General features: G+C 34.4%; 1 pseudogene; it reads left to right on the top strand.

Moving 5' to 3' along the window:
* Positions 1-6,981: 6,981 nt before the first annotated feature.
* Positions 6,982-31,825, top strand: LOC149552189 (ABC transporter G family member 35-like; annotated as a pseudogene).
* Positions 31,826-65,448: the final 33,623 nt, after the last annotated feature.

Below are 65,448 nucleotides of genomic sequence, written 5' to 3'. Positions count from 1 at the left end.
TCCTTCAATTGCGCTACAGCCAAATCTACCATAATAAGAAGATAGGCCCCACAAACCATACCTCCTACAAGGAAGGAGCCACAGAAGGAGGCCACCCCATCCCCTGCCAAAACTCAATCAAGGAGGAAGCATGGCCACAAGGGCCTACCCAAACTCTCCACCAGAAATGCCAAAGTTGCAGGGTGAAAGAGCACTGAAAAAACAAATGGGAAGAGTCCTCCTCATTAGCCCCACACATAACACAAATAGAAGAGCCATGTTATCCTCTTTTCCTAATATTATCCCAAGTTAAACATTTATCCCAAGTCAACATCCAAATAAAACAATTGCACTTTGGCCAAGATAGTTTATTCCAAACCTTCCTCCACCATTGCACTTCAGGCAGAACCATCTTATGAGACACCAATCTGTTGTACCCAGAGGCAACCATATAGGTCCTCTTACGATTGGGAGATTAGGCTAGCACATCATCCTCCCAAAGAGAACAACATCTACTGGAAAGGATATTTTGCAGCATAGCACACTCCTATAAATCAGCAACTGGCCATTCATTTGGAGACTTCCATTTAGCTATTTCTAGCTGACCACAGGGGAAAAAAGACTTAAAATCACTCACCCTTGACCAACCAGCCTCCAAAAATCGCTGACACAAAATCCCTAAGTTAGGAAACTAAGAAATTATTGGGGGAAATCCATCCCAAGAGTCTGACTAGAATTGAGCCTCCACCCCCCTCTTGCAAATCCAAAATAATCCATCCTTAATAAGCTTAGCCCCTTTCTTTAAAGTATCCCAAATCATAGATCCCTTCACCCCAAATGGATACCTGGAAATATCAAGATGAGAAATCCCTAGGAGATACTTCTACAAAAGAACCATCGCCCAACTCTTATCCTGCTCATTACACCACTGCCAGTAGAGTTTAGCAGCCAAAGCCTCACCTAACAATGTTGACTACCTCAAACCAAGACCCCCGTAATGCTTTGGACTACACACCACTTCCCATTTAACCAAACTCCATTTGGAAGCCTCCAAGTAGCCCACCCATAAGAATTGGTGCATCACAAAATCTAGATCCTTAAGGAAGCCTGTAGGAGCAACTTGGAGCATGCATCTATAAATGGGAAAAGCTTGTACAACTAACTTAATCAACTTGACATGACCAGCAAAGGATAACCAACGGTGCATCCAATGATTAACTTTCACCCTAAATTTGTCCAAAATAGCCTGCCAAGACTCCTTGGGGAGCCTACTCATGGAGATGGGAATGCCAAGATACTTCAATGGAAGATTCCCAATCTGAAACCTCAAACTGTGGGCAATCCTTTGTTGAATAGGGCCTGGAGTATTGAAGAAGTATATAGATGACTTTCCCTCATTAATCTGTTGTCCTGAGGTAGCCAGGTACACATCCAAGACTCTACGAAGATTAGATGCCTCCCTCATTATAGCCATCCCCATCAAAGTAGTATCATCTACAAATTGCAGGTGAGTCTGCAGAGGTAAAGTTCCACCCCATCTCCAACCTTGTATAAATCCAGACCCCACATTCTGTTTAATCCATCTCCCAAACCTTTTGCCAAAAGAATAAACAAATAAGGGGAGAGAGGGTCTCCCTGACAAAGCCCCCTTGAGGCCCCAAAAAGCTCAGAATGACTCCCATTAATAAGCACCGAGAAAGAGACTGATGTAACACAACTCCAAACCCATTGAGTCCAATCTTCTGCAAAGCCAAAGGCACTAAGAACCCTCCACAAGAAAGACCACCTTACTCTGTCATAAGCCTTCTCCATATCTAATTTGATAAACATCGCTTTTTCTTTTGATTTGTCCATAGAATGGATGACCTCAGTAGCAATAACAATCCCATCTAGAATTTGCCTACCTGCCACAAAACCACTTTGCTCCTTGGAAATCAAATCAGCAAGCCCCTTCTTTAACCTATCTACCATAAGCTTGGAAATAATTTTGTAAATAACATTGCATAAAGAGATGGGCCGAAATTGGCTCAACCTATCAGCCCCTTCCTGCTTGGGGATAAGAGCAAGAAAAGTAGCATTTAGAGCCCTTAACATCTGCTTATTGTGTTGAGACTCCTGAACCACAGCCAGGAGGTCAAATTTGATGATATCCCAGAACTCTTGATAAAACTCAATGGGGAAGCCATCAGGTCCTGGTGCCTTTCCTTTTTTCATATTAAAAACAACCCCTTCGAGCTCCTCAATCGAGATATCCCTCATGAGCTGCTGATTCATATCTTCAGTCACAAGGGCAAGAATATAGGAAAGAACATGCGCTTCCTCAGGAGACCCCCCTTGCGAGTCCTCTCTAAAGAGAGATTCAAAGTACTGTAATGCCTCCCTAAACATTTCTGGAAAAGAAGAAAGATGCTCTCCCCTCTCATTCACCAACTCTAAGATAGAGTTACCATGCCTCCTAGCCTTTACCGAGTTGAAGAAGAAAGCTATATTTCGTCCCCTTCCTGAAGCCACTCGATCTGTGCCTTTTGTTTCCAACACATTTCCTTTCACATTTCCCATTCTTCAAGAAATCTCACAGCCCAAGCCTTGTCCTGAAGCAATTCAATTATTACCCCTTCCTCTCTTATGCTTCTTGTAATATTATCCAAATCTGCTTGAGCCCAAGCCTTTTCATGGAATAGATTCACATAGTGTAACCAATTCCATCGTTTAAGCTCAAACTTAACATATTGAAGGAGCTTAGAAAAAATATACATAGAAGTACCATAGGCTGGTCTACCTTTCTTCCACCAATCAGATACTAAATCATACAAAGATGAGTCTCAAAGCCACATAAGTTGGAACCTAAAAGAAGGCTTCTGAAGCACCCAAGTTGAAACTATAGAAAGTTTAATAAGCCAATGATCTTATGCTCTCCAATCCAAGATCTTAGAGCAAGATGACTACAACCCCCCAATCCAGTAACAAGAAACCAGGAACCGATCTAACCTTTCTGCAATATAAAACTCTCCACTCCGAAAATTGTTCCAAGTGAACTAACCATTGATAGGTTTAATATCCACAAGGTTCAAGGAATTAATATTGTCTTGAAGTAGCAATGCAGAAGGCTCCAGTCTTCCATTACCACCCCGCTTCTCAACGAGCTCACAAATAGCATTGAAATCTCCAACCAAAATCCAAGGGTGAAAGGGAAACATGCTATGAATCAGCCTAATATGGGACCAAAAAACTTGTTTACCCTGTAAATTAGTAGGAGCATAAATGTTGGAAAATAATTATATAACTTCCCCTATCTCTAAGCAAGTAGCAATCATGGATAGAGAGGATTTAGAGGAAATCCACCAAAGAGGTTGGATTTTTCTAGGATTCCATAAATAGTCCAAACTCTCAGAAGCATCATGAGCTCCAATGAATTGGCATTCTCGATTACTCCACAACCTAGTTTTTAGACCTTGCATACTCTCCATAGATAACTTAGTTTCCTACAAAAAAAGAACATCTAGACTATGTCTTCTAACTAACTCATGAACAGCTTTTTATCTAGGGCCATTGTTCAAACCCCTCACATTTCATGATAAAATAATCATTTTAAGGGGCATGAGAAAATAGAATCCAGAGGCTTAACTGCCCCCGACTCCACCAAATTTTCACCAGCTAATTTAATCTTTTCTACATCCTTTTTTCGGCCAGGTTTCACCAATTTCTCTACACCACCCTTCTGATATCCTTCTGCATAATACCCAATTTGGGAGGAGGCTTAATCTTTGCTACTGAGCTTGAACCAATGTGCTGCCCAACAATCAGAGAATCCATACTTGCTGTTGAAACAATGGCCAAGGGTTCCTGCACCTCTGAATTTCCCTTTTGTTGATCAAAATCTAATTGCCTACACTCATCCCCTATGGGATCCATAATAGACTCAATAACAAGATCCTCCTGAACTAAGTCCATAAGTCCATTATCCAAATTGGTCAAACCCAGGTTCACCTCCTGTTGGCAAAGCTCATTCAACACCTCAAACCTATTAAATGTATCATCATGTCTTTCTTTAAAAGACCTCTTTTGACCCCCGGAACAAAACCATAAGAAGCCCCTATCTCATCAAGAGATATGTTCTTCCCTTTATCTGTCTCAGGAGGCTTGCTCACAGGCTGTGACTGAAGGGATTCTCGAGGTCTTTTCCTTGGGCATCTTCACTGCAGATGCCCATATTCTCGGCACAAGCGAGAACAAAAATGAAGAGTTTCATAATACAATTGTTGCACCCAAGAATAAGAACCCTCACACATTTCTATTGCATCTGGTAGAGGCCTACTAAGATCAATTTCAACACAAATGCGAGCAAAAGTCATTACCTTTTTCCCCAAGGTCTGCGATGAGGTCCCTACAGGAATTCCAAGCACTAAAGCCAAAAGATGTAACACATCCTCTCGACAGCATTCCACCAAAAATTGTGGCAAATGAACCCATATTGGGACATGGTTAGTTAGCTCCTCTGCGGGGTTGAATCCAGCATGCCATGGTTTGATAAACAACCCAACCTTATTGTGGAAATACGAACCTCCTTCAAACACCCTATTGTGATCAACAATACAATTGAAAGTAACCATGAAATAGTTGTTTTCCAGCAACATTATCTCCATTTCCCCTTCCGGCTCCCAAGTCCTCCGAGTCCAAACCTCCAAAAATTGCGAGGAAACTCTCATTCCTAAGAACTTACTATAGAGGGAGTGATTCGAATAATATTCAACATCATTTGCAATGATTTCAACCAGCACAACCAGTTTTGGCCTCTCCTTGCACCTCTCAAGACAACCATTGGTCTTCATAATCCTTGTGCCATTAGATGGCCCCACATCAACTATCTCAAAATTTTGAGCGAACAAGTTATTGTCAAAAGTCTTCATCCCTTGATTTAACACTTTAGGGCCTAAAGCCGCTCGAAAATCCATGCTTGAGCTCTTCATTGCAATCTCCCCCTTAGCTTCAACCATTAACAAACACCACCGATTCAAAAAGGGAGATCCCCCCTCCCTTAATCCAATCCCTTCAACTTTAAACCTACAACTATACACCCCCATCCTCCACAAAATAGCACAAACCAAGGCTATGGGTAAACAAGTACCCAACAACAACCCCCACTGCCCACACATGATGCAGGACAACATGAGGCACAAAATGACTCCCATGTGCATCAAAAGACGTCTCCTCTAGAACTCGGCCCAATCTGTAGCCTAGCAAGACAATGCACCCAATCCACAGCCCTTCAAACACCAAATTCCTTGCTGCAGCGCTCAGAAAACATAAAAATGAGCTAGGGCACGAGTGCCCTAGCTCCAGACGTAGGCAAAAAACTTGGCGGCTCTCATCGCACCCACAACCTCCAATTTCCACCAAGTATTAATAATTAGGGATTAGAATACATTAAAATTTACTCAATTGATGAAAATTAATGAAAAGGGACAAATTAAAAAACTATTTATTTTTTCTTAGAAGAAAAAGTAAGATAAAAGGAATAAATAATTAAAATTATTGAATAAAAGAGAGAACAACATGCCATCAAACAAACAATAAAAAATCAATCCACCAATGTAAGGGAGTTGTTTGTAAAAAGCGTCGGTGCAGACCTTTGCCAATTTTTAGTGCTCGATATTAGAAATGATTAGAGAAAGAAGGAAAATAGGCTTTTGACTTTTCTTTGAAGATCAATTTCTAATTTTTTTCAATTTTTGTGAGAGGATTTTTCATATTCAATTCTCTAAATTGGTCACAATATGACACTAGTTTCATTGCTTATGATATCAAGCCTACCAAATTTGATCTTAATAGACTTATTAAAGAATTCAATCAAAAGCCTATTAGACAACTTACATTTTAATCTTAAGAAACGGAAGTAGAAAAAATATATACAATAAATAGAAGAAAGAGAATTGTTTTATTTTTATTTTTAAAAAAACTGTAATTACAATGAAAATATATCAATTATAATAAAAGAAAGATTGCACATAAAAAACAACTACAACTTAAAAATCACATAACAAAATCCTAACTATACCTCTTTCCAAACATATGTATCTTGGAGATATAAAAACCACATTGTCAACAGTTGGTAAAATACAAAATGACAAATAATCCAATTAAAACAGAATTCCACGTCTAAATGAGTCCAAAGAAAACACCGAAGGTAACGCCGACATAAGAATCAATGCATTGTATTGAAGTTAGAGAGAAATAATAAGCGAATGACACGTAGCTGCGGTGCTTATTATGGCAGTCGTTATTTTCGTAACTGCAGCTTCATCTGGTTCTGGATTCGGAGAGAAAGCGGGTCGTAAGGAGGAACATGGCAATATATAATCCTCAAATTCAACGCTGCCGATCTGGAGTGAGTTGCATGTTGCCTGTGAATTCGATCGACATGTAGAAAATGATCTAAAAATACATCCGATGCTTCGACTTCGTACGAAAATTGAATAATATGAAGAAAAACATGCATCTGACGTTTACGAACTCAAGTCTCATTGGAAAGAAGTTGCTGCATTAATTGCCTCTAAATCAGGCAAAATATTTCGTATAAAGCGATCGGATTTTAGCTTTCGGAAGTTGTGGCAGAACTTCTGAACTCATTGCCTCTGAATCGGAGTGAAGTTTTCCATTTAAAGGTTACGGGACACTTTTCTTTGCGAAATTTCGTGAAATTTTTTGAAGTCATCAGCTTTAAATCGGGGGCGCGAAAGCTTTTCATGTGAAGCGACCGGAAGTGAAATTTCTAGAGGAATTTCAGGAGATTTTCGATTTAAGGTGACCGGAAATTAGATGTACGATAATTCTACGAAATTTTCTTTAATTAGTGACTTAGGGTGAAAGTTTCCATTAAAAAGCATCTGAGTTTCGCTTTGCGAAATGTTTTAAAAAAGCTGTAGTTTTTTAGGCTTTGAATTAGGGGGAAATTTTTCATTTAAAAGGAGCGGAGTTTCGCTTTGCGAAATTTTTGGAAGATTTTCTGCATCCATTGGCTCTAAATCAGGGCGAAAATTTTCACTTAAAAGGATCGAAGTTTCGTTTTGCGAAAATTTTGTGAAGAATTTATGTATTCATTGGTTCTAAATCAGGGCGAGAAATCTCAGATACAGCGATCGGTTATTTGCTTTGCGTATTCGCGGAAGAATTTATGTATTCATTGCTTATAAATCAGGGTGCAAATTGTCAGAGAAAGCTACCAGATTTTCGAAGGAAGGAGGAAAAGCGGGTGAAAGATGGCAGTTCCAGTGGATTTAGAAGGCGGATCGTGGAAAGAAGAAGACAATGTGTTGTCCAGATCTTTCCGCTACGGCGAGGCGGCGGCGGAGGAGGAAGCCACCCTCAAATGGGCTGCTCTCGAAAAGCTGCCGACTTATGACCGCCTGCGGAGTTCCCTTCTCCGCCATGTCGGCTCCACCGGTACCCTCCGATATCAGAATGTCGATGTTACCACATTAAACAATAAAACTCGCGGCGAATTCATCCAGAGGCTCTTGCAGATCACTGAGGTCGACAATGAGCAGTTTTTGTTGAAGCTCAAGGAAAGACTTACCAGGTTACAATTTTTTTCTTTTCTATTTTTTTTCTTGCTTTGAATGAAGATTCAGTAGAGTAGATGAATGATAAATAGCTAATATGGATTTTACAGGGTGGGGATTGTGATGCCTACAATAGAAGTTCGGTTTGAGAATTTGAATATCACTGGGGAGGCCTATGTCGGAAAGAGAGCTCTTCCCACGCTTGTCAATTTCACCATTAATACAATCCAGGTATGCCCAAATTCTGTCCTGCCAAGGGTTTTTTCTGCCTTTTTGAGATCGGATTAATAGGTTACAAAGTGTCTGCTTCTAAATTTGGATTAGGGAAAATTTGTTAAGGAGTTATGATAAATTTCAATGCATTTTAAACGGCAGGAATACCAGCCTGCAATAGTTTTTAGTTTTTTTCTTTAGAAATTGAATATGCAAACCCTGATACATATTAGGGCTCATCTGAAGAGTATAGATTAGATATAAAATTAGCAAACTGGGAAGTATTCAATCCGTCTTGGCTGCATATGCACTGGTAATATCTATCTTGTGAAGTTTCATCTAGTAGTTACCACAGAATTTTAGTTAAGCTAAGGAAAATCTTGCTAAGCTGCATAAAAATCTATGAAGTATGAACGAGGAACTCATGTTTACAGCTTACTTGGTTTTCATGGTGGAAACCTTAATGCACCAGTCGAGAACACTCCATTCACTGTGAATATGGAAGAAACGAAGCTTCCATCTTAAGATTTCTTAATTATACATAATTTAGGGCTTAATTATCCTATAGACTACATAAGGATCAGTCTAAAACAAATAAATAAATAGATTAGCGAAACATGCCAAACTCTGAGTATAATGCCCACATTACATAAACATAATAATAATGATAATAATTTAATAAATGTTTAATGCATAGGCATAATTAACCAAAAAGTCGGTGTTAATTTTGGAAAAGTGGGTTTAAAACTAACTAATAAATAATTATATAATTATTAAACATATTGAATATATAAATTATTTAAAGGACATGTTATCTATGATCAATTATATAATACCATTCTAGCTTTGGAGATCTAATGGAAGAAGAGAAGGTAAATAGGAGAATAATGGAGTTAATATAAGCCATAATTTCGAAACAATAATATTATTCCATTTTTATAATAGAAATTTAATTTGTATAATGATATTTTAATGTTGAAATTTATATTAAAGCGATATTTTTGTAATAAGAATGGTATTTATAAATATATTAGCTATAATTAGACATTTTTTTCATTTTGAATAGATACTTTGAAATACAAAATTGTAGAAACATCTATGTAAAAAAGGTACTCTTATTAAAATATTGTTTTATTATAAAATAATGTTTTCATTATAAAATATTGTTTAATTTAAATTTTAAGAATAGTTCAGATATAAGAAAATCATTTCATTCATTTATTATAGTAATAAACATATGGTGATAAGTTAAATAGAGATCACTATTAATGAAAAATATATAGAGCACTCATATTGTTCAAATTTAAACATTTTTAGAGCTATTATTAGAGGCCATATACCTAACTAGCAAATTTAGAACTCTTACTTGCTTTGAACTTGTTTGTCCCTTTTATTTCATTTGGACGATTTATTTTGTAAAAATGTTTACTAGTTCTAATTATGTGAGTTGTATATTTCCATTAGTTATAAGTATGCAACTATTAATTTTTAGTTTTTATGTTCAAACTTTTTACAATTATTCCTAAATTGACACTACAACATATCTATTATAATAATTTGAAACAGATTTTTAAAATTGAGGAAGATTAAAGTGTGAACATCTTTGACAAATTTTTAAATTGAAGTTCAAATTAAGACATATAATGCTTACCAACAAAACTATCATTTAATAAAATGTAAATTAAAATTTTAAGAAGAAAAATATTTAAAAGTAAAGCTTATACCATGAATCTTGAATTTCCATGCCTCTAATCTAAATTTTTAGTGAGGGCTTCTGTTCTTAATAATCTACGGGACATTTAAGGGTAAACTAGCTTGATTGTGAAATGTCATTATTTTAAATATTTTAAAAATGTTAGAAGTGAAATTTATCTATAGTGATCGAAACCCTTAAATTTGTCATGATTTCATATGAATGAAAAGCTATATGAATAGTTTCTTAAGAGGCATTCCACTAGAATAGTTTTAACCAAAAAAAAAAAAAAAGTGTTAAAAGAAAGGAGACTTAATGTCAAATGATGATCCACAATAAGAGGTTATTACTACCATGAGTCATAACAAAACACAATGGAATAAGATCATCATAATATAGAAGAATGTGCATTTAGTAGAATCAATTATTTTTACAGTCAATTATACAACTTTGAAGAATCTAAGTCGTCACTAACGCCCATATTAATTTGAAAGCACAAATGACATTGATATGGGAGTTTTCAACGCGTGTAATATAAATACATGCAAATACTATATTTGGGATGGAGAAAAGGTGAAACTTTTAAATGGTCATCATGTTTTGACAATACCACATTATAGATCTCAAATAGCATGGGGATTGTGTCCATTGACAAATCTGAATAAGAGCCACAATATGAAAAGATTGTTATCAATGTCTCGTGGTAAATATGTAGTGAGTAGGAAAAATGTTTTTATAGTGAAAACGATGATCAATAATTATATATATTGAAAAAAACACAAGAATTCTTAGTCCTCATTAAAAAGCATCAAACATGTTTTTCTTTGTGGAAGCAACACAAAACGAATTTATTATTAGAAAAAAATATTTTAAAGCACATAGCATTGCCCTCTACCTACTATTATGATCGAAGCAAGCAAGTTTTTTAAAGAGCTTGTATAGTGGGTTATGCCTTATATAGGGTTATAGATATACTTCTAATATATAATAGCTGTTAGTAATTAAAATCAAATATAGAAAGTGTAATTATTAATTTGTATATATTAATATATCTAATAAAAAAATTTAAAACTTGTGTTAAGTTTTTAGTTTGTGATTTTTGTGATTGAGATTAATTTTAACTTTTATGATATTTTAATCTCTTTTATTATTTCTCTAATGTATCTAAATTATATTTGTATCTTAAAAAAATGTGAATTTAATTAGAAAATTATATACTAATGTAAAATTTATGATAATGCCTAAAATAGTAACGAACCAATTTTAAACAATACTAGAATGATGTGATTTCTTGTAACATCTATATGTGCATTGTTATTGGATACATGCAACCTTGCTAACACCTTTCCTACATCTCAATGATACATCCATAAGAATTTAATTTTTCTTTTGAATGTGTGAATTTCCTCCATTCAACTATCTTGTCTCTGTAAGTGTTCTACATATAGAATGTTTTCCTTTTGTGACCTCTTCATTATACTTCAAATAATACATCACATTCATTTATTTATCCTTGATCTTATTAATAAAATCCTAAAGTAGAAATAATATTACAAACTAAAGGTGAAAGTGGGCATCTACCAACACAATGCCTCCATTGGCCATGAAAGCTCCCATTAAAAATAACTAACTTTAATTCATCACATCCACCTTTCTCTTTCCCAATGCACCATGCATGTGCCCTAGAGACACAATAGAATTTTAAGAGAAAAAAATCCCTTACCCTATGGCTAGATAGAGATTAGAAACTCATTAATCTTTGTTTGGGCCTACTTGGCTAGGAACTTCCATTTTCACTCATCTCCTTGACATGGTCTACACATAGAGAGGAGCCAATCTAAATATGTAACCACAAAGAAAAGAAAGAAAGAAAAAAATCGTAAGTACAATGGGCTTCACCCTATTAATAAATCCTTTCACACCCATGTATTGGAGGAAATCATTAATAGATGACATTAACAAAGCACTCCATGCAATACAATTGTATCTTCCTGATAACAAAAATAAACTCATCCCTATATGACCATTTATGATTCATTAATTCAATATTGCTTGCAAAAATGAACCAAAAATCATTTCATCTATATCTTGATATGTTTCTTATCTCCCTTGAGCCAAATTAAATCATATGCATGGTCATTGTTAGTAAACAAATTTGTCCTTTGGAAAGAAATACAATATATGACTCAAAACACCCAAACAGAAGAACAAAAAGATACTAGCAGTTGGATGAGTTATCATTGATTGATAACTATCCTTTGAATTGAGAGGTACAACTCCCTCTTATAAAGATTTACAATGAATTAAATGATAGTTTATGTCTTTTACCTGAAGACACGAAGGTTTTCTAACATCCTCTCATCAACATGGAACGAATGTGATTACAAGTTTTAAGATTAGGACAAAGAAGGAAAGTATATGAAATAGCCACATGACCATTTACTAAACCTTTCACATAAAGAAGGTAATGAAAGAGACTAAATGTTTCATTTCTACAAGCTATGAGTAGTAGGACTGCATTTGAAATAGGAAAGAAAAGACCATACAATCTATTTCATCCAAAAAAAAAAGTACCTAGACCTCAAGATTTGGCATGTAAATATATATCTTTTTATTCCAAAACACATAACAAAACAACAATACTATTATTTCATCCCTGCTATTACAATTAGTTTCTAGAAAAGAAAACAACTCTCCCTATTCCCTTTCCAAGTAGAAATGTCTTGTTCCTTACAACCATACGACTTGTGAAAGAGAAGAACCCTTGTTTTGGTGTTTTAATACATATTTATCCTCTTAGCTCTCCGGTCACTTCTTAGTTATCATAATTGATTCTTGGACAAACTCTCATTTGTCTTCCCTCCTCTTTTCAACTTCTTCTCCTTTTCCTCTTTATAAAATACGTCTACCAAAATATGAAATTTGGTGATGATATGTTGTCATTATTTCATAATTGATGTTAACAATTTTGATAGTTCACGCCAATGCTCATCACTTTTAATTTGTAAGTTGTCTAAAAAAACCATTTGGAGATAATTTACAAAATTTTGATTAATAAAACATACCTGAAAATTTATTCAATCTAACAGTTAGATTGAAATCTATGCCCCCTGAAACATGACACATATTTCTATCATCATTTTGTAACTATTATCGATAAGTTTGACAGTGCAGAAGTTAGACATGTGTAAATTTTGATCCGTTGAGAATCTAACAAAACTCTTTGGAGAGGGCTTAAATAATTAGGTTTCTTCAAACATATCCAAAAATAGGATTAATCCAATTGTGGGATTGGGAGATATGGCCCCCGCACTGAGATTGATATTTTCGTCAAAATTTTATAAGTGTCATAGATAATTTTGCCAATGTTATAGTCAAACACATGAAATTTGGTTGTTCAAGGTTCAAGTTCAACATGAACTCCAAGCTATCTGTTTATTTTGATAGGCTCATACTAAAACATCAATATTTCTTACATTTGATAAAATTTTGCCAATCACTCCAGTGAGAAGGTGGAAAATGTGTCTCTTAAGAACACATCCATAATGGAGAAAAATCTAATGGTTGAATTTGGAGATATTGTCCCCACACCAAGACTGACATTTTGAAATTTGAACTTTGAACCTTGAACTTCTACAATTGAACCTAAACTTTGAATATGAACTCTGAACCATGCACCTTACATATCTAAACCTATGAATCTTCCTTTCAAACTTAGAACTTTTGAACGATTAATTTCAAGTTTAAGTTCAACATGTGCATAGGATACTACTTTTGCACAGTTTGAACTTTACAAAGACATCATCAATAAAAAGAAGTAATTAAGGATTCATTTATGGGGTTGATTTTGAAGTCTAAAAATCGAGTGCTAAAAGTATGCTTACAATCATGATTGATGAAATTGTACATTTTTCTCTAAGTTTGACCATGTAATTGAATTGTGGGTATGTTGAGGCATTATAAGTTCATAATAAATTTCAATTACTAATAGGTTCACTACAACATTTGACATTTAGTATTTTTTATATTTTATTTTTATTGTTATTATTTGTTATTTTTAGGTCCTATTCAGAAAGAGGTGATTACAATCTGCCCTTCCAAAATTTATTAATTAATGCTTGGATTGCTTAATTGGATATCATACTACTTGAAACCTTGAAATAAAAATATCGGTTTGAGGTGATAACTAAAAAATATTTACAAATATAAACTTATCAAATCTAAATATTATAATTTTTAATTTAAAATGTTAAGAATAATCCAAAGATTAAACTTATCTTGATGTATGCAGTACTTTTCTTTATTTTTGTTATTTGTTGTCTTATTCTATGATGAGTGTTCATGAATAATCCTAATCCTTAGGGAGAGTTTGTAGTCAAGTTCCAAGATCTTTAGGGAGGGCCTCTTGAGGCTCTAGTTGTATGGCCATTCTAGAATGGTCTTCAATTTATTTCACCATTTCATTATATATTTTTCCTCCCAAAGTCTTATGTGGATATTCTTTAGTCTATTCATCCTTATTTTCTTTGGCAAAGACTTTATCTTATCTCAATCCTTTTTGAAGAGTTAGTGAACATGTTTTCAGCCCTTGTGGGAGGACTTTTTGGGGCTCTATTTATCTCATAATCAACTTAGAATGGTTCTCCAACTATGATATTATCTACTCATGTTTCCTCTCACATTAAGTCCTCGTAGATATCCAATATTGGGCATATCCATTCTTGTAATCCTTAGAGATGCATTTGTTGGTAAGTTGGCAGATATGAAAGTATAAATATTCTCATTTTTGGAAATACTATCAAAAGATAAGGTCACATGAACTTAACAATAGTTTTGCTTCTTCTTTTTTTTGTATGAGAAAATTCCCGAAGTATGATATATAATTATTGTTACCAAAGGTGCATTTTTAGTTAGCAAGCTTCATTGAATTAATATAAATTGCCACAATTTTATATTATAATAGAAAGTAGTGTGTAGATGATGTAATCATGTTTCTAGTCTTAAGATATCAATTGGCTTTGGATTGAAAATACTAAAACATGTCAATATCACAAAGTATAGAGTATAAGGTAGATATCAAACATTTTGGCTGAAGCAATTGAATTGCCTTGTCATATTAATTACTTGGAAATGTAGGGATGACATCATAGATGTTAACCCTTAGTTTGCAAATTTTGATAATAAGTTTTGGATAAGTACTTACATGCTTGGTTTTCAAGGTTAACTGGATAGCATAATAAAAAAGGTATATATGAAGGACATTTGATAATGGAAATTATGTCATTATTATGGTAATGATATATGATCTTTATGTATGATGGTTTATCATTGCTTTGATGATTAGATGTAATTAGTTGTTGTGTGGACATAGTTAGATGTGAGATACACAAAGGACTAATCAGATATTTAAGATATTTGTATAGTCAATTTTGGCATAGTTTATATAACTCTTGTATAGATTGTATATCATTGTATGAGCAATGGGCTCCATTGAAATACAACTCCTAAGAGGGTTGAGACCTTTAACAAGGGCTCATGTGCTAGATGTATGTAATAGAATTCTTAACAAGGTCAACACTCTTAACATGGTGCTTTAAGACTATTGCTTTTCTCGTGGGTATCATCCACACTGGAGTTTTCCTTGGCCAAGTTTTTCCTAGTTAACAATCATGGTGTTGTGTATTTAAATTTTTAGTTTATATTCATTTACGCATGTATATTGTTTAGTGTTGGAAAATTAATTTGCCAAAGACAGGGCAAAAAGAGAATTTGAAAGAGAATAATTTTGTTTTGTTAATCTTGAGAAATTAGCTGATGGATTTGCTAAAAAAGAGATAAGTGTGTGTAGTTGACATGGACAAGACAATCAGTAAAACTTTTGATGCTATCATTATTTTGCAAGGAGAAAAGGACAGAGTTTTGAATTGGTTTGCTTTATTATGATGTCTACTAACATTAGATCTTGAGATGATGCAGAAGCAACTAGAATTATTGACACAGTGCAAGGTAGGAGAATCCCCAAAAAGAGATGTCGAAACCCCCAAAAAAAACCACATAGTAGAATATAAATAGTAACAAAGAGAATTAGATCCACACAATGCCAATTCTCATAATAATCTTTTTATCCAACATGCTTGGTTGTAAGGCCTTCTGGGTTACAACCAAATACATCAACAATTACAATAAGTGTTCAAAAAGATCTCACAAGATCCAAACCACTAGCTAGCCTGTATCTTCAACCTAGCAGAGAACTCCAAGAATAATTTCAACTTGTGCTCTCAAGCCACCAAGAAACCTTCTTGTTTTCCAAGCCACACTTAGCAACTAGCTCTACTCAAACTTCACTCTCTCAACTAGTCATCTTCTCCATGCTGGATGAATGAAAATGAATCTAGACTCCACAAGACCCTCTACTTATACTAAACCAAGCCACAAGTTGGCCTAGCATAATTGACATTAAATAAATACTCACATTAAATACACTTTCAAGCCACAAGTTGGCTTGGATACAAATATTAAATACATAATATAAATTAAATACTTAGGACATGCCTGAAGTTTCTAATGCATAACTAATTCATAAGAAAACATAAGAATACACACAATTAGACATAGGTCCACATGCCAACCAATGATCCAAATCCAAGAGCACTCACACTAACTCCCACAGATCAAAGCTCAAGAATACAATCTCCAAGGTTTGCCAGAAAATTAGGAACACGTGACCAATATTCACCAAAATGGCTCTAACTCCAAGATGATAACTCCAAACTCTAGGCACACTTAGGGAAAGGTTCCCTAATATGCCTTGAATAGATCCCCAATAGCGTAAACCATGAGGTCCACAAAAATCCAAGTTCGATGTTCCTGCATCAGACTCCTTGGGTAGATAGAAAAGTATGTCCCATACTTTGATGCCAAAAAAAAAATTCATAACCAACTTCATCTTCACTAAAGCCATCCAATCTATCGAGGACAAGATAATGAACAAGTCCATCTACCACTTTCTCCTTCATAAATCTACAAACAACCAATCAACATATTCGCCCATAGGAATAAAGTGAACAACATGGTAACCCACAAATAGGGTCTACAACTTATCACCATAATCCATATTAGCAATAGGTTCATCCAACTCTACAACTGTAGCAACATGCACAACAACATGTAGATTCAAAACCAAATCCACATCAGCAGTAGGATGTAATTCCTTTGTAACATATGCCAAACTCCCACCATCCGTGATCTCCTCACCAACAATAACTTGATTATCGATGACCAAGTGATCTAATCACCAACAACAAGCTAATTATCCACAACAAATCTGTATCCCAACATCAAAAAGGTTAGGAACCTCTTCAACAGTAACAACCACAAGTCGCTCTACAAGTTTTGCATTAAACTCCACAAACTAATCAACAAAACCAACCTCCACCTCAGCCTTGACATGCCCTCTTCATTCTCAAACAAGTCTTCTAACTAGCCATACAACTATCTTCTGGATCAATAGACTCCAACTCCAAAAATCTCTATGAAACTCAACTATCCCTTCCTTAAATTGATTGGTCAAACTAGCTTCCAACTGACTAGATGTCTCTGAATTCTTCTTCTCCACTATATCACAAAGATTTGCAATCATCTTAGGGTCCAATATTTTCACAAAAATCCTCCAACATCTTTGCGAACCATTTGCAACAAATCAAGTAGATCCAACCTTCACTCTGATAATCTTCACCCCAAGTCCTAGTACAAACTGTCTTGACTTCAACAATTTGTCCACATGTTAGGGAAACTATTTTCTCTAATACCACTCGATGCAGCACAACACAGGAGAATCCCCAAAGGAGATATCTTGGGCCATAGCAAACAACCACATAGTAGAATATAAACTATAACACAACGATCTAGATCCATACAATGCCAATTCACATAATAAGATTTTCATTCAAAATGCCCAACAGTAAGGCCTTTCAAGTTACGACCAAATACATCAACAATTACAATAAATAATCAGCAAGTGTAGTAACCCCAACTAGTTATAACTTTGTCAAACACCAAATTCTTCTCTAATTCAATTGTTTGACATTTCATCAAACACTTTGCAAGCAAGCTCTGATACCATTGTAATAATCTATGCAATTCTAATTTTTATTTCCAAATTGCTAATCTAAAAATTTTGTCAAATACTTTGCACACAAGGGATATGTGTGTGTGTGTGTGTGTGTGTGTGTGTGTGTGTGTGTGTGTACACACACACACACACACACACACACATATGTATACGTATACACACACACACACACACACACACACACACATATGTATACATATGTATGTATGTATGTATGTATGTATATGTGTATATATATACACATATATATGTATACGTACATATATATGTGTGTGTGTGTGTGTCTATGTCTATGTATATATGTTTGTATATATGTATGTGTGTGTGTGTGTGTAAATGCCAAACTTTAATTGATACCCTTGCAAAATTCCAAACAACCAACAATAAAAAAAATTGTATTTTTTTGAAACATGGAGCATTGACTATAAATGGGAAAATATGCATCTACATCAATAAGACAAAAGGGCAACAAATTCTGATGTAAAACTTTGATATAAATAAGATGACAAATGATTTCTAAATTCTTAACATGCCCTAGAATATTAAAATCTATCCTCCATGTAATACAAATGAAATAGATAGGAACTTAGAAAAGTGCTCAAGGAAATTTGGATTTTTACTATAGCAAGTTCATGTAGCAGCAACGACCCTATAGCTAATTAATATAGTAGATCACTATAGCAACAACACTATAGAAGTGATAATATAGAAATGTTACTCTAACAAGTTATTGTAGTGACGTTACTACAACAAGTTAATGTAGCAATATCTAACTTATTCCTTTAATCTTAGTCCATGAATCTGGCCCTAGGCTACAAATTTGACACAATGAAAAGACTAATTTTTATTCTTCAACAACTACAACCCCTTGAAGGGTCTTTCACCAATATGCTCAAATAGAACACTTGTATGGTGTCCTCCCAATACCAAATTCACTAGGTATTTCACCAACTCAAATGGTTGAGGCACACAAAAGAACACCATTCTCTAGTGGAAAATGTTGAAACTCTTGGCTCCACACAACTCATCAAACATAAATGACAATAATCAGATGATAAGAAAAGAGCCTCTCATGCCCCATTTATTCTTTCCTTGTAGGAGCTCACTTACTTTTCTCCCCAATGTGGGATAAAAGATATTCTTATATTTTCACTTTATTATAATATTATAAAATGAAATTATAATAGTTCACTTTATTATAATAATATAATATAAAATTATGCCCCATCATAAAGTGACAATCCCCAATAAAACCCTCTAACCACCATATTATCTTGTGAGGATCACAATAATAGGCTAATTTCTGAAATTCTTATATTCATAAAAATTGGGACAGATCCAAACCACTAGCTAGCCCATATCCAAAACCTAGTAGAGAACTGCAAGAAGAATCTTAACTCATGCTGGAAAGCCACCAAGGAACCTTCTTGTTTCCCAAGCCACACTTATCTACTAGCTCTGCTCAAACTTTTCTCTCTCAGCTACTCATCTTCTCCATGTTGGATGAATGACAATGACTCTAGACTCCACAAGACCGTCTACTTATAGTAAACCAGGCCACAAGTCAACCTAGCATAATTGACATTAAATAAATACTCACATTAAATACACCCTCAAGCCAGAAGTTGGCTTGGATACAAATATTAAATACATAACATAGATTAAATACTTAGGATAGGCCCCAAGTTTACAATGCATAACTAATTTATAAGACCACAGAAGAATATGTGCATTTAGACATAGGTCCATGTTCCAACCAATGATCCAAATCCAAGAGTGCACACACCAACTCCCATAGATCGAGGCTCACGAATGCAATCTCCAAGGTCCACCAAAAAATTAGGAACATGTGACCAATTGTCACCAAAATGGCTCTAACTCCAATACGATAACTCCAAACTCTATGTGCACTTAGGACAAGGTTCCTCAATATGCCTCGAATAGATCCCCAATCATGCAAACCATAAGGCCCAAAAAAATCCAAGCTCGATGCTCCTACATCAATTATTAGAGTCTTCTAAGAAGACATATGAGGTTTTTAGGCCCAATGATCTTAATGGAGCAAAAATTATGGCATATGCTATTTGGGGCATCATACAATTAGTTGAGAATATGAAGAAAACTTGGGAAATAGAGTTTGAGACATTAAGGAGGAATTTTGTAGAATTTTAAGGTTGGTATGGAGACCTTTTGGAAACTAAGTTGTTGACTTGTACATAGTTTACTCGCATTTTTCATTGATTTCAAAGGGGGAGTTATACTAATGAAAAATATGTATGTAAATATTATAGAGGAAAATTATAATTATGGAGAAAGGGGAAGTATAGTATGATCAAGATCATTAATAAAGATGGAAGTTTTGGTAGGTATAGTTAAGATCATATTTTTCTTATTTATATGGTGTTCCTTCTTTCTCTATTTTGGGTGTTTCTTTTATTCTATGGACTTGACTCTTTCTCCTACACTTGTGTCTTGGCTCTCAAATTTCTCTACATCTAAAACATACCCCTTTCTTCAACATGTCATCTTTTTTTTAGGGATTTCTTACCTTGGCATTAATGTCCTCTACTCCATGGTCCTTTGCATAATAACATTCTTTTTCTATTTGTTTTTGTGGCTCAACATGTTCATATTGTGTCTTAATTGAATGATTTTGGGTTTTTGCTATGAAGTTTTAGTTTCATCCTTATATTTTGTATTGCTTCTCCTAGTGTTTGAGGTTCAAGAGGATCTACAATAATTTTGGGATAGATTAGAGACCAAGACATAAATTTTTTGAAATTCAATGGAAAAATCCTCCATTGTCCCCTGCTACCTAAGTTGCATAAGTTCCTTGAATTATATTCATGATCTTGCATGTTGATTAGACCTAATATTGATTTTTTGAGAGGATTTATGGTAAAAAGATATATACTGGTGGCTTAGGGAGGACAACCCTATTGTGTCACCATTCATGTGTTATCCCTTCTAAATGGAGTATGGCAAATTGGAGCATATCCTCTCCAATAATTGGGATGTATTTCCAAATGCATACTGCAACACTTTCACTTCATTTGCCCACATATTCAATCTCCAATTCATATTATCACTAAGACAAATTATTTTTATGAGTAATGGAGAAATGCCTTGAGTAGACCTATTAATGAGTTTTGGAGAGGATTCTTGGTAAAAGGGTATAGTTTGGTGGCTTATGGAGGAGAAGCCCATTGTGCACCATTCATTTGGTATTCCTTCTAAATGGAATATGAAAAATTGGAGCATGTCCTCCATGATCATTGAGGTATATATCTTCAAATCCATTCTACAACACTTTCATTTCCTTTGCCCACATATTTAACATCTAATTCATACTATCACTAAGACAAATTATTTTAATAATTATTAGAGAAACACCTTCTACAATCTTATATTATTTTACACAAAAAGTTGTCTACATACTAGTAATATCAACCTTCACATGTGATTTTTTCCAACAGGAGGAATTCATGCTCTATGTAAATTATTTTTAAAATGTTAGACCGTAATTTTTATGTTACATCATCTATATTACACCCTAAATTTTTTAAATGCTATCATTTTTTGAAAATATTATCATATATAAGATATTATACTTTACATCAAACAGTGAAATTTATATTAGAAATAAATTATGTAATTTTTTAGTTAAATTTAGTGATCCATAATTCATGTCATGAAAATACATCATTTGTATAAATGATTAATCCACTTAACACTTATTTCATTTAAGGTAATTGCTAATAAGAATAAATCATTGAGGATTTTTAAGGATGAAATATAGTAATTCAAAGCAAGATAACTACTTGAATTCTAACACACTTAACCCAAGAGATTCCTGTGAGACCAATCTCACTCAACTTGTTAGGGAAAAGTCCATGATTTGAGTTGCAATAATAGGATGCTTAAAGTTTCAATGGTTCAATTCTATGAATAGCATCCAAACACAACAATTGCTATGTGCACCTTTATTCTCATAAAAGATAGATATATGTTCACACTACTCATAAAATATAAATATAATCTTGACTGTAATTATAAAAATGAAATTGTAATATAATTATGCAAATCCCACAAGAATATAAAATCGTTATATTAATAATAATAATAACAAATATTCTTAAAATTTACAATTATATTACTTTCAAAATTAAATATTATTACAAATCAATATTATCTATATGATTAATATTAATTTAATAATTCCATATAATAAACTTCTCTTTATTTTAAAGAAAGCTTTATTGTATTGTTTGTTTTATTGTATTATTTGTTATTTTACAATTATTTTTTCTTTCTTTTTATTAACTCATTTTGATGTTAGCTCTTTTTATTGTTGGTTAATTAATTATAAAAAATTATGTTTATTATTCTTGAAAATATTTATTTTATAATTCCTTATTTAATTAATAACGATAATATATTCATCAAACTAGTGCTTTCTATGAGTTCTATGGGCATTCCCTTCAAAATTTAATACTAGTTGATGTTTAAATCTCGTCAAACTTCTACACCAGAATAACTTGGAGAAAATTGGGACTGCTTAGCTCACCTTTTACCCCTTAGACCATTGATCTCCAAACACGATTAAAAATTTTCATTTCATTTCCACTATTTGAAGTGTTATAAGTTTATAATGGACTAGACTCGTGCCTATAAATATGGGCCAGCTTTTCAAAGAAAATCAGTTAGATAAGACCGCAAATTTTATCATTAAAATACACCGAGGAAGGGAAAAAGGATTACAGCTAGATTAGGCTAGTTGTTAGCAGACACGGCTATCCTCCCTACAAATTGTATGATTGACCAATTTTCAAAAAATCGAAAACATCATGGATTTTTTTGAAAATTTCAGCATTCGATCTTCATGATGTGCATAATTCGTAGTCGAAAACAACAAAAAAATTGGTAAAAAAGCACTACATTTTCATGATAGAGAAAAAAAAAGTTTGACTTTGTTTTGTCTTTAGTGCATTTTGTTTTGAGATTAGTCAGTCCCATTGTAGGCAAGGCCGATAGACTGCTTGAGCCTCGTAGACATTATTAAAATCCTTCATTCATTCATTGATTTAGATACAAAGAATAAATTCCTATGCAAGACAAAATTTAAAATATTATGCAAGATTAATGTGGTATGACTGAAAATTGCGACTCTGAGAAGTTACTACAAGAAAAATGCTAAATTTGGATATTTTAAAATTAAAAAAATAAAACAATAAAGCTTACAATACGAAGAAGAAAACGTTAAGAATCTTGTTGAGTTTCAATAACAGACCTGATTGAAACTGCAGTATGACATGGAAAGATTGCATATCCAGACGACAAGACAGTGAAAGGCAGGCGGTCAAGTAATATGAATTTATAAATAAAATTCGACACAACTTTTTCTGAAGTGGAATGCAAAACATTGTTTCAGCAACTGCAGACGTCCACCCCAAAGAGCGTGTCACGGTGTTTCGAAAACTTTTCAATTAATCCGGTCGTTCTATATTGTATGTTCGTGAAGTACGCCATCTTGTGGATATTTTGTTTGGCTATTTACATTCGTTGCTTTTAGTGGGTAAATATTTGTTAAATTTGATTTTAACAATTGACATACATCAAATGTTCCTTATTAGGATCAGAATTCTATTGCACGAATAAGAAGCAGTAATGGAAAAACCCAAAAACGGTAAATGAATAAGTTTATACTCAATGTCGTTAGATTTGAGAAAATCCCCAACATAATTGAAAAGGAAAACTAGAAATGGAGGAAAAATGGTTTGTGGAGATATTTGATAATCATAAGGTTACAGGTTGTGGAAATGTGGGAGCACACAGGGTATGTCTATGCCACACCCTATAACATATAGACTGAAATATCAAACTCAATACCTAAAACATAACATGCCTTGAGGCTGCAGTGGGGTACATAAGTTGCAGGGCTGTGGGGATGCAAGGTTCACGTAGCTAAATTTTTGGTACACTAACATTTTGACTGAAATATCGAACTCAATACGTAAAACATTACTTCTTCATAGACTGAAATATCGAAGTCAAGAATGTTCATATTTTTATATTCAACTGTTTCCTTTCAGGTTTTCATTTTGTCAATAGGTTGCATATAATACTTAGGGTAAATGCATTTTGGATTTTCAGAGGTACGTTACAGTGTACCAAATTTGCCTCGGGTGTGGACTTAAGTGCATTTTGCATAAAGAACATCTTGAATGTGCCTCAACTTGAGTCCAGGCTGTGGGGATGCAAGGTTCACATAGCTAAATTTTTGGTACACTAACATTTTGACCGAACTATCGAACACAATACGTATCATAGACTGAAATCTCGAAGTCAAGAATATTCATATTTTTATATTCAACTGTTTCCTTCTAGGTTTTCATTTTGTCTATAGGTCTTCCAGGTTTTCATTTTGTCTATAGGTTGCATATAATACATAGGGTAAATGCATTTTGGATTTTCAGAGGTGCGTTATAGTGTACCAAATTTGCCTCGGGTGTGGACTTAAGAGCATTTTGCATTAAGAACATCTTTGATGTGCCTCAACTTGAGTCCGGTATGCATACCCTAACAACCGTAACCAATATACTGTGATGTTTTAATAGATTGCAAGTTTTGCAAGGAGTCTCATAAAAATCACAGTTAAATCAACATTTTTGGTTAACTGGCAGTGCTTTTTAACCTATGTTGGTCTTTTCCATTGTTATTCTGGACTTGAGATTGAGGATGGTTGATTTTGATTTGTTCGGCTTCTAACCTGTCAAATATTACATTTTCCAGGTAGGTTGAAACCTTTTTCTTCTATTACAATTGTCTGCCTTTGTTGCAGGTATAAGTAATAAATACTTGTTAGCGTGAAAAAACAGACTTCTTTAATATTTTATTTAAGCTTGACAAATTATATTTGATTTCTTTACACTAGATTCTGAGGAACAAAGGGGAATGGGACCTGTATCTGATGGTAGCTTGTCTGGTTAGAGGACTTCGTGTACATCCTCTTGCAAGAGGATTATAATGTAATAGAATTTAAGGTATTCTCAATTAACTACATTGCAGTCGATATTGTTGTGCAGGGTGTTCTCGACTATCTATGCATATTTCATTCGAAAAGGATAACTTTAACTATTCTTCATGATGTAAGTGGCATCATAAAGCCTTCATGGTGAGTTCATCGTCTTTGAAATTGAGGATGTCCAAAGTGTAGAATCGTGACACTTTTTTATCTCTTATAACCTTTCATTGATCTCTTCAGGATGACACTTCTTCTGGGTCCACCTGGTGCTGGTAAAACTACGTTGCTAACTACTTTGGCTGGAGAACCTGACCGCAGTTGCAAAGTAAAGTAAATTTCTATATATTTATATAGGTCAGAGAAAGGATTTGCTCTATAGAGGGATGGTTGTGAATTTCTGTCAGTATGTGTGGATGCATTTGTTGTCAGTAATTAGTCCTCCCCACCTAAGTCAGTATTGGTCAACCACGAAATATCTTCTAAAGCAAATATTAAGGAGATTGCATGTATTTTCAGATATTTATAACACTAGCTTTCTCTTTACAGATTGGTGGCAATGTTACCTACAATGGACACTCGTTGACAGAATTCGTGCCGCAAAGAAGTTCTGTTTACATTAGCCAGCATGATTTGCATTTTGCAGAAATGACTGTGAGGGAAACACTTGATTTTTCTGGCTAGTGCCAAGGAGTTGGGTCAAGATATGGTGAGTGCTTCTACAGAAATTACTCACAATTGTATTGTCTTATCATTTCTGTACCCATATTGAATATACATGGTTCTCACAGATCTCCTGTAAGAACTTTCTAGACATGAGAAGCAGGCAAACATCAAACCAAATCTAGATGTTGACATCTTTATGAAGGTAGATGTTGGTACCAAACATATACTTTTGATTAAGAGTTCCTAATGAACTGATCTGCTCTCTAATTTGTGCCAAGTTTGATATTTGATCTGTGTAACGGTTACAGGAAACTGCAATTGAAGGCCAGAAGACCAACCTTGTCACAAATTATGTGTTAAAGGTTGGATTTCAGTAGTCACATGTTAGGTAGTACAAATGCTTAATAAGATTCAGATTTTAAAGATTATAATAGTACCCTTGATTTGTTTCAGCTTCCAGGGCTGGACATCTACGCTGATATAATAGTGGGAGATCTAATGCGCCATGGAATCTCTAGAGGTCAGAAGAAGAGAGTCACCACAGGTGTGTTTTACAAGGAAAGTTCCTTAGAAGTTTTGAAACATCTAAAGTTGAAATTATATCACTAAAAGATGCAATTTTTGTGGTTGTTATTAAACATTTACAAGGGAAATGCTAGTTGCTCGTCCCAAAGCTTTGTTTATGGATGAAATTTCAACAGGACTGGACAGTGCTACAACATACCAAATTATCAAGTGTCTGCGCCAACTTGTCCATGTTCTTGATGGCACAATGTTGATTTCTCTATTGCAGCCTGCTCCTGAAACATATGAACTATTTGATGACATCATCTTATTATCTGAAGGAGAGATTGTTTATCAAGGACCTCGAGAACGTGTGCTTGATTTTTTCGATTCCATGGGTTTCAAATGCCCCAACAGGAAAGGAATAGCTGATTTCTTGCAAGAAGTAAGTGTGGGCTCCTTCATTTAGTAGAGCCTGCTGAATTTTAGGCACCAATTGATTTCACATCACAAAGATTCAGTCCATTTGCTCACATGATATATCCATTTCAGGTGCCAATTGGTACCAAAGTGATCAAGTACTATGTACGATGCAACTGCTAACGAATGAAATTTTTAATAGTATCAAATTTATTAACCATGCTTTTGGTTTTACTTGAACAGGTAACCTCAAGAAAGGACCAAAGGCAATATTGGGCCCATACAAATCAACCGTATCGCTACATACCTGTCAAGGAATTTGCAAAGGCCTTCTGCTCATTTCATGTTTTAACTACAACAGCAACTACTCTCAAATCATGGGTTTGCTTACACTTTAAACTACATTCCTGGTGTGAAATCAAGACAACAACCCCTCCCCGTAAGAAAATTCTCTAATTTATATATGAAATTTAATTTCTTTCTTCTTTCACAGAATTTATAAACAATGAATGCTAGATTGTTCATTTCTACCCATAATGCAAACACTCTTCGTTCTAGATAAAATATTGAAAGTTGGCTGCACATTATCTAGTATTTTCAATGTTGTTTTACAATGATAAATAGATCTAGTAAACGACTCTTTACTTGTGCTAGATATCCTGTAAACTAGTTCGCAAACAATCATTTCTAGAAATTTTGATCAAATCATATTCTAAAGAAGCCACATTTTATAACGTGCTGATGCGTTGAGCTTATCTAATGTTACTTTTCCTTTGTGACAAATGGCCTTAAATGTCAGAAATTTGACCAGTATACTTTGTAGTGTATAATCTGACCGATATACTTTGCTGTGTAAGGGACAAAATAATAATCACAGAAGCATTGCAACAGGCTGTGCTAATTTTGAGAGATGCTTTCTTTTGTTCGTAGATGCTTTAAGCAAGTCTTTCTCCTCTTTTGGTTGCATCAAATGGGAATGGGACTTTTCAAGTTCGTGGGATCATTGGGTCGAAACATGATTGTTTCACAAACTTTTGGAGCATTTGCTAATCTTGTCGTGTTCCTCCTTGGAGGATTTGTGGTTTCCCAAGGTATATAGTCTCCTGATTTCTACAAACCTTATTATTTACATTGAAGGAAATAACTTTCATGAACATTTTAGTTATGATAGCAAATTTTGAAATGAGGATTTATTATGTTGAAACAGTCGACGTACCTAGCTGGTGGATTTGGGCATATTGGTGTTCTCCATTGTCTTACAGCCAAAATGCCCTTGCTGTCAATGAATTTCTAGCTCCCAGATGGAACAAAGTTAGTGAATTTGCCTTTATTTAGAAGGATCATTGTATATCAAGAGTGGACAATCATACTAAACATTTTATTTCATCTCATATATATTACTTGTATGTAGCCAAGCAGTACTACCTCAAACAAGACATTGGGACATGAAATAATAGAAGCTCGTGGATTAATTGCCGAAGCTAGATTATATTGGATTGGTGTTGGAGCACTAATTGGGTTCTGTATAATCTTTAATATTTTATTTACCTTGGCTCTAGCATACCTCAATCGTGAGTCTTGGATTTTATTAAGATTTAATTATCTTTTTCTTATTTCCCTTTTAATTTAGATTTACAGCGGGCTCTAACTGAATCTTATTAATAAACAGCATTGAGCAAATCACAAGCTGTACTATCTGAGGATATTATTGAAGAGAAATAGGTAAACAGAACTGGAGAAAGAAACGATGGAGAACAACTTAAGTCTGTTGATTTGACATCGGTGGTAAAATCCAGAGGTATGTCATGATCTCCACTCAAAATCTTTACTGCTTGTGAAGTTCTAGTCTGCTCAAAAACAAGTTCCTCGTTTTAGACAGACTTAAAATTAAAATTTAGAAAGGTAACAAGATAAGCTAGAGCTTTCTTGTAAGCCTTTTGCGTACTTATGGATGTGTTAACCTGCCACTGGAAAAGATACGAATGTCTTATTCAACACTTCAAAAGAAACATATATTTCATGTTGAAAATACAATTATCGATTTCGAACATAGCAATTGAAGGTGGTTGAATGTTAAAATATAAATTGTGCGCCTCGTATAAGAGAACATTCTAACTAAAAAGTATTAGAGAGAGGCCAATGAACGTGTGTTAATTTGTGGATGAAAACTTGAAAACTTTCATTTTCTCAAATAAAATTTCTTGAAATTGATTGACAAATAGATCAAAGAGATTGTAACATGTTGAAACTCCACGATCATAAACACTACTTATAATTTCAACTGTTATGATATGAAAAAGTTAGCATTGTTCATTCACAGAATGTAGAATATCTTTCAGGCCATGCAGATTTGTCAGAGAGAAGAGAAAGTCTAACTTCAAGCCATGATATAGAACTGACTGATATTCAGCACTCGGTATTTCAGAAAAAAGGAATGGTCCTTCCTTTCCAACCATTATCAATTGCTTTTGAAAACATCAACTACTATGTTGACATGCCACAGGTGAGTGCAGTTAGACTTTGGTTGATCAAATTTAATTAATTGGCGATAATTTTGTAATTCCCAACTTTTATCAAATTTAATTATGATGGACTTAATAGATGGTACTACGTTAGGAGATGAAAAATGAAGGTGTGGATCAAGACAGGTTACAACTCCTTTCCAACATAAGTGGATCCTTCAGGCCAGGGATGCTTACAGCCTTGGTTGGAGTTAGTGGAGCTGGAAAAACCACATTGATGGATGTCTTGGTAGGAAGAAAAATAGGAGGATACATTGAAGGAAATATATGCATATCTGGGTACCCTAAAAAACAAGAAACGTTCGCTCGCATCTCAGGATACGGTGAACAAAACGACATTCACTCTCCTAATCTCACAATATATGAATCACTCGAGTACTCTGCATGGCTTCGACTTGCACAAGATGTTGATGAGAGAACTAGAACGGTGGGATTTTGAGCTCTACTCTTTGCATATATACTTTCAATAGGTGCTCTTTCTATGATGAAACTAAATGCTTTTCTTGGGGATTTCTCTTTTAATGACTACAGATGTTTGTACAAGAAGTGATGGAACTTGTGGAGCTTACTTCACAAAGGAATGCTCTGGTAGGGCTTCCTGGGCTAACGGGTCTTTCTACAAAACAAAGGAAAAGGCTTACCATAGCAGTGGAACTTGTTGCTAACCCATCCATAATTTTCATGGACGAGCCAACTTCGGGATTGGATGCTCGGGTTGCAGCTATAGTCATGCGGACTGTACGCAACACAGTTGATACTGGTCATACAGTTGTTTGTACTATCCACCAACCTAGCATTGGTATTTTTGAGGCTTTTGATGAGGTAAATTTAAACACTTCTGTGAATTGAGTATTGTGAGTCATATAATTGTGTCATTTTGGATGAAAGAAGCTAAGTACTATTGTGCTTCCAAATTGGGAACAGGGAAGCCCTCACAGATGCTAACCAATGCTTAATGTTAACTTGTTTGGATTTCTGACTTGCAACTTCTGCTCATGAAAAGAGGTGGCCAAGTGATCTACGCAGGACCGTTGGGTTGGCATTCTCATAAACTCATTGAATATTTTGAGGTACTGTTGGTGTTTTTTCACTTCATGGCGTTTGTTCACTTTCTGTTTGTTGCCAACAGAAAGAGTAATAATTTATATTTTTTGTGTGATTAATTAGGCTATTGAAGGTGTTCCACCAATTAAAGAAGGCTATAATCCAGCAACATGGGTGCTTGAGGTAACCTCTATATCTGTTGAGGAAAGTCTTGGGGTAGACTTCACAAATATATATAGACAATCTGCACTCTATGAGTATGTACATAATGTTTGGAAGTTCCTTTAGAAGGAACTTTTCTCACCCATATATCACTAATAAGTCCTCATAAAAAGTGAAAAATTGTCATGTAATTGTTAACATCATTTTCTGTTTTTCAGATTGAATCAATCCCTAATTAAAGAACTAAGCATCCCTACTCCAGACTCGAAGGATCTAAATTTTCCAACAAAGTATGCACAGTCTTTCACGGTTCAATGCATGGCATGCTTATGGAAGCAGTCTATGTCTTATTGGCAAAATCCACACTATGTTGTTGTGAGGTTTTTCTTTAGCACAGTGGTTGCACTGATATTTGGGACCATATTTTGGGACCTCGGGGCAAAGAGGTTGGTTTTTCTCTTGACTGGTATAAAAGATTTGCTTTGCTCAAATAGAGCCCACCTGAGTTGAGTTCTACAAATTTCCAGCAATTTCTTAGTGTTTGCCCCCTAAACTAGAACATGTTCCAAAACAACAGTCACCTGTTATACCAACAAATTACATTAACAAAAAAAAAAAAATTAGATTTTTAAGTTACGCTACAATATTTTCCATGGGAAGTCCTATCTTTGATTCTACTAAAATATAATATTTCTAAAAGCTCTCCAAGGCGTTCTTGAAACTTTATTTTTGTTTTAAGTTCTTATAAATAGTTTATTATTTATTTTGACAGAGGCAATCAACAAGATTTATTTAATATTTTGGGAGCACTTTATTCTTCCGTTCTTTTCATTAGAGTAAGCAATTCATCAAGTGTGCAACCTTTGGTTGATGTCGAACGGACCGTATTCTATAGAGAAAGAGCTGCTGCGATGTACTCGAAATTCCCTTATGCCTTTGGACAGGTACAGTAAAAGATATTGACATAATTTTATTATATTGTGTTTGCTATGCAACCTCAACTTAACCAAATGACAGTCTCATTTATTCATGTAGGTGGCAATAGAGTTTCCCTATGTGCTTATGCAGTCCATAATTTGCGCTCTCTTGGTCTATTCAATGGTCGCATTTGAGTGGACGGCAATCAAGTTTTTCTGGTTCCTCTTCTTCATGTATTTCACGTTTCTATACTTCACCTTCTTTGGGATGGTGACAGTTGCCATGACTCCAAACTTCTCTGTTGCAGCAATCATTTCATCTGCATTTTATTCTACATGGAATCTCTTTTGTGGCTTTCTCATTCCTCGGCCTGTAAGCCTATCTCTTTAAAACTTTGAACAATAAATTTTTTTTTTCGGTTCAAGCAATTTTTACTTATTATCGTTAAAAATCTAAAGCAGTTTCTGATGTTTAATAATGCAACCAAGCCTGTTCTATTTGAAACAGAAAATTCCTGTGTGGTGGAGATGGTAGTACTGGCTCACCCCTATTTCTTGGACACTTTATGGTTTGGTTGGATCTCAGTTGGGTGATGTAGATACAGAGTTTGAGATAGCAGATGGAAAGCTAGCGGTGTCGAAGTTCATAGAAACTTATTTGGAAATCAGACATGACTTTTTTGGAATTGTAGCATTAGTGATTGTGTGCTTCCCTGTTGGCTTTGCCTCACTGTTTGGCTGGGCCATCAAGTATCTTAACTTCCAAAAAAGATAGGGATTCCATACAAGCCTGTGTACATGACAATCATCTAGTTTGTTAGATTATATATCTCAAGAATTTGACGGGATTGTCTCATCCAACCATATGTGGGCAAAAATATTTGCTTCAATTGAGGTCATGTAAAAAAAAAATTGTCGATAGGTCAATATAACTCAGCTTTTTTGTGTCTATGTAACCGTCATTTTATTGTTATACAATATTCAATTTTGTCTATACTTTTTACTTCTTTTATCTGCTTTTCACCCTTTTCCTTTCGTTGTAATTGCAATGGGTGTCATCTTACAATCTTAATTAAGAATTTGAACCCCAAAAATTGCCTGCAGTGCATGACCATCGTCTTAGTCATGGTGGAAGAGGTATATGGGAATTTGGATTGCTGTAGTAACATAAAGGAGTCGACAAGAAAATAAAATGTTCCAACGCATCTGTAGCGCCCCACAAATTCAAGAGAAGACCAGAAGTGTGCGATACTTCTTTGTATCTAGATGGTAGAGGGGAGTACCCAAATCAAAATTCTAATCATTTTCAAAACTTCAGTTTTACAAGCATGCACCCTCAATCCCTATCGATATTTTGGTTTATCTGATGTATGTACACTTAGGCCCCATTTGGTGGGGAAGAGGAATTTGGCCCAAAACCTTTTTATCTCATAATCAGGTTTTCAAAAATCTAATTTTTCATTTTTGGAAGATAGTTGAACTATTTGGTTGCAACAGAAGATGAATATACAAATTCATATTCTTCGTTTCGTTGCCAATTTAGACATTAGAATTGGAATCATTTTCAAAGGCACCCGTCATAAAAAAAAGAGAAACCCCACAGCCGTCGGCTAAGAACAATGCAAACCAAATAATGGTTTAATTGTAAAAATGTCTCAAGAATGACAAAAAAAAATTAGCCTTGCTTATCCGAAGGGATTTGAAGTTGATGATGAGGGAATAAGCCTTGCTCTCCACTAAAAATTTCACTTGCAAGCTGTAAAATTTCCACTGTATTTTGTTCTTCAGGCTGATCCATTGTCTCAATTGGTCTGTATAGTTGTTGTTGGCATTCAGAATCCATTGCTGTTTTCCTTTACAAAGCTATATAGCTGGGTTGTGCAAATTTTAGATACAATTTTGATTTGTTTTTCAATGCCTGTTTCCTCAAATCATCCCGTCACAATTAGAATACAATGTGAAGGAATAAGGGAGATGGATCAAAATATTGCAGAGAAACCCAACCCAAAGCCACAATCATTGTCAAAGAGAAACTCGCCCAACAAGAAACCGCAAAAAATTGCGGAACCGACAGTTTTATTAAAATGCATTCATAAAACACAAAACCTGGTTTTGATTTCGAATTCCACCTTTTTTTTGGAAGATACTTCATCCAATTTTGGCCAAAAAATGGAAGACAAAAGTAAAAACTAGATAATAAATTTAAGCAACCAAATGCCCGTTTTTAGCTCCAAAACCCGATTTTGGCCCTCATCTTCCAGCAACCAAATGGAGCCTTATGAATAGTGTTTTCATGCATTCAGGGGGGTTTTGGAGCACTTTTATCAAGAAGTGGGAAGAAGTGGGAATGTGGATAAACATAATCAAAATAAACAATTTGAAAAAATGGATAATCAATAATGATTTAAAATTGTGGTTTTACAAAAGATAAAATGGTTGAGTATGTAAACATTAAGTTACAAGTGTGTTATAATACTAATGTGGAAATGAAGAAGTATTCTATAGAAATATTCCAGGCTTTTATGTAGACTAATCACATGAATCAAAAGAAGGCTCATTATATCATACTTGTTCAACCCAACCTAGAAACATGGTGATAGAGCTTACCTAGGGGTAGCTATGTAGACTAATCACATGAATCAAAAGAAGGCTCATTATATCATGCTTGTTCAACCCAACCTAGAAACATGGTGATAGAGCTTACCTAGGGGTAGCTATTAAAGAGAAAATCTAGTTGTTAGCATCACAATTGCAAATAGGTTCACATCAGTTCAAATGAAGACATGTAGATGGAAAAGATCTAAAGAAGGGTGGGAAGAGAGGACTTGCATATTTTATATAATGACACTTTTCTCATAGAGTTCACCACATATGAAGACATTCAGACTCTATACAAAATCATCTTAAAGATGGAAAATGTACATAATTTATTTCAGAAAAATAAGATCAACCAAACTGCTTGGTGTGAAACTATAACATAAGCTTAGATATGGAAAGAAATAGAGTTAAAAGATTGTGGCCCCATAGTCCCCTTTCATAAAAATAAAATTCTGCATATAGATTCAATTGTTGATGTTTGATTGAGACATTACATTCTGATTTAGGAATCATAATCACCATGAAATGGGAACATGAGCTTGTGAAAGAAAAAGGTTGTGTTATCTAGTTTAATTGTACTTCTTGTTGCCTTGGAAAGCTCAACCTGGTACCATTGAAATTGTTAAATATGTTTGAGGTAGTTTTCAAGGGAAGGGGCAACTACTCAGAATTGGACATTTGAATATATTCAAGACAAGACATGATGAAGAGAGGCATATTCATGTTCACTCCATTCAAGACCTATTGTTGCACATTTCTCATGTTTGCCAATGGTCATGTTTGCATGCCCATTATCCTCGTGGCTATGAGGGTTTCCCAATCATACAATAAGTCCAAGATGCACAATTGAATAGTCAAAGCGGAAGTTAAAATATATAAAAACTATCTCAGGTAAGTTCAAATAAATTAGGTTTACAATATCTATGATTGGATAAAAGGAAAATGTAAGAAACATTTTGTGCTCATGGCTATTGGAAAAAGGGAAGCAAAAACTAAATTTGATGATGATGTTCTCATAATGGTAAACCATTTTTTGTAGTTCCCATAATTGTCTATCACTTTGTAATAGTGTACAAGCCATTTCATACGATGCTGTGTAAATATTTGGATAAAGTGTTTTTTCTAATAAATATATATTTATATAAGATAAATTGTGATATTATTATTACATTCTATTATATAGGTTTAAGTTATAGTTGTTGATTTTATGAATAGTAGTTTACAAGATTCTTTTATGAAAGTGAATGTCATATAGTTGATGTTCATATAGATGTAACATTGGACCTTAAAAAAGATAGTCTGTCTTAGTACTACAACTAAAATGCACTTGATCATAGGATTTCTTCCAAGGTGTTGTTTCTATTAGATGGGTAGAGTTTTAAATAAGATCTTGTTAATGTACAGAATATTTTGCTAATCTTTAAAAAAAGTTATGCTATTTAGCCAATCCCTTATTCTCCCAATTTTGATATTGATAGCTTAATAAGATATTCACTACAAGTTAGGGTCAGCAATTTCATCCTCTATTTGTCGAGGCTTTCTAATTTTTTAATTAAAAAATTTATGATTGTGAAGATACTTTAACTATAATAGTGTCGATTTAAAAGTTTTTACTCAATGAATTACTTGATGATTGTAATAAAATAAAATTGGAGAAATGGTCAAAATAATGATAAACAAAATAAAATGAATAAATTTATTAGTTAATCAATGAGAAAAAATAATTATGGTTGAGTTCAAAGTTGGATGTAGACTTTAAATATAGATTGAAATATTGAAATAAAATGTATACCTTGATGTCAACAATGAGAAATATAGAAAATGAAAATTTAAAAAAATATTGGTAAAAATGCTAAGAAATTTTGAAATGCCTTGGTGTTTTGATATGTACATTAGTGAACAAACAAGAGAACAAGAAAAGCTAAGATATAGAGTGGCATTATGCAAGTCACATGAAATAAATATGCTTAAGGTGTCAAAATATGTATTTACACACTTGACACACATGCCAATGCATTAGCGTCAGTGACACAAATGGAAATCTTAACTATACTTTGGGACAAGACATAAAGGTCATCATAGAACATGAACCATGGCAAAAATATAGGATTCCCAAAATAATATGCACCTCCTCCAAACCACTTTGCTAAGTCACCCTCCAAATCACACTCAGATATGATAACATAAAGGGTCATGGCTAAAATAACAAGTTAGAGATAGAAATTGGCCATATATATTTGATTTCAACTTTTGATGTGGTTCCAAGTCCATTCTTTTATAACTTTCACCACCAGCTTACAAAACAATAAACACCAACTGGCTTGCAGACCTTAGGTTTTTGTCTGGTCTTGGAATTTGTTTGAAGTCCAAATCCCCCTTTGAATTTGACCTTAAATTTTCATGTAGCCTTAAAACTTGTTTCCAAACCCAAAACTCTATTTATAATTTGTGAAAATATGTGTACACTATAAAGCTCCATTACTCATTCATGGGTTGTAGACTAATATAAAAGTTTGTGAAGGTCTTTGGTTCTAAATACCTACTTTCACTTAGCACCCACAACTTCCCAAACAAACCATCTACTTGTTTTAGTTATGTGGGCCCACCAAGATTTCGTCCAAACAACCATTCAATGTTAACCCAATGAGATTGTGAAGAAATAAGGTAAAAGTACATGATTGTATCACATTTTTATAAAGGAAATGGAAAATACATACAAATTTAAGAGATTTTTGTTTTGAATTTTAAAATGATAAAAATTAGTAAATACAAAGCTCTTTTTCTTGTGGGTGAGAATTTAAACAACATAGTTTAAGAAAGACATAAGCACATGAGTCATAGAACCATAAAAGTTTTTGGATGGCGATAGCTAGCAAAATACCAAGCAAAAGAAGAATCCACACAAGAACTCTACAAAATCAACTAACCTAAAATATAAAATACCAATATAACCAAATGGTTATTATCATTGTCAATGTCCCATAAATATCAAATTGACATCTCTTCATCAATAATTTGAAGAAGCAATTGGTACCACTCTTGATTTATGATGCAGGAGCATCAATAGTACATCAACAATCAACACCAACCAAAAAGATTTACATTTTATGCTTTGTTAGATCTTTTATTTCAGGTAAACAAATTTTTTGTAATAAGCAAAATATTTTCTTAAATATTTTTGCATGACTTATATTAGACCTATGGTTTTAGTTTTGTGTATATTTTTTATATTTAATTTGTTCAATGAAACCAAATTTCATTCAAATTTAAATTATTGGTGATTGTGACTAAGTTTAGGAACCACTACGAGTGATGTGGTCTTATAGGGACAACTAATTTCATCATGTTGTAAGAGGTGTTGTAATAAATCTTAATGAAGATTCTAAATTCAAAGTCAAATTTGAATGGGTTTCTAAAAATGTAATTATATTGCCATTGTTATTGATATTTTCCAAATGTAGATACCAATCTCATATAAATATAAGAGGAGACATGTCTCTATGATTAATCATTGTTAGTTAATATATATTAACAATATAAATCACAATATAACATATGTATTATATATAACATATATATGTATAATATTATATATATAACATATATGTATAATATTATATATATATATATATATATATATATATATATACATACTACACATATATATGTAGTGTATACATCAACATTGAATTTTAAAATTAAATCAATCTGACTATAGCTATAATCTTAAGAGGAGGATTTGTTATGGAACACAATATGCTCTCAAGAATATGGAGATATATCATCTCAAAGTGATATTCCTAGAATGGCATATTTACGGATATCAACATAAATTCATCAACACATACATACACACACACACAAGTAAATTTGGACCTCTTTTTTGATGCACATCTATTGAAAATGCGACTAGAAAATGTCAAAAATGATTGTCACTAAACTGGAGTCACAATTTTGACACACAAGATGGGTGTCAATGTATCGAAAAAAATATCTGTCAAAAATTATTGTCATCATTGTCACATGGTGGTGTCAGACAACTAGTTCGAAACATCAAAATTGCGAAGACCACAAGAGATGCTTCGTCAAGTATTGCACACAATCGACGACGGGCTTCGTCAAACTATCAAAGACTCCGAGATGATAGAATGAGTCAGTTATACTCTCAACGGTTGGATGCATCGAAATAAAAACAACTTCTAGAGATGTTTCTATAAGTTTCTTATATCATCGACATCGGTAAGTGTCAAAATATCCACACTAGTCATAGTTAAAAAAAAGAAAAATCTTACCCTTTGACACTAATTGAATTGATTATCGTTGACAGACCATCAGGGCTCAAGGATTTTTCTATAGAATTTGTTACTCTCAATCTTTAATTGTTTCTTATATGTGTATGGGCACTCTAATTGATACTAAAAAGTTATGGTAGCTCTCAAGTAATTAAGCAGTCATATATGCTAAGAGTTTATTTGTAAATGGTGATATATTTCAACTTCAATGTTGTTTGAAGAGTTTCATATATTGGAATTAGATTTCATAAATTGGTACAAAATAACAAGTTTTACATGGGGTTTATAACATTATTGTAGAAATTGAAAAGAAAAAAATTAATAGCAACAACTAGAAAAGAATTTGATTATAATAAATAATACATACAAGGCACAACAAACAAATCTTTTTTTTGAACAAGGGAGGATCTTTTATTAACAGTTGATACGATACTTAACAAAATACATGTCTTTTATTGAGTCTACCCACTTCAATCATAGATAGCAGATTGAACACATGTCAAAGGTTGTGAATGAATAATCTACGCTAAAGGAACTTGAAGATCACGAATAAAACTGCAGCTAAAACAACCTATGGTGAGTGTAAAAAAATGAATAATGTTTGAACAATAGTTTAACAAATTTTATTAACTAATCAAGTTATGGTGGAACTAAGTCTTAAAATCATGATTCTACAGAGCTTATTGCATGTAAAAATCACATTTTATTAAAACTAAAATAAACCAGAAAATTAGCAGTGAAGTGTTGGAGTTATCAATGCAGTGAAATGGAAAAATTGGAGTCGACATCAATTTTCATACTCCTCCTTGATGCTAAAAGGGTGCACAATCTTATCCCATAGTGTCAAAAATAATCTTATCTCGTAGAGTTTTTTTAAAATAAAAATATTACCCTTTGATTTGCATTAGTGGTCTTTAGTTTGGAAGATGCTTACATCTTCACTTATGTCACTTGTAGCCTCCAATATACCTTTTTAGGATATATTCTATAGAATATAGACTCTTTTATGCACAATAACTCTATATCAAATCAATGGGAGTTCTCAGCATTTTCCTATTAGTCTTTTTGACAAATATCAGTTGTGTGTCTTAAGTTGGCCATCTTAAACTATTTATAGTGATACTTAGTTCATGCTTGAAACATTCTCCATGTCATATCTTTGAATGAGAAACTAAAGTCATAGTTTTGTGCTCAAGGGCCAAATTTATGATTGCATTCTTCAAGTCCAACAGTGGCGAGTTTTGAAAAAAATTCAATGTAGTATGTAAATCATCAATATATGTGATTAATGCACATGCGAGCAATAAACAAGATTGAATTAGAGAACTATGACAACATAAGTCCATTTATGTCAAAGCATATCAAGGAGGTCTTTGAATATGAGAGCGCTTTTAAACAATGAAAGTGGCAAGTTACTTCGTAGGGTCATTCCATGACAAATAATCAAATGTTTTCATGACATACAACACCATTGTGGCAAACAAAAAATAAACATCATTATTTATAATTGCCACTACTAATGACAATAACTACAATAAAGTAATGATGCACACTTTTTGCATACTAACAAAGGCATGTTGTTGTCTTTACAACCTATAGAATTCTTGACCTTTTTTTGGGTAAGTGCACCAAGTTATGGTGCCAAAAGCGGGGTATAAGTAGCCACTTTTTTCTAAAATCAGCAATTTCTGAACTTTGACAAGAGTTTGAAGATAGTTACGCTCAAAATTTTAAGATGTGACAAAAACAAAAGTAGTAGTCCTTTGAATCTAGTTTCTTTACTACTATTTTTTTTCAAAATGGTTTAGTTTTAGGCCCTCAAAAAAGGGGGCCATAGAAAGAGGTACCTTTTTTCCCAGAAAAAACATAACATAGTGCAAAGTGTGACTCCCCTAAAACTTAAACTTTTATTTTGAAATTCTTTAATCGCTCTAGTAAAAAGTTGCCTAACACCGTGTAGTTTATCCCAAAATTTTCGGGTAATTTTATAATGTGTATTATTTTTATGAATTTTGTAAGTGGACACATCCCAAAAATGTGAAATATCTGTGTGCTCCCCCTAGCAATTATTGAAAATTAATCCAAAATAAAAACTTCTTTTTTCAAAGTGTGTAGAATGGAGTCTAGTTTCTAAAGAACTAAATTTTTGCAAAATTCGATGAACGAGCTAAAATCTACACCCTAATTAGTACATGTTGGTTTTTGAGAGAAAATGGACATACATTCAAAAGAAATTATAGTTGAAAGGTTTGAAATAAATTATATGGTTGTATAGCTAATACAAAGATCTATAATACTGTGTAACCTGGTCTTATCGATTCTCAACCATAAGGAAACTTGAAGGAGAGCATAGAAGAAAAAACAAGAATTTTTTGTATGCTTGTTGCAAAACACATCTCAAACCAGTTTAGAGCCTCCAAACCTTTGGGTTGGATCCCCAAGGAAATTCCAAGCCTTAGGCTTGGTGGTATCTAATTCTTTAGATAGTATGTGCACACAATAGTGCATACGCGCTATAATGCATGTGCACTATTTAAAGCATTTTTAAATTCAAAGCTTAAATAGCCCGTATGTGCTATAGTGCATGTTAGATTGTGGTGACTGATCAGGAAAGTACTGTACATACTTCATAAATGGTAGCCGACATGGTAGCCGACATATTATGGCCGACATATGGCCGACATGTTATAACCCTAAAGCGGTTTAATACTTGTATAAAAAGGGCTTAGGGTTGGGTATTTTTATATATGTGGTGATACGAAATTGGTTCTTGCGGCGGTATTGAGCTGTAAGGGATTATGGATTGTAATCAGGTTGTAATCACTGGATTGTAATAAGATCGGACTTGCTATTTGGTGGACGTAGCCCAGGGATTGGGTGAACCACGTTAAATCTTGGTGCCTTGTGTTCATTTCTGTGTGTTCTATTATTTTCTGTAATTTACACTATTTACACCTTCAATTTTAATAGAGAGGATGGATAAGGAGAGAGGGAAGGAGAGAGGTAGAGAGGGAGAGATGGTAAAGAGTGAGAGAGAGAGTAGAGGATGGGGAGAGAGTAGGGGATATGATGTAGAGTGACAAAGAAGAATATAAAGAGAGAAGGGAATAGGGAAGAGCATAGAATAGGAGGGAGGGGAGAGAGAGAGAGAGAGAGAGAGAGAGAGAGAGAGAGAGAGAGAGAGAGAGGATGGAGTAGGGAGAGAGGGAGGGATAAATGGAGAGGGAAGGAGGGAGGGAGCAAGGGAGGGAGAGAAGGAGGGAGAGAGGGGGGGGGGGGAGAGAGAGAGAGAGAGAGAGAGAGAGAGAGAGAGAGAGAGAGAGAGAGAGAGAGAGAGAGAGAGAGGATGGGAGTTCAAAGTGTATGTGGGATAGGATGTGTAGAAAGAGAAAGGGACATAGAGTAGGGGATGGGGGATGGAGAGAGAGAGGGGGGGGACAGAGAGAGGGAGAGGGACAAGGAGATGGAGAGCGAGAGAGAGGGGGGGAGGGAAGGATGGAGAGGGAGAGGGAGCGAGTAGCAAATAGGAGAGAGAGAGAGGGAGAGATTGATAGGGAGTAGAGGATGGGGGTTCAAAGAGTACATGGGATAGGATGCATAGAAATAGACAGAGGGACACAGATCAGAGAGAGAGAGAGAGAGAGAGAGAGAGAGAGAGAGAGTAGGGGATGGGAGTTCAAAGTGTACGCGGGATAGGATGCATAGAAAGAGAGAGGGACATAGAGTAGGGAGAGGGAGAGGGAGTAAAGGAAGGGGGATCAAAGGGTACATGGGATACGATGCATAGAAAGAGAGAGAGGGACACATAGTAGGGGATGTGAAATGGTGGGATTGGGATTAGGATATATATATATATATATATATATATAGAGAGAGAGAGAGAGAGAGAGAGAGAGAGAGAGAGAGAGAGAGAGAGAAATGGTGGTTCAAAGTATACATGGGATAGGATGCATATAAAGAGAGAGAGGGACATTGAGTGTTGGATGATAGAGGGAGAGGGAGGAAGGGAGGGAGAGAGAGGGATAGAGATAGAGAGAGGGACATAGATAGGAATAGGGAGAGGGAGGGAGGGAGGGGGAGAGAGAGAGAGAGGGGGGGGGAGAAGGATGGAGAGGGAGAGAGAGCGAGTAGCGGATAGGAGAGAGAGAGAGAGAGAGAGGGAGGGAGGGAGGGAGAGATTGATAGGGAGTAGATGATGGGGGTTCAAAGAGTACATAGGATAGGATGCATAGAGAGAGAGAGAGAGAGAGAGAGAGAGAGAGAGAGAGAGAGAGAGGAGGGATGAGGGAAAGAGTACAGATAGGATGTAGAGAGAGAGAGAGGGAGTAGTGGATAGGAAAGAGAGGCTGATATTGACAGGGGGTAGAGGATGGGGATTCAAAGAGTACATGGAATAGGATATATAGAAAGAGAGAGAGGGACACAAAGTAGGGGAGGGAAAGAGAGGGTGAGATTGATAAGGAGTAGAGGATGGGGGTTCAAAGAGTACATAGGATGCATAGAAAGAGAGAGAGGAACATAGAGAGATAGAGAGAGGATGAGGGAAAGAGTATGAGATAGGATGCAAATAAAGAGAGAGAGGATGGGGTAGAGAGAGATAGAGATTAGTGCATAGGAAAGAGAGAGGGTGAGATTGATAGGGGTAGAGGATGGGGGTTCAAAGAGTACATGGAATAGGATGCATAGAAAGAGAGAGAGAGAGGGATACAGAGTAGGGGATGGGAGTGGGATAAGGAGAGAGAGAGGGAGAGGGAGGGAGAGAGAGAGAGAGAGAGAGAGGGAGTAGATTATGGGGGATCAAAGGGTACATGGGATACAATCAATAGAAAGAAAGAGAGGGGAACACAGTAGGGGATGTGAGAGGGTGGGAGAGAGGGAGAGAGAGGGATGGCAGTTCAAAGAGTACACAGGATAGGATGAATATAGAGAGAGAGAGAGAGGGACAAAGACTATTGGATGATAGAGGGAGAGGGAGGGAGGGAGAGGGAGAGAGAGGGAGAGGGAGATAGAGAGAGGGAGAGGGAGAGGGAGAGGGAGAGGGAGAGACAAACACACACAGAGAGAGAGAGAGAGAGAGAGAGAGAGAGAGAGAGAGAGAGAGAGAGAGAGAGAGAGAGAAGGATGGAGAGGGAGAGAGAGCAAGTAGCGAATAGGAGAGAGAGGGGTAGATATTGATAGGGAGTAGAGAATGGGGGTTCAAAGATTTCATGGGATAGGATGCATAGAAAGAGAGAGAGGGACACAGATTTGTATGTGAGAGAGAGAGAGAGAGAGAGTATGAGATAGGATGCACAGAGAGAGAGAGAGAGAGAGGATGGGGAGAGAGAGAGAGAGAGAGTAGGGGATGGGAGTTCAAAGTGTACGTGTGATAGGATGCATAGAAAGAGAGAGGGACATAGAGTAGGGGATGGGAGAGGGAGAGGGAGAGGGAGAGGGAGGGAGGGAGGGAGGGAGAGAGAGAGAGGGAGGAAGGGAGGGATGGAGAGAGAGAGAGAGAGAGAGAGAGAGAGAGGGAAGGAGGGAGTAGAGGATGTGGGATCAAAGGGCACATGGGATACAATGCATAGAAAGAGGGAGATGGACACATAGTAGGGGATGTGAGAGGGTGGGATTGGGATTGGGATATAGAGAGAGAGAGGGGAGAGAGAGAGAGAGAGAGAGAGAGAGAGAGGTGGTGGTTCAAAGCGTACATGGAATAGGATGCATATATATATATATATATAGAGAGAGAGAGAGAGGGACATAAAGTATTGGATGAAAAAGGGAGAGGGAGGGAGGTTGTGAGAGAGAGGGGGAGAGAGAGAGATAGAGAGGAGGAGAGAGAGAGAGGGAGAGGGAGAGGAGGAGGGAGAGGGAGAGGGAGAGAGAGACGGAGAGGGAGGAGGGAAAGAGTAATGGGAGGGAGAGATGGAAGGAAAGAGAGAGAGAGAGACAGAGAGGGAGAGGGAGAGAAGGAGGGAGAGGGAGAGGGAGCGAGTAGCAAATAGAAGAGAGAGAGGGAGAGATTGATAGGGTGTAGAGGATGGGGGTTCAAAGAGTACATGGGATAGGGTGCATAGAAAGTGAGAGTGTGACATAGATTAGGGGGTGGGGGAGAGAGAAGGAGAGAGAGAGAGAGAGAGAGAGAGGGAGAGAGACAAGGGGGGATGATGGAAAGAGTACGAGATAGGATGTAAAGAAAGAGAGAGAGGATGGGGTAGAGAGAGGTGGGGGAGAAATGGACGGTAATGGAGACGGAGGGAGGGAGGGAGGGAGGGAGAGGGGGGAGGGAGACAGGGAGGGGGGGGGAGAGAGAGAGAGAGAGAGAGAGAGAGAGAGGGGGGGGGGGGGAATGGGGGTTCAAAGAGTATGTGGGATAGGATGTATATAGAGAGAGAGGGACATAGAGTAGTGGATTATAGATTGAGGGAGAGAGAGAGAGAGTACAGGATAGGATGCACAGAGAGAGAGAGAGAGAGGATGGGGTAGGAAGAGAGGGAGGGAGAAATGGAGAGAGAGGGTGGAGGGAGAGAGCAGGGAGAGCATGCACATGCTATTGAGAATTCCATTTCTCCATAGCACGTACGCACTTTAGCGCACATGCACTATTGAGAATTAAATTTTTCCATAGTGTGTATGCACTATAGCATGCACGTGCTATGGCCTAGGCTCAACAAGCCTATGACTAGGACATAGCGCATACATGCTATAGTGCATGTGCGCTATTGGAAATTTTGAATAATAAAAAAAGTGTCATCTTTTTGGCACCACAACTTGGTGCATTCACCCTTCCCTCAATATAGACATACCTTTTGCTATGATAGACTTTAAGGAGCTTGGAGAGAATAGGGATCTCGAGGTTTCTTTTTTATTTTTTGAAAAATAAGGATGGTAATAAATTAAAACCAATAAGAAACTCTTGGTATCAACTAAATAAACTCTATGGTCTCTAGTTCATAATGCTCTCATACCCCTCAAATCTCAAAGTCATCTTTCATCCTACGATCTACATTCATTCACCTTCATTTGACTTGCATAGATTCATAGCTCATACTTGTAGAGAGTCTCGTAAGATATTGACAATAACAAAGATAGTATAAGAAACTTGAAGCTAGTAAACTTAGAAGATTAATATACCTTAATATTAAAAATCAAATACTTTCTCCTTCTCGGTGGACAAGTGTGATACATAATCTCTTGCGAGAGTAGCTCCATGTCTGCATACAACTTATAGAGAAAGTAGCATGTTGTCCATTTCTATCGAAGAAGAAAATTGGTAATCAACAATAAATCATAATCTACATACAACTTATAGAGAAAGAAACATGTTGTAATTCATAGTACTTATGTTAAGGCCATTTTAAGGCATTCACCTGGAACTTGCTATGTTCACCACTAAAAGTAAGTACCATGTTGGACAATTCAAAGTTCGAGCATCCCCATCTACAATAATGATAATAATGCATGTGAGAGAGACAATTATGACATGATACAAAATAATTTGTAACTAAAATGCTTTTAACAAGTTTAGTTTGAGCTTCACTTGGTTTCAAGAATCCTTTCATATTGTCTACTTAACAAGGCCAACCACGTGAAGGTGGAAGCTCATTTAGCCTCCCCCCTCCATAATCACTCTAAATTCCCCATTAACAACTAATTATTTCATTCATTCATTTTAGAAGTATATTATTGAATCATTATAATCACATAACATACATTGACACAACATACAATTAATCAATATATATAAACATTCATCAATAATTTGTGAACACATCAATCATTATATTCACATAACATTCATTAACATGACATATAATTCATTATACCTATAAAGATTCATCAATAATTCATGAACACGTCAATCATTATAATCACATAACAATATTCAATAACATGACATAAAATTAATCAACATTCATAAAAATCCATCAACATTCATCATCAATAAGCAACATTCATAAAAGTCCTCCAACACATTGATCATCAAATAAGGTGTTTAATATTAATTTCTTCTTTTGTTTTTTGTTTTTTTGAAGATAAAGGCTAATAGGCACATCATGACTATCTTTAGCATCCTATGACTCTTGTGGTTCTTACCTTACGACATGAGGCTTTCTCTTCTTTCTTCAAGGACAAGGTTGATGTGCCCCTACAATAAGAAATAAATAGGTTTAATTCTAAACAATTTTTTTAATGTTATAATTATTTCATTAATCTAAAGAACATATCAAGGATTTTTCTTTACTTGATAGTGCCACATCATCTACTGTCACATTTTGTTCAGCCCCAACCTCAACATGCTCAACACTAACATCACACTCTACATACTTAAAATTTATCACATAAAGGTTCCACCAATTGCAATTTAAGATGTTAAATTTTATTAATAATTACATGATTAATTTTCAAAAGAAATTGAATATGTACCTATATCATTTTGATGCACATTGAGGTCTTCATCATGTGTAGGATCCATGCCTTCATCGTCATGAGTAAGATCTGTGTCAGGAGTAGTAGGGTGCAGTGAAATGCCATAAGCGCATTGTTATCATTGTTTGAAATTAACATCAAATAGATTATTTTTCATGAAGTTCTCAATTATGGTTATTATTCATTTGGCCTATTTACCTTTGTGTCAACCACTACACTAGAATCTTCTACACCTATTTGGCCACTGGAATCCATGTGGTGGTAGGCAACCACTGCTTTATAGCCTTGCTTGAAGCCAATTTGTTTGTCCTCTTCTGTGGGCACTAGATTAAATTCAATGCCCTACATTTTTTGCATAATATCATCAATAATTAATGTATATCTTAATTTTAATTTTATATTAAAATTTTGTTATGAAATTTCATTTACTGCTACTTACAAGGCATGACGAATTTTCATATATCCACTAGAGCCAAGATGGTGTTGGCCAACCTTCTCTTTCCTAGCTTGTGTTGCCTTTGATGTGTCCTACAGCCTATATATGTAAACTTTGAAATATGTTAGAAATATGTTATATTATATAAATCCATAATCACACTGCTAGAAATATGTTAAATTATATAAATCCACAAATGAATTAAACATGTAAATTGAAATAAAAAAGTTGTCAACATTTTTTGCAAAAATGATATGTTTTGGAAGATGGAAAGTCATCCATCTTGGATGGGATCTTAGAGGAATTGAAAGGTCATTTTTTTGTATAAAAAAATGTAATCACATATAGAAGAGAGGAGAGGAGATGTGGAGTTACAAAGATAAGGAGTAGGGTGTAAGAGTTTGTATAATAAATCAGTCATTTTTTTGTGAAATATTGTTGATATATTGGTATTTTTATTGCAGTCTTATTATCTCCTCCTTTCTCTCAAGGTTATGGTGATTATTAAGTTTCTTATATGTGGAAATGAATATCTAGAGATACTATTGATATTATACGTGTTCATAACATCTTTGGGTTATGGCAAAAAGGCCTCACTACTCACTATTAGACAGTAAGTACAATGCAAATTTAGAATGAGGAATACATTGATTGTATGATTCTCATTGTATGGCGATCAGGGAAGGTGTTAATTGTTTCTTTTTCTTCTTCATAGTTATCTTATGGCTTTGAATCATAATCATAATTGTTGTTGCAAGCAAAAATAGTGAATCAACGTTCTTGAAAAAAAATGTGATAGAGGACTAGTTATGGTGTGCATGTGTGTTTTAAGGTTGGTATGCATTCATGAGATGTTGAAGATTCTCTTGGAAGGATGGAACAGATGAGAGACTGAAGCTTATGAGACACATACTTCTTTTTTTTGGGTGGTGGGTTAATTCCTCTATCCCTTAGTCTCTTCTCTTTTGCATCTTTAATGATTTCATTCCACTCTAGCTATTGCACCATAGAAGGATGCTCGTACTTTGGGTTGAGATTTAGAGCCCTTCTATACTAGTCTCCCACAATCTTTAGATCTTTGCAATTTTTTTTTAGAAGTTGGGCTCTATTCAAAATATTTTGACCAAAGAACTCCTCCATAGTTTTTATAAGATCATCTTTTAATTCAGGGGCTTTCTCAATCCAACTTTTAAGCAAAAACAAATTTTTTAGATAAAAAATTAGTTCAAGCTATGTACATTGAATATATTACAACAAATGGATGAATGGAAACATGTAGCAACCAATTATATCAAGCTACGTACCTTTTATGTAATGTGGACCCAAATATCTTCAATGTTAAATCATAAAAAGTTTCATAAAAAATATCGTTTCCTGCAAAATCATCATGACATCATTAGTCGAAAATGAGTCATGAATAAGTAAACTACAATTGCACTCTAAATAATTACAATTTTAAAGTACCTAGAAGCTTAGGCTATTTTAAGGGAATCATGTCTTTCTCGGCCATCAATAATGATGTCTCCAACGATCCAGTACAAGTAATGTGGGTTGCTCCAGGAAAGGCTGGTAAATTATCAACAATATTGGTATTAGTTCTATCACCATGACAAGGTGTACCTATCCCTACACAAAGTTAATCAATGTCATAATATACTCAAATGAATAGGAAAGTACAAATATTATCATATTTAACACAAAAAAATGTAGCAAAACCAAAAATTTAGACCAGCTAGTAAAGACCTTCAAAAAAGGATGGATGGGTTTGATACTAAAGTGGGTAACTTGGAAAAAATGGTTAAGAAATCGGTAGATTATAACTCTAATATATTGAAGACCATGGTTGACAATTTCAACACCCTGTTGAACAAGCTAGAACAGAGCAAAGCCAAGACTCTAATGCTATGAAAGAAGACCAGGGCCTGAGCAAGTGCACAAGGGCTAATTCCAAGAAGAATGAAGGTGCAGAAGCAAAAAAGTATGATGACATGAAAGCATCTATAGATAATATGAACATCCTAGTAGACCAAGCAGCTGACCTTCTGAAGACTTTGTAGCTATCCAGGGGTTGTCTTTTTTCTTTTCTTTTGTTGTCTTTTCATGCATAGTTGTCTTTTGGCCTCTTATTTTTGGCTTGAGTTGTATGTTCTCTTTTGGCTATGAGGCCTTTTGTTGTCTGATCTTCTATGCTCTTGTTTGTATGATACTTTATACAAGGTTTTGGGTCCTTTAAAACCTATTTTTATGTAATCAAAACAAAATGTAGAAAAACAAGGATTTACTAGCTCTAGTTGCGGCAAGTGTGGATATTTGCATGCTCCTCATTGTCAATTCTATAGTCAGCACTCTTGGAGAGCTAGTCAACCTCGTGGAAGTAGGCATATGGAAATCATCAACACCTAAAAAATAATCATATATACGTACAATGTATTTTTCATGTCCCCTATTTTTCTCTAATAGAATTTAATAATAAATAATAATGGCATCACTATCAGGAGAAACTCTCCACCCATGAGTCATTCCAAATAAATATTATCAACTCGAGGGTAAGCATTATACCACTATAAAAGGAACTAGTCCTATAACAATATATCAAGAGCAGCAAATCATCATATCACAATAAGCAATATTTGAAAGATAATTGCATATGTTTAAGGATCAAAATTAGACACAATGATAGCATCATTGAGAACACTTACAAGTTTTTATCAATAGATGAAGAATAGAAAATGCATCACTATGAGTGATAGTAATTGTTGTGAGAGTAAGAATAGATTGTAGCTTACTTACACTATCATATCAGAGATAGCTACCAATTGCATTAGTTGCACAATTAAAATTAAAGATCATCCTTGCATAATTGTTATTAGTCATATCAAAAACAACAAAGATGATCTTAACATTGTTGCATTGCACTAAATGCAGATATATAGACCAAAGTCATCTTACATATACCTAATTGGTGTATCAAAGATAGCAATGGAATTGTTCTCATATATCACATCAATTGTATAACATAAGAACAATCATTTAAAAGTGGTACCATAGACTATTTTTATTACATCAATCATTATCAGTTTTAAGTGTTATTTGAGACTTTAAGGAGAGAAGTCTCTTGCAATTAAGTTTTGTAAGTTATTTGTACCTATTTCCCATGTTTTAATAAAAGGAGACATTACATCAAGGGCATTATCAATGAGGATCTTGTAATGAAAAGGACATTCTTAAATGAATTTATATGGATTTGTAAGTTATTTTGACAATGACAATGAAATCATATCAGAGGCAATGATAGAAAGTTTTAGACTAACTGTTATGTACAACATAGATATCAAAATCATATCATCACAAGCTCATGGACATGGAATTGGTCAAGAGGATATACATTTAAGACTATATCATCATAAAGCTTTAGCCATTATAATTAGAAAAGATATATGATTTTTCCACATACAGCTAAGATAACATATTAGGAATGAGTATCAATTATAGAGTATGAATAATGGATTAGATAAATCTTAAGTATTGAAGAATGAATACAAATGGTTAATAATGTATCAATATCAAGTATATGATGATTGAGAATTAAAATCATAGGACGTACACCGGTACCCTCATCAAGTGGAAGAACTCAGTGTGGTCTCAAAAAATCTTGTAACAAAACATGCATATTGTGGTTCATGATTCATAAATTAATATAAAATATAAAACTTTATTGAACTATTGTCCTAGAAAAAGACTCATTGCTTCTTACTTACAAACACTGTGATGCCACAATTCATTTCTTGTGGCCCCCTTCTCTTATGTTGGATGAGGATCCATCACAAGCCCAAGAATTTTGTAGATTGACATTCTTGAGGGTCTTTTTACATAGGCTAATAGGGTCACTATTATATGCAATGTCATCATCACATAATATTGTGCCTTTTATATCAGAAAGTAATTGTTTTTGTGCAATATGTTCATTTCCCTTTCTCTATGAATCAAATTGTGACAAAAAGTATCAGTAAAACAATCAAAACAAGTCCAAAACCTTCATGAAAGTAACATAATAATCTGACATTTTGCAAAATTACAATTGCATTAATTTTTATATAGAAGGTTTACCTGCATTGGAGAAGGGGTGGGAGCAGCATCCTTACCTCTTTCATCTGATGGATTGGCCATGTCATCTTGTGACAAAGAATATATATAAAAACATTAGCACAATCGAAGGAATAGTCCACTTAGCCAAAAAACTTATTATTAAAATGGTATATTGTATATGGAAGTAATTAGTTTAAATTTTACATATATAGTACTTGCAAGTCCCATGATAGTAACTTTCTTTGTATCTTTGCAATTCAAATTGTAATCTATTATCAACTCTTCCCCTAAACTTATTGATTTTATTGCACATACAAAAACATGATTTCTCTCACGTGCCTAAAAATGCAATTGGGTCACTTATTAGATTACCCAAGATGCATACTATTTATAAAACATGCAATGTTCCCTATTTGTTTTAGCTTTCCATCAATGTGCACAACAATTATTTTACTTTGATCATTTTCTTTTCATTATAGATAATTTGTTGATAGTGCATACCTATGCATACATTTTTTATATTGAACTATCTACATCTAGTTTTTGTAATTGTAACAAGGTCCTACATGTTAGTGTAAATAATTATTATTTACACATTACTTAAGTTTACTTAGGAAAAATGCATTATTTTATTATTTATTAGGTTAGATACCTAGGAGTTTGTGTACTCATATGAGTTGTCATGTTGACAACACAGGAGTAAGCAACTCTAATTTAGCACATGGTGTCTACAATGCTAGAGTTTGCATAATTAACTAGGTTTTTATGTAGACGACATAGTTGTTTGCACTCTTAATTAAGCACATGGTGTCTACAACATAATTTTACATGACATACCTTTGTAGGCTTATCCTCTCATCATCGTACTAACTCTTGTGCTTAATGGAGGATAATCCACTCTTGGTGGACATGTGCTTAGTTGTGAGGCTTATCATATTGCTAACTACTAGACATTCTAGAAGCATTCTAAAGGCTTTTATATTCAGGCACTCCTAGTGTACTTATACATCAATTGAATTTTATATTGTTATTCTAATCATACTCTGTTGGTCTATTTTGTGCTAGTTCTTGAGCTTCTTGGTCTTGAGTGATTTTTCCCTAAATAAAATTCTTACACTACATACTCTATCAATTCAACAATTTTTTTATAACTAACCTTTATGTCATCCATGGAAAATAGGCCCAAACCATGTAATGATGATGGAGCTATTCGATATATCCTCTTGTTAACACAAAAATTAGTGTTAATTGGAGGTAATTCTTTGGGTACCCATTTTTTCTCAAGATGTATGTACATCAAGCGAACCTTGATGTTTCTCTTTGTCTCATCATCATAAGAACATGACCGTGCCTTGAGCAAGGAAAAATTTCATGCATTTATTGAATTTTCTTCTAATCTTTTGCCCTCTAGTTTGTCTCTCTTTAGTAGACCTACTACATGTCTCATTGTACTCTTCTATTCTTGTGTTTCCCTCTCTTGAGGAAGACAAATCTAACAGATACCTATTTGGTGGTACCTGGAGCCCATCAAATGAGAGAAATAATTTTCTATAAAATGAAGGAGAAAAATATTTTTTTATAAAATGAGGCTAACATTGATGAAGTTTGCCTAAAGTTAATGTCAAAGGTAAAGAAAAGGCAAACATGTAATAAACTTATACCTCCTAATCCATGTCACTTTGTACCATCCTTGTTAAAGGGGTATAGTTTCCTGCATATGTAAATGATTTGTCTTAAGTTAGTTACAAATTACATGATACTTATGCTACAAATTATACGTAAAACATAACATGAAAAATATGCATACATCGCAAAAAAACATAAAATTATATAGTTTTTAATTGGTTACCTCTACAAAAAACATATTATAAGTAATCAACACCTAATACATTTCCATTGATCATGTCATTGATCATCTTATTCATCCATCTCATCATCATGAACATCATCATTATCGCCATCATCATCCAAATTTTTAGAATTATCATGGTCAACATAATGATCATCACTATGACCATCATCATCATCATTTTCGTAATCATCATCACCATCACCATCACCACCATCATCATCTTCACCACCATTATCATCATCATCAATGCCATTACCATCATCATCATCTCCTTCTTCATCTTCAGCATCATCATCATCATCATCATCTCCCCCTTCATCTTCACCATCATCATCATCTACTTCGTCTTCCACTTCTTCGATATCTTCTTCTTCAATCACATTATACTTTATTGGTCTTACTCTTGGATTATGTCTAATGAAAAATGACCAATTCATTTTATGTGAAACACCAAAGTAAAACACTTGCTCACATTGGCTTGGAAGAGCATAGGGCTCATTTCCAAATGGCTCAAATGACCTTGTATTGATCATTGTAAATCCATTATCATGTTCAATAATAGTTTAGGATCATTTTGATTCAGTCATATCTTGTACCATTTGACACTGAATAGAACTTGTTTGAAGGAATTAAAGTTACACTCAATTATATCATCCAAAATTCTATGGTAGCTATTTTCAAATTATTGAGGATGCATGTCATTTCTAGACAAAATATTGGTGGCCTCAAACATTGCAGTTATCCTAGAATCATAAGTTCTCTTAGTATCGTCCACCTTTTTTATGCAAAATTTACGACCATTGTAGTACATAAATCTGTAGTGCTTGACTTGTTATTTTTCAAACATGTAAAAATTATGCATCCATCCTTCAGTTGATATTAATCAAATGGGTCATGATAGATTAACTTATATTTAGCTTTCCACCTCTTAAACCATTTGCTAGATCAATTACCATTGGCATAACATTTGGATCTCCATTATGATGAGCTTCTTTAACTAATGAAGCAACACCTTCCCATGTTAATGAGTGACCATTTTTTTGAGATCATTCAATCCATACCATTATCCAATCAAATATTGTTTGCAATATACAAATGAAGTGCATCCCAATCACGAGCAACTATATAAAATAAATAGACTAGTTAGAAACAACTTATATTGATGATGGATAAGAATTAACTAACTACAATAACATCTTATAATTACCTCTCACTTTCCTCAATCTACCTTTCCCCATTGAGTACTCCCCTTTGAATCTGTTCATGGAGTTGGGATCCCAAATGTGATCTACATGGATCTTTGATGCAAATTTGGGAAGATATTCACTAATGTAAACTAGGGTTTGGTAGACCATATATCTCTCGACCATGGAACCCTTCGGATGTGCTCTCTATTGAACCAATCCATTCAAAAATTTCAAGTGCCTCTCAACCATCCACATTGACCTAGTTGGTACAGGTCCACACAACTTGATCTCCTCAACTAGATGTATGAGGTAATGCTCTTATGCACTAAAAAAAGTTGAAGATAGACACTTTTGCATCTCACACAAAAGCTGAGAAATTTTTCTCTTCCATTTCTTTATGTCTTTTGTATCAATTTCTTTAGATGACAACCACCTAGAAGATATTCATCACCCAAAAATATATTAACGAGACTAATAACACTTCTATACAAAAAATCTAACTAATAACACTTCTAACCTCATGTATTTACCAAGATCATATGTAACATGTTTGACACTTATGTTGTTAAAGTTGTGTGGGGGAGATAGAGGTAGAACATATTGCAGTAATAATAAAATGATCTTTTCAATATATTATAAAATAAAACAATCAAAAGTATATGATGTTTTACAAATTTATTTTAAATAGAGAAGAGCATGACTTACCTTTAGAAAGGTATGCCAATCATGCATTTTCAACCCTGACCCAAAATCAGCTTTCTTTGATATGAGATTGCTTATGTTTGTAGCAAATCTTGTGAGAAATTTAGTTTTTTTTATGGCTTCATATATGGCATCAGTTTTTTGTTGCATTAATAACCAAGGAATGATACTTGTATTAATCTGATTTCCATTGCTATTTGATTCAATGAAAAACTTCAATGCATGATTGGATTCATCAATGTCATTGAAAATTTTGACCAATTTTTCTTTGTCACACCTTCCATCCAATATTTTCCAGTGTCTATGTTACATTATTTCCAATATGCACATAATCAAGCAAATGCACAATTGGGAGGTCTCATAGTATGGTAACCTACTAAATTGTCTAGGGTAGCTTTTAAGTCCTTTTGAAATTTTCTCATCGATGCCTTGATGACCTTCATGAACATCAATTATATCATTACTAAACAAAAGACTATATCCAAATTTAAATTTCATAGAAAAACCTCCATCAGATGGAATGACATTACCTTGACAATTCATTCTATTGTATTCCAACTTTCACACGTGAGGTGTCATTCTTCATGGCTTTAATGTTGTCTCTTCCTTCCTATTGAAAAGATATTTTTTGGAAATTTGATACTTATGTTTTTTTGTGGAGAAAGTTTCTATGCTCATCGAACACCTACTTTCCTAGACTTTTTGAATGGTGAGATTTCTTCTTTGGACCACAAATTGGACATGCAAATTTTTTCTTTATCTAAAGACCTACAAGATCATGTATAATTGGATGACATGTGTACTATAAGATTCATATTTACAATTATCATATGCAACTTATATATACAATGAAAAATATGCATTAACAATTTTACATATCACAAAAATGTGTTAGTCTAGGGGCATCATGTATTGTCCATACAAGCATTGCATGAAATTAAAATTGTCTTTCACCAATTGGTCTAGAGATATCATACATAGTGACCTCATTCCATAACTCCAACAACCCATCAATCAAGGGCTCAATATATACATTCATCTCTTTCACTTGGTACTTACCTAGTTGAATGAATATAAACAAAACATAATTATTATAGCCATTTTGATACTGTGTTTATATAATAATTTAGATGAGTATTGAATGGAAAAATACCTAGTGCAATCATTGCTAACATTATTTGTTCCCTCTTTATAGACATCCAAGGAGGAATGTTATTATTAATAACAAAAATAGGCCAGACCGAGTAAATAGGTCTCATCTCCCCAAATGGATTGACACCATCTACTGCTAATAAAAGCTTTAGATTACAAGGTTCTTATTCAAATATTGGCCACCTACTTCTATGTCCTTAAATCCAAAACCATCTACAGGTAATGGCATCTTGACTTCTATTTTGTACATGGTAATCCATAAATTGTGCCAAGCTAGTGCACCTGAATAATTGTTGTAGATGTGGAATAATAGGAATGTACCGAAGAATCTTGTGAGGTGCCTTTTTCATTATTTGATTTGATCGATATCTACTAATGTGACAATCATGGCATTCTATTGCAAATTCATGTTGTTTATAATATATAATATGATCATTGGGACATGCATGTATTGTTTGATACTCTATTCCAATATCTTTCATAATGGTCGATAGTTCTCGATAAGAGAGAGGTAGAATGTTTGATGGTGGTAAAAAACACTCACCTATCAACCTATGGAAAAAAATTGTTATTAATATAAAGAATATTAATGGTATGCTAACATAGAAGATGAAAAAAATGTAAGGTCACATCCAAGTAAGAACTTGAGGATGGTTAATTTGTCTACAATATAATTTGATTAGAACTAAATATTAATTCTGTCATTAGAGAACATTACATGGCTTATGCAATAACATGATTAGGAAGGTTCCTTATGTGACTTGCTATTGTTTAAATAAGTTTTACTTATCATTTGTAACCATCTAAATATTAGGTGCAAATGTGTATGCAATACTTTGTATAGTAGAATCTTTCTTATTTAATTAATGTGCAAAGTTAGACTCAACTTATGATAAACTATAGATTTTGTTCATAAAATTGACACTGATTGCAAATAGAAATGGTTGGACCTCTTTACATATGACACGATAGTTTATGAGACTGGTAGCATTAGACCTAATTCACACTATTCAGAGTATCTAATTTATGTTAACACTGCGATTAGCTAACATGAGTTACCTTATGGGTAAATACTTTATATTGTTCATCTTATGTTGTCATGATAATTAGATAGTTTTGTAATTGAAATAATGGCCAATTGAATTAAATAGATATTTTTTTGTGATGAATACATTTTACATAGGGTGACTATGAAAATGGAAATCAAGTTTGGGTTATGAGATTATCATTTTGAAGTGAATTATGCATCATTTAATTTAAAAATAAAGAAGTACAAAAATGGTTAGAATGTAGATAACACAGTGAACATTAGGGATACTTGTTATGTTATTCTAATAGATGTTATGAGTTGATTCCTATAATTAGTGAGAGTAAGTACCTATGCTTGAAGAATTTTTTAAGAAATTGCCAATCAATTTAAATGAAGAGATCGTTGATGTGAATAATAATCTAAATATGGGAGTGATGTCATAAAACATTTGTGACTTCTAGGAGAAAGTCAATGGGCAAAGGGGTAGTATGTAATACCCCATCTCATTATAGATTTGGACTCTATGGTAAGAAATTGATGTGTAAGGTGTTATGATACATATGTTATGAATTATTAATGTGGCCACTATTCTTTAAAATTTTGTATTTAGAGAAGTGGTTATAGTAGAATGAATGATACACATTTGTAAATAATTTTTCATAGACATATGATTCTTAAGAAAATGATGTTAGAATACAATGTTGGTCTAATGTGTTAATCTATGGTTCAATCAAGGATATGTATTAATGTTTACAATTACATATTTATAGGTTTGGGTTACTGATGTTTAATTTGAATTGTGTAGAGGATGATTATGAAGACCTTCAAAGAATCTATGCCAAATCATGTATTGTAATCAAAGTCCATCTTGATGTGAAATTCTTGTAAAATCGGATGTAATCTAAAGTTGGACTTAAGAGGCATTAAAATGGACCCTAGAGTGCATTTTGGGTTAAAATAACCTAACCCACTTATACTACCTAAGGTTGGGGGTTAGTCGAGGGTCAAATCATGGTTAAAATCCACATTATGACACCTCAAAAGGGCCCCACTTCAAATGTGACGAAAATGAATAGTGGGAGACAATGGGTTATGACACATTGATAAGAAAGCCATGTGCCTTCATTAAATGAGGGAGGATTTTGGAAGAAGAGGAAAGAAGACTTGGGAGGATGGACCATTATTTTTTTTCACCATTGTTGGAGATAAAAAGGGGAAGTTATATGCAGAATAAGGGAATGGAGAAGGGGAGAGATGATGGTAGAACTAGTATGAGGAGAAGAAGATCAAGAGGGAACTTGAGAGAGAGATGAGTCTTTCTATCCATTTTTTTTTGTAGTATTTCTCTTTGAGTCGGATTCATGTAAGTCTAAAATGTGTAACAAGTGTAGTTTAAAATATTGTTCTTGTATTAGGAACTCACTCATATGATAACATCTATGATGCAGTGAGTTCTTGCTAGTGGGTATGGCTAGGGCACAAGAGGCTTCATGATGCCATTAATTGGTAGGGTGGAAAACGAGCACTGTTTGAGTATTTGTAGTTTTATTTATTGTGTCTTTTTTTGACAAAAAGAGGGGTAAAAATTTATTAAGACAGAAAGGAATACAACAAGGAGAGCTCAACAAGGAGCTCTATCTTGAGCAACAAGATCATCAAATTCTTGCACCATCTCAAAGGACAGTTGCCCCCTATCCCTAATATTCCAACCCGAATCATGACTAGAAGCCCATTTGTCTAAACAATTAGCAGTTCTATTCCATTCTCGAGGAATATACATGAACCTAATGAACTAAAAAGAGGAAGAGAAGAAAAGAATCTGCTTAACAACAGTGGCCAGCTGCCAACTAACATCCTCAAGCTCTTGCGAAGAAAGTATGTTCACCATCACCTGGGAATCAGACTCACAAATAATCTTAGTCCATCCCCGCAAGAAACACTGTTCCACAGCATATAAAATAGCCTGAGCTTCCATGAGATTGTTAGTATAATCATCCTTATGAACTGAGAAGACAAATTTAACATCCCCAGAACTACAACGAGCCACTCCGCCAATACCAACCGGACCAGGATTCCCACGAGAAGAACCATCAGTGTTAAAGGGTTTGTGGTAACCTAGTGTGACTTGAACCAGAGTTGATGCGTAGCATTGGGATCATTAGCCTAACACTACACCTCACGACTCGCCTTCACACCAACTCAGCTATTCACTCACCCTTAAAAGGGTTTTTGGTAAACCTAATGTGACTCGAACTGGAGTTGATGCGTAGCACTGGGATCATTAGCCTAATACTACACCTCACGACTTGCCTTCACACCAACTTGGCTACTCACACACCCTTAAAAAGGGTTTGTGGTAAACCTAGTGTGACTCGAACTAGAGTTGATGCATAGCACCAGGATCATTAGCCTAAGACTACGCCTCACGACTCGCCTTCACACCAACTCGGCTACTCACTCACCCTTAAAAGGGTTTGTGGTAAACCTAGTATGACTCGAACTAGAGTTGATGCGTAGCATCGGGATCATTAGCCTAACACTACGCCTCACGAATCACCTTCACACCAACTCGGCTACTCACCTTGCAAAGAAATGTAAATGAAATTTATAAAAGCTAAGTCTTGTTATTTGATTAAAGCTGGTCTTATTAAGATTTATATTTGAAAGACTTTAAAATGGAAATCTAAATCTAATGCTCTTTCGAGTTGAAATAAATTAGTTAATAAAAGTTTTGTTTCCTTATAGTGTAGATCTGAAAATTTGTAGCAGAAAATATTTATCTTAATCATGCCTTTCTTTAATAGAATCTATGTTTCATTTTGGGTTATAAACTGTGGGCATGACATTTGGTATCAGAGCCGTCAGGTTTCCAATACTAGGACCTAGGCTCACTATGCATCTATTAGATTCTTTTGGTTTGCAAAACCTTGCTCATAGTACGTATTGAAGTATAGAGTTCAAATCTTTGTAGGAAAAGAGACTCTACAGGTCTCTCTGGAAATTTTATGGGAGAAAATTAATTCCTTCCCATACAACCTCCACTTTGCAACAATCATTAAAATAATATATATTTTTAATCCACTTGATCAAATGTATTGTTTAAACCAAAAATAAAAATATGACTTTGGTGGTGGAAGCACTTTCTAGGTGCTGACATTCCTGACATGGGTCAGACCATTTTCTTAAAGAATTCCCCCTATATGTGTCTTATCACATGACACTTGTCTAGGAAAATTGCACCATTGGAAAGGGGACCACTTGCTGGGAAAGTTGGCTGACGACTCTTTCCACTTGGGTTGGTCACTACTTGTTTCCATGTCTTCTTGGGAATATGCGCCAATGCCTTGGAGACAGGGTAAAAGAAAAAAAAAGAAGCCATATATACCAGCCATGGTTGTGTTGAGAGACTCGTTAGCTAATGCAAGGAATATTACCAAAAGCAATGTTAGTACAAGATGAAATGGATATCCTTCTTAGTCAAATTTATGCTTCAGATCTGCTATCCAACACTTAGGGCTTGGTGTTTGTTCATGGCACGGGACCCTCCAAATTTGGAGCACCACTTATTAAATAGAATAGAGCAATACAAATTTCAAAATTATTCATTTCGCTGAAAACAAGAAAAGTCGTTGGAGTCCATTCAAGGCTCCAGCAATGGTGCTGACCCAACATCCCTTCACATGCCAACAAAGCAGCTTGACCATTGCTGAAATATACACTGTCGTTGGAGCCCAAAAACAAGCTTGGACAATCCAACAATGAAGTCACTGATATCTTTGGTGAACTTCACAAATAATAAATTTTACAAAATATAAACATTATAATATCATATGAATTTGAAAGACATTCATTTCTAAAGAATTGCGTCTACCCAGGTGAATGGTTGTGGAGAGCCGCCCAGCTGTGTTGGGAAGGGGAGTAAGGGAAATTTTTATTTAAACTTGCCCCTTACTCCTTATTCACTCTGTCAAACCTGGCACCCTTTCCTGACAACATTCTGTGGAAAAGCAGTTAATTACTCACAACACATCAAATAAAGTAGAGGAGGAAATGCAATTTAGGAGCAATGATAGTAATGAAAGTGTGGGACAGAAGAAAAGAGGTGGGTCTGAATCAATCGGCGTGGGGTATGCGCATGGGTGGAATAATCTCCAATGGAGTTGTGGGAAATTATACTCATTCAAATTTAATATATATACCTTAGTGTACTTCATTCAGAGGCTTTACCTAGTTCAAATTTAGGGCACACTTATACCAATCTCAAATCATGGCCCATAGCCCAAGGGCATTGCACTATTGCTATCATGAATGCGTGTGCCGTAGAAAGCTTTCTGCACTATTTCAATGCAGAAAGCTTGCTTCTACGAAAGGGATGCTAACCCACGTGCTTTAAAGGCACCTGCTCACGCATTAAATAGTCAACTGTCCCCCCTTTATAACAAGCAAATTATTATTATTTTTAAATTAAAGCGCCTGCCAGAACGCCATGCCGGAAATCTAAACAATATATATATCTTACCTTGAGTTAACGTGCAACTTAAAATTCCTGCTATGCATCTTGATTTTTAAAAAATAAATAAATAAATAAATAAATACAGTAGATCAATATGACTACCCTCTCAAGGATAAAACCTACGTTTATATTACAATGTTGAGCTTTTGTTATCGAGTTTGGATTCCTAATACTTAAGCACGCGTAATTTGGCATATTGTGCTCCCAAACCTGTCATGATATATCCAATCATACATCAACATAGTATATACGGCCTCGTCAAATGCACTGTCTTATCATTTTCAGTCTCCACTCCAACTACAAGACAAACATTAAAAAAATAAAATATATGTGTAAAGAGTAACAACTTGACTATAGAATAGCCTTTCTCCTATGCACTTGTTCAGCCAACTAGCCACCCGTGATGAGGGGAATGGAATGATACGGATTGCAGAGATTAATTAAAATTAAATCGCATTGGAAGGAGAGAGAGTCATTTGAAAGACATTCAAAATAAATAAATTAAAATATGTCGTTCAAACTTCAGAGAATAGCAAACATTGATCATAATAAAACTTCAGAGAAGAGTGAAATATTTAATTCTGGTTGTAGACCAAATAGGGTAATTTGACTATGGGCTGAATGCTGAGAAAACTTAATGCAAAAAAATAAAAACGATACAATCTATTTGAAAAAAAATAATAAAGATATTATTATAACTATTTCATTTATACTATCTTCTTTTGTGAAATAGAAAAATGATGTATAAGAAGAAAGTTTCTATACATCTAAATATTTAATAAGTCATAATTTTAGCAATATTTGAAATGAGGATTTTGTGTATAAAATTATCTTTGATTATATAGTTAAAAAGTAGAAATTTCTATGATAGAATGAGATTTTTCTTTGTTTTATAAGGAAGGAAAGTTTATTTTAATTTGTTCACAAAATAAAGGAGTGACAATAAAAAGTAGAAATTTCTATGATAGAATGAGATTTTTCTTTGTTTTATAAGGAAAGAAAGTTTATTTTAATTTGTTCAGAAAATAAAGGAGTGACAATAAAAAGTAGAAATTTCTATGATAGAATGAGATTTTTCTTTGTTTTATAAGGAAAGAAAGTTTATTTTAATTTGTTCACAAAATAAAGGAGTGACAATAAAAAGTAGAAATTTCTATGATAGAATGAAATTTTTCTTTGTTTTATAAGGAAGGAAAGTTTATTTTAATTTGTTCACAAAATAAAGGAGTGACAATAATTTTTTTTAATATTATGATATTTTGTTTTAAATAATAGATAATAAAAGTTTCTAATCTTATAGTTTATGAAAATATAAGGAAATATATATGTCATTAAATCATTTTCATATAGAATATAAAAATATCAAAGGTAATAGAAAAGTGAAATGCAACTATAATATTTATTTATTGCAAGGGATAAGGTAATGGCATCCATTTAGATATTAAGTTATTAAAATGGAAAGATAGTTTATTAAACATGTTATTTGGTGTAGACCATAAGAGAGGCACTAATATTGTGTTAAAATTTGAGCAAGAGAGTTTTTGAATTTAAATATGAGACTTTAGGCATTAAGTCACTTTTTAAAATCTATCTTTGGATTAAATTTAATGTCATTTAATGTTTTAAGAAAGTTTATTAATTGACGATCACTATAGCTAATGTTATCTTAAGGGGTTTTGAGATCATATCTTAGATTATCTAAACCAATTGATATTATAGATTTAATGCATATGCATAATATCTGTATTTTAGCTTGACAATGATAGCATTATAGTAGTAATTTAATTTGGCATAATTTTATATAAATAAATGTTTATATATCAAATTTTTTTTTAAGCATCATGAAGAGTTCCTTAGTAAGGAGTAACTATTGCAAGGGATTGGTTAAATATTATTTATTAAAGTTTTTTTTAATATCCTAGTAAGTTGTAATGTTATAATTGGATGATTAAGATTCAAGATAGTTACTATATGAAAGTATAAAGAATTATTATCTTAAACTAGTAGATAGTAATGGGAAGGTTAACCTATGTCAAAAGGATTAGAGACCTCTAAATATATTTTAAAGGAGTAATGTACTTTGTATATGAATTTGAGATAATCTATACCTTTTATTGAGGTTAAACATAGTAAAAGAAGACGATTTAATTAGATGCTTTTGAAAAATACAAAAGAACTTGATATGATTGAACAAAAAAGTGTTGACATAACATAAATTACATAAGAGGTTGACCAAAAAAAAAAAAAAGAGAAACCATCATCATAGGATACATAGTTAGAAATTTTGATGGATATTGTTTAAAATTGCTAAGTACTATTGATATTCTTTTCTAAGAATGAGACTAAAAGGACAAGTAGAAGAATAAAACATAACACATTATTTTAAGGGATATGAACACTTTCAAAATTTCTTTGTGACAAACATTATTAGGACTCCTGAAAAAACCTCTACATATTGTGTACTTAATAAGTGAATTCTCTATGGCTAGTTTTTTTAAAAATTTATTTGTATTATTGTTAAGTGAAAATGTTTATAATACACTTTAGAAATAGTTCAAAACATCAATTGTGAGTTGCAAGTACCTAATGGGTGTTCCTTATGATGTATATTTTAGGAAAATCACATTTTCATGCTTTTGGTTATAAAACTGTATTATTAGTGACAAGTGCTTGTGGGGTTGTTTAAGGGAAAACTAGACATTGTGAGATTATTGTGGGTTAAAGAGTAAACTTGTTACTTAGATAATGAAAAGAGTAAAAGATCATTTAAGAAGTAAAAATGTAAGCATGTAGTAATGATCATGGTCTAACATGTTCTTGTATTAACAAAATTTTAATGTTGTGGGAATACCTTCCTTTAATATATGTTAGAAACCTATGTGAAGCCATGACTCATGTCATCTTGTGTTCCCTCATCCATGTGATTAAACCAGTGTTGCCATTTGTGTTGAAGTGTTGTATAAAACCAACAATTGTCATGTGTGCCCATGTAAATTAAAAACAAATGTTCTTGGAAATTGTGTTTGTACATAAGTATGTGGAAGTCATACCTTGTATGAGTTACTGCTTGGTTGTAACCCTACTAAGTACCACCTTTAAGGATGTTTAAAAAGGATAATGTTGTTACCTATTCCCATAGTTGAAAACAAAATACCAGTACTCAGAATAAGACTCCTTAGACATATTTGTGTATATTCTCCTATGAGATCCAACATGTGGAAGGAGGATTTCCCATGTTGTGATAGTTACCATTTCCACACATGTTCTGACATGATGCAATGGGTAATGATGTCGTGTTGCTGATGGTAGCAAGCCGAGCTTGAGAACACGATGCCACGTATATAGTTACGTGAAGGCGCTATTGTTTTTGTATGTTTCAGTTCCTACTTGATGTAGAGCATATAGGAGATGCTTGCATTCTTGTGGAGGGTTACCCATGGATGCTCGGTCATGTGTACGCGAAAGTGCATATGGGTGGACCCTAGCCATGTATACCTCTGGCTATGGCGATGCTTACATGAGATCGCTGTGCGGAGTGTGTCCTGCACGTGCTTTCTCCATGAGGAACACTACCATGCGACATACGACTAGAGTGGGTGTTCTCCACCTGATGTATGGTCATGCCGGGTGAGTCAACGTGCTTAGTCTGTACCACTCGATGCGAGGTGTTGCCGAGGTGAACACCCCATGCCATGTGGTTAGTTCACCTAGAGTGCCCACATGAAGGGCTACCGCGCTAGCCAGACGTTCCCTCCTTCCTCGTGAGGTGGCTAGATAGAGTCACATAGTGATGTAATGTGCACTTTATGATTTATTTTATTGTGTAGACCAACAAGTTTATTTACTTTGTCTTTGATAGTCTAGCCACAACCTTAATCTTCATTTTTTTTTTACTTAGCTTATTGTTGAAATACATTGAAATTTTCTTGTTTTATTATTGTTGAAATATATGATTTAACTTCTTTCATTGGAATTTTTTTTTTTGTGGCTAGACTAGTTTCCTTGGTGTTTTTGGATGTTGGTCTTGTGTTGTAATGTGATTCCTCATCAAGGACGATGGAGATGAACTTGATGAGTGTATACGAGGAAGCAGATGCAGGGAACCCTTGAGGATGGGGGTATGTGAGGCTGTTATGCAGCTATTATCCACTACCTTCCTATGTGTGTGGTGTGTATTCCTTGGAGGCTAACCACCTTACATAAACAAGGGATATGACACGTGGTTTCGTATGGATGACCTCTTGTGTGATAGGTCTGTTTACCATCGAGCCACCAAGTGAGGCTTGGATCACAGATTATTGATTTTGGACTATGGATATGTATATGGATTTCAAACATCGATATGGTACAGTGCACT

This window comes from Cupressus sempervirens, chromosome 6 (assembly GCF_028749045.1).
Source record: "Cupressus sempervirens isolate cs-2001-9-10 chromosome 6, ASM2874904v1, whole genome shotgun sequence".
Classification (NCBI taxonomy): Eukaryota; Viridiplantae; Streptophyta; class Pinopsida; order Cupressales; family Cupressaceae; genus Cupressus; species Cupressus sempervirens.
Note: the sequence above shows the minus strand (reverse complement) of the source record. Positions and strands in the feature narration are given on the sequence as shown.